This window comes from Natator depressus, chromosome 11, assembly GCF_965152275.1.
Source record: "Natator depressus isolate rNatDep1 chromosome 11, rNatDep2.hap1, whole genome shotgun sequence".
NCBI classification, from domain to species: Eukaryota; Metazoa; Chordata; order Testudines; family Cheloniidae; genus Natator; species Natator depressus.
In genome coordinates this window covers 71862258-71932744 of record NC_134244.1, presented here as the reverse complement: position 1 = coordinate 71932744, position 70487 = coordinate 71862258, and the positions used below count along the sequence as shown (strand labels likewise).

The 70487-nt window shown below is 53.7% G+C and overlaps 1 protein-coding gene and 1 non-coding gene across 2 annotated transcripts; both read left to right on the top strand.

Annotated features, from left to right (window-relative positions):
• The first annotated feature begins 29047 nt into the window (after positions 1-29047).
• LOC141996209 (small ribosomal subunit protein bS16m-like) lies at positions 29048-32552 on the top strand. The gene is made up of 3 exons (XM_074968174.1): positions 29048-29114; positions 29502-29762; positions 30580-32552. The coding sequence occupies exons 1-3, from the start codon at positions 29063-29065 to the stop codon at positions 30693-30695; spliced, it is 429 nt and encodes a 142-aa protein (XP_074824275.1). The 5' UTR covers positions 29048-29062; the 3' UTR covers positions 30696-32552.
• Positions 32553-38166: 5614 nt separating this feature from the next.
• On the top strand, positions 38167-38248 carry TRNAS-CGA (transfer RNA serine (anticodon CGA)). The gene has a single exon. It is a non-coding gene; the product is annotated as a tRNA-Ser (tRNA).
• The last annotated feature ends 32239 nt before the right edge of the window (positions 38249-70487 follow it).

The window sequence follows — 70487 nt, the reverse complement described above, 5'->3', positions numbered from 1 at the left end:
ACACTGGACCTTCTCCACCCCTTGTGCTGTGTGCTGTGAGGATGGATGAGGCACGAGGCTCCAGCATGGAGTGAAGCCGGGAGGAGACTCTGCTTGGCAAGGGGCTCTGGCGATGACTGGAGTGGGGGCCCCAGAGGATTCTGGCTCTTTGCTCTGAAGGAAATAATGACCGTGGCACTTACCAGTGTCACACTCTCCTCCTGGTCTGCAAGATGCAGCAGCAGCGGGAGCAAGCAGTGGATGATTTCCTGCTGCACGAGGGGTTTGTCCGGGTCCTGCACCCTGCTCACCACGTTGCCAAGCAGTGAAATGGCAGCTGAGCGCACACTGCCCCTCTCCTGGCAATGACACACAGGGGGTGGGGACCCCCAGTTAAAGCCAGGCAGTATCAGAGCAGAACGCGACAGAGTCATAATCCGCCCGCTGCTCCGGTTCCCCCTGTGTGAACTGACTTGGCTGGCGGGAGCAGGGCGGACACCAGGCCAGCGCCATAGACATCTTGTGCAAGGCCTGAGACCCTGTGCAGGACAGCGCAGCCCCAGGGTGTCCCAGAGGCAGTTTCTGTCTGGAGAGCCCAGAATCCCAGAACCCGAGAAGATTTGGGGAGAGGGAGGGAAGTCTGCTGGAGACTGGTCTGGGGAAGGGGAGAAGCCGCTGCTGGAGCCTTGCAGGGATGCGCTGCTACAAAACACAGCATTTCTTTTGCTCTTCGGTGCCCCCGAGAGCCGAGCCATTCCCGACCCACCTGAGGGGTGGGAGCCAAGGAGATGGGGAGAGAGAGACAAGGGCATCAGAGACAGGTGGGGGGGGCATGGGCTTCTCCTGGGGTTCCAAGCCTTACGTCATCAATGAAGGGGCGAAGGCTGACTGCGATGTCCTGGGAGATGGAGCCAAGGCCCTCCCTCTTGAGGAGGTAGATGATGTCTCCAGCTTTCTGCATGGCCTCCTTGACACACCCTCCATCCCGGTCACAAAACCTGGCCACGGTTCCTGGCAGCTGGGCCTGTAACCATCTCACCTGCACGAATGAAGAAGGCAACTCATTACTTTCCAGGGTGACAGCCTGGAGCACATGCTGGACCACTCCCACCTAGGAGAAACCACGGATGGCACAGCCCCCCAACGGGGCAGAAAGTCGTTCTCCTGTCACTCTGTGCCCGCTGCTCACTGTAACCTTTGTCTTTGCTCACCCCACCTCCCCCATTGCATCCCATCTGCAATCAGGGCTCAGCTCACAGGAGCAGGGAGCACGTCATGCCTTGATTTGCTCAGGAAAACAACTCCACCATTTGAGGGCTGTGTGTTAAACAACAAGGCTTGTGTGGGGATCTGGCTCTCATTTCCGAGCTATCTGAGAGACATCGGCTTCCTCGGTCCCCTGGGCAATCCACGCCTCTTACCTTTTCTGGCTGGAACACAATACTGCCAAGGCCTCGCAGACTGAGCTTACGTATGACGGGATTTGTGTCTTTGCTCCATTCCATGAGCTGCGCCCGGAGCTCTGATTTTGTCAGCACTGTCTCAATGGAAGGACTCTGGAGAAACTGGAAAGAGCCAAATCAACATCAGGTTGAGGAACAGAGGTCTTCCTGTGGGGTCTCTGCCCTAGACAGTCGTCTTTACCAAAGGGCCACTTACTCCCACCCAAAGTCTCTGGTGCGTAGGGAGCCAGTTGCTGCTGTTTCAGTTGGTTCATTCCCAAAAGTTGGACTCATGCACAAATCACAAATCAACCCCCAGGGAAAGGGGCGTCTCCAGGCCTCATTGAGCGCCATGCAGAGACCCCTGGGACAGAAGAAAAGCACAACCCCAGGAAAAGGTGAGGAGAGAAGCAAGGCCTTGGGGCACTGGAGAAACATCCCCTCTTGCCCCATAATCCCATCGAGGCACATCCAGCCAGGAGCAATCTCACCCTGTCTCCCCCTCCCTCTCTTTGCCATGCCCCACAACCATCTTTGTGCGGAGAGGAGCTAGCTGGCGGTAAGGCTGCTGAGCTGCTGACAATGTGCCCCAGAGCTTACTGGCCTGAGCTGCTCTCCAGAAAGCTCCCTTGTGCCTGTCAACTAATGAATCTCACCTCAATACAGAAAGCCATGGCGATCGTTCTCTGCTCCTCCTCCCTCTCGCTCTGGACGATGGTGATTGCCTCTCTGAAAACTGCAGGGAGCTGAGGGTTCTCACACTCGATCATGGCTCTGGAACATGGAACAGAAAGTCCCTTAAAGAAAAGGAGTACTTGTGGCACCTTAGAGACTAACCAATTTATTTGAGCATAAGCTTTCGTGAGCTACAGCTCACTTCATCGGATGCATACTGTGGAAAGTGTAGAAGATCTTTTTATATACACACAAAGCATGAAAAAATACCTCCTCCCACCCCACTCTCCTGCTGGTAATAGCTTATCTAAAGTGATCACTCTCCTTACAGTGTATATCTTCTGTCCCAGGGGTCTCTGCATGGCGCTCAATGAGGCCTGGAGACACCCCTTTCCCTGGGGGTTGATTTGTGACTTGTGGGGGGGGGGGGTGGGGGGGGTGAGAAAACCTGGATTTGTGCTGGAAATGGCCCAACTTGATTATCATACACATTGTAAGGAGAGTGGAACAGGAATATTTCACACGGAAATCCCATTCCCAAGAGAGACCCAGTGAGGAGAAAACTTTGGGCTCTTACCTTGCAATCAGGCCAACACCCTGTGAGTAGTAATATCTGGAGGCTATCGTGTCCCAACCCTGCTGAAACTGGATGATGGCAAATTCCTTCCAGTAGCCGGGCATGGAGAAAAGAGTCTTCACAGCCTCCACTGACGTGCTAAAGAGAAACAAATACCAGTGTCAGGCAACGAGATCAGCCCCAGGCATGGCAACTCTGCAGAAGTCCTGGGACACACAGCGTGGTCAGCAGTAGCTAGCCTCCCCGAGGATAGATCCAGTGTGATATCATGGTGCTTCCCTGCCCAATGGGCCCTGTCTACACTGCCGTTTCATTGAGTTTCTAACCAATTAGTGACAATGTTGCTTCTTAAGATGGTTGGTGTCATCACTCACTGTGGCTGAATACTTGATTCTTTACCGTGACAGGTAACAGGACTCAAGTGGGCATGTGGGGTCGGGTCCTTCGTTGGTGTAAGCGAGCAAAGCGATGTCAGTTTACACCACCTGAGGTGTCTTCCGGCGCTCTGGTTTTCCTATGTAGATGGAAGCCCCTCACTGTGCCCACAGAGCCAGTCGAACGGGTCCCTCTTCCTCCTGCCTGCCTGTGAGGCTGAGATCCTGCAGGGCCTGGCCCCAGGTGCTGCCGGTGTGGCTCTGTCTGCGTTTGGGGACGGAGGCCCACAGGTTTCCTCAGCAGACAGTGATGAAAGCACTGACCCTTTGGCGGGTGGCACATGTGGTTGGATGCACAAACTTGACTGCTGCCTGAGTGTGTAGGGAAAGCACCTGGCCTGTGGACGGCGTCAGATGAGCGAGTGTGACTCACAAGAACACACGGCTCTCAACCCTTTTCCCTCAAGAGAGACCTGCACCCAACTGAGCCTGGGCCAACGACAGCACCCGAACCACTGATGGCCATAAACAGACCCCAGGTGTTTAGCAGAACAAATCTGTTCTTCCTTTTCCTTTCAGTCATTACCTTAGGGGGCTGAGGCAGCTGGATCCCTCCTCGGGGCTGGATGTCTCGCTGGCCATGTCGGTCCCTGGCAAGTGCAGATCCATCACATACTGCACTTGCCTGACGCAGAGGATGAGGAGCTGGGGAAACATTTCCAGGATGGCTTCTCGGTATCCCCAAAGGAAAAGGACCTCATAAATGGTCTTCATGGCCTGGAGGGGGGAAAGCATTTCACTCAACTATCCCAATCTGTCCCCTGCCCCCATTGCCATTCGCGATTGTCCTTTTGTCATGTCTCCTTTCCTCTCCAGCGTGTTACAAAAGAGGATTGGCTCCTGAGAGGGGAGGAGACATTTGGAAGCTCCTGAACCTTCCCCCATTCCTGGAACGGAAGCAGGATGGAACCCTATGGAAAGATCAGAAGAGTCTGGGTGACGTTATTCCCCGTTATTTCTCTTAATGGTGCAGACCCTGTGCTTTGGCTTTCCAGCTGTGACTGGACGGGCTGAAACCATCCTGAGGAGATGCGTTCTCATAGGCCCAGTGTTTCTGGCCCAGTCAAAAGTACTGGACATCTCAAGATCCCATGCTGGGAAGATTTCTAGCCACGGTTTACAAAGCCAGAAACCTGGATACTTCCAAGAGACGCCCGAACTGCACCTGCTCACTAAAGGGCCATCTAAAGCAGAAGACGACTGAGCCAGGGTACCAGCAGATAAACCACTTAAGATCTATAACTTTTACCTGGGGGAAACTTTATTTACACCTCTTTGGTTTCATTGGAGGTGGCCAGGACACACGAAGGTCTGGTCTACACGACAGAGTTAGGTCAACACAAGGCCACTCACCCAGCATCACCCTAACTATGGAATTTCCTTCCCATTGGCAGAACTGCCCCTGGGTGCCAAATTCATAACTCCACCTCCACAAGGGGCAGAGAGTCCAAGTCAATGCAGTTGGGTCGATGCAGTGTCAGTGTAGACACCGTGTCCTTTACGTCAACTGACCCTCAGGAGCCTTCCCGCAATGCCCCACCCTGACCGAGGAATCGCAACAAGCACTTCTGGTGAGGACGTGCCCTGCTGGCACCAGGGCTGGCTCCAGCTTTTTGGCTGCCCCAAGCGGAGAAGGAAAAAAAAAAAAGAAAAACCCGATTGAGCTGCCCCCGAAGTGGCGCTGAAGAGGAAGAGAGGGAATGAAGGACCCGCTGCCGAATTACTGCCGAAGACCCGGACGTGCCGCCCCGACTTTCTATTGGCTGCCCCAGGCCCCTGCTTCCTTTGCTGGCACCCGGACCCGGCCCTGGCTGACACACGCCGCAAAGTGCAGCCCCACCCAAGGGATGGGCTTGCTGTGGCGGCTGTGTGCCGAGGGAGGTTAGGTCAGCTGAACTGTGTAGTGGAGCTGTGGCCTGAAGATCAGAAGGGGTGAAGCTCACACACACACACACACACACACACAAAGATGCACCAACCTCCCTGCAGTGACGGGTTCACAAAGTGACCTCTCAAATCTCACTTACAGCCAGAGACACATGGTCGCTCTTCTCCTCCCGGCATCTCTGCTGGAGCTTGTCCAGCAGCTGCCGCAGCACCTCCCTGGTGAGCTGGGGTTCTTCACCCAAGGCCTTCCACAGCTCAAGGGCACATCTGCAGAGTCAGAAACAGAAGTCAGACCTTCCCTGCCTGGCCACCTCTCGCCCTCCCCAGGCAGAGGCTTGCAATGTAGGCAGGAAAGGCGTCTCTCAGAGGAGACACCGATCGGTGCAGGGAGGCTGAGGCTGGGCAAGTCCCTTCAGAGAACGTTGTATTTATTCCTTTCCCCTAATGGGTTATTGTTCCTGAAGCCAGCACCACTGCTTCCCAACAGTGACCATGAACTGACCCCAGAGTGACCAACGCACTGCAGACTGCAAAATTCTGCTCTGTTACGCTAGGGTCAGTCCGGAGGAACTTGCCTGAACTCATTGGAGTTACTCTGGCTATCTGGAGGTGTAACTGAGACCCAGCGTTTGGCCAAGTGTCTCAAAGCACCTCAACCCTACTGCAGTGTGGTGGATGGGGTCAGGCACTGAATCAGAACATGCCCTGATAGGAGAGGATTCAGGAGCTTGGAAGGGGAGATTGTACTGCCCAGCGTGACAGAGATGGAAGGAAACTACAATTGAAATCCCTCTCCTCTCTTCTCTCCATTCTTGCTGATCTAAGTCCTGCTGGTCCCCGCAGGCTTCTGCAGAGGAAGACTGCAGACGGATCCAAAAGACTTCCAGTCATTTGACTTCCAAGTTTGGTGAGGAAGGTCGGACATGGTGGTCAAGCCCTGGAGACACTGAGAGCTAGGTTGGACAAATCAAGAGCAAATGGCCTGGAAGCAAGGTCTTCAGGAAGCTTGACTGAAATTCTGTGCCAAGGCTGCCGAGTTTCTACAGCTTGTGAGCACAGCCCCTGGAAAGCACTGTGGCTGTTCCAAGGAATCCAAGGAAAGGTTTACAAATCAAACACTCAAAGAAATATGAAAACCAACACTGTATTCCTCTGGTAACTGAATTGGGCAAGAAATTCCATTTCTTTCATGCTGCTCTTCAATTTGCTCTCCCATGTGACACAGATTTGTCTCTGGTCAATGCAGAACTGCATTGAAGAAGATGCCGAGGAAAGCCAGAGTTTTGAGCTCTGGCTAGGGTCCAAGTTGAGTTTCACGGCCCCTAGGAACATGGGGATTGTGTTTAAAACACCTCAGATGGATGACTCTGCAAAGTGACCAGCAATAACCAGCAGGACTCAGAGTTTACAACACATTGAGATGAAAAGAGGCACTCACCCCTCTCAGAGCTATTATTGCCGGCTGTCTGCAGACTCAGGCAGGCTGCACTGCATTTACGCTCTGGTCATGTGTGGATGATTTTTTGTCTTTTTGCAACAATAAGGGCTGGAAATTTCTGTCTTCAGAGATTTACCTCTGCTGCACAGCTCCAGAAGAATGAGTGTATTTTTTCACCAATTCCTCAGCCACGGAATAACTAGGGATCTGACGACAGGTAACAATCCTGCACAGCGAATAGACAGATGGGCCTCATGGGCCTTTTCCATCTCTGCCTTCTCTCATGCACTAAGGAGCAGCCAGACCTCATGAGCCAGGGAAGTTGAGTGAGCCCCAAAGTCATTTATTTTGACATAGTCATGGATCTGAGAGGAAGTGGGTGACCCATAGAAATCAGGACAATGCAGGAATTCTCCAGAAAACTGGCACGTCTCCATCCCGGGCAGTGCAGGAGGAGGGGTTGGCTCCTCAGCAGCTGGGCCTGGGCATCTCCTCTTACTAAGCATGGACAGCTCTCTGCACAGCAGGAAACTCCCTCCAACTGTGTGAGCCCCACGGACCCTTCCCGGCCTGTGGCCTGTCAGTGGGAGCAGGAAGAGAAATAACAGACTGAGGTGATAACAGAGCAGCTCCCTACCTGTGCGATGAGAGTGTGTGAGCCACACAGGTTAGAACCACGTCCTGGGGGTGGGAGCGAGCCAGCAAGGCCGTGGCCCTCAGCGCTGCTTTTCTGGCTCTGGGATCGCAGACATTGTCGAGCCAGATTAAGATCCCTCCCACAACGTCTCCAACCTGGAAGAATGCCAGGAAGTTGAGGGATGGATTAATCAAAGAGTGGCCTCCTCCCAGGGAACCCCTCCTGGCAGCCCTGCAAGCCGCCTCTGACCTCAGTTTCCCATCTTGGCTCCTCCATAATCTGAAGAAAGAGGCTTTGACAAGTCCAGGAACCCCAGTCTTCCCGAGGTCTGGTTTAGCACCTTAAAGCTCAGAAACACACACAAAAGCCTTCCCCAAAACCTTACAGTGGGCACAGCCCAAACTCCCCTGATGTCCCAGGGCCTTCCCTGCCATAGCAAACTGCTCTCAGCCCTGCTCTCAAAGGCTTCCCTGCAGGAGCCTTTCCTCAGTCTCTGCATCTTCCTGTTGCTCTTTCTAGCACAATCAGTTCCTCCAGACCAGGGGTCTCAACCTAGTTTCCATTGTGGGCCACATCCAATCCTACCTGTTTGGCCCTGAGGATGTCCCATGGGGCACAGCTCTGTGCTGACGGGGCCGCAGGTTGAGAACCACTGCTCCAGACCCCAGAGCCCATCCTAGAGATGGCAGGCCTAATGTGGAGGCTCGTCAGCAGACTAGGTAAGTGCTGCCTTGCCAGGGCTGGGGCTGTCCCACACCTTCAGTGTGGCTGGGCGTCCTCAGGGAAGTGTTAGGGCTCCAGCGGGCAGAGGACACTTTCAAAACCTGACACCGCGGATCCCCGCAGCCAAGCGCTGAATGGCAAGGGGCTGAGCCAACCTTCAAAGCACCATGCTAGTGTGTCCCAGGAATGGTTTCCTAGGAGAGGCGATTCTCCCGTCCCCCTCTCTGCGCAGCATCCCCCTGCCCCACTGCGGCCGTCTCTTACTCTCTCCATCTTGTCTCCGTGGAGAGATACGATGGCCCTCAGCTCTTCCTCTGCGGCTCTAAATCTCTCCAGGGTGGGTGTTGTCAGACCCTGCACGGCTGTCATCAGCAGGGCGTGGAGCGGGGCTGAGGAAGGGTGCTCCCCGAGGGTCTGCAATGAACAGGGACAAAGCCTGTGGGGACTGAGTATTTCCCTCGGGCAGCTGCCCTGGAACAGTCTGTCCCCGGGGGAGGCTGCCAGCGCCGAGGGAGCCTGGAGACTCCGGCTGAGCCCGTTTCTTCAGAAGCCTCAACCGGTGCCAAGGTTTCCTCAGCCTTTCGTCCGCTCTCTGGCCCCCTCTCCTGAGAAGAGACGGGAGCCTCTCGGGCAGTGCGGGGACCCCAAGGGCCACCCCATTTCCTCCCTCTCTAGCCCCTCCTCCCAGGACGCCCAGCTTTTCTTGAGAAAGCCTCAATGTCCTGCAAAGCCCATTTGAGTTGCTCCTTGAGTGTCGCCGAGGGGTCACTGGAGAACCTGCCCCATGTCCCATCCCACCCCGAGCGCCTGAGCAGATTGGCTCAGCAGCTCTGGCAGCCCACAGTGTCTGCGAGGAAAGGAGTGAGAATAGGGCCCAAAGGGAAACGCCCTCTTCCTTCCCCACCCCGCAGCGTGTGGCGCTGCCAGGAAACAGGCAGGAATCGCCGGCAGGAGAGAAAGTAGCTGAGACTGAAGGAGCGTGTCTGCCTGGCTGAGGAGAAGCCCAAACCGTGGGCCTCCGGGGCCAGAGCCCTGTGGGTCAGAACTCACTGGGCACAATGTTACTCCAGGGGGCCCGGTTCCAGGGTCACCTAAACCCAGGGCCTGGGCTGCTGGAGGCCTTTGCCCTGGTGTCTCAGGGCAGCCCCTGGGGATTGCTGCAGCTGGGCTGCGTGGCGCTGGATTAGCACCGTCTGTCCTGGATGCCCGCAGCTGAGGACGCCGTAGAGCACACCGGAGTGGCCGACTCGCATACATCCTCCAGCCCCCCGGCACCTCAGGAGCTCCCAGAACTGCAGACTTTTGTCTGCGCTGCAGGGTGCTCTGTCACTGACAGCAAGAGTCACAACGGCGTCGAGGTGCCTTTGTAACTCGGACGGAGCCCAGATGTTGGCAGGCGGGATCGAACCTGGGATCTCAGTGCAGGAGCCGCTACCACATGAGCTAAAACCCATGCGGCTGTCAGCTCAGGCTGGAGAGCAGACTCACCGGTTCTGTCTCGAAGTGGTCCTGGTGCCACGAGATGGGCCAGAACCCCACAGCCAGGAGATACGTGGGTTACCCCGACAAGGGCAGGGATGGGCCTGGTCTGACTTTCAGCCGTGCCTGTGGGCCATGGGAAGTGCCTCAGAATCAGGCACCTGAGCCAGGCACGTCTGCCAATCCCACGAAGCACCTCTGGACTTCTTTAGGTGCCTAAACCCCCTAGACAAACTGGGCCTCCTTCCACAACCCAGAGAAACTCGTAAAGACTGGCTGGAGTTGACCACACTTCAAGAGTGTTCCTTTTCAGCCCCCTGAGCAAGGGGCAGGTCGTTCTCCTGTCAGAGATCCCAGCTCCGGGAGATATAAACACACACAGCAAGGGGTGCTTTCCATGAGCACAGTCACAAAGCGTCATTACCATCGTCATAGGGGAGATGCTCGTTAATGAGGAGACGGGAGCGCGCTCTTCTTCCTGCTCTTCTGGGCTCCCTATTTCCCACTTCTCCTTCGTCTCCGACGGCTCCTTCTTCGTCCCTGCAGCAGAAAGAAACATTCTTAACATTTTGCTTTTCCATGTCTTCTCCCTGGTTTCCAGAGGGTGGAAGCTGGGCACAGAGCCCTGAAGCGAATTGCCCCGGCTCAGACTGAAGGTTGTTGGCAGAGCTGAGCAGAGAACTCCAATCTCATGACTCTTAGCTGGGGGCTTTTACCACACGAGGCTTCCTCTTACTTAGGGGCCAGTTTCTTTTCTATTCTACTCTTCCTCTCCCCTTGCCCACCTTTCCCGTCAGTGATGGGCCACAGGCCTCATTTTGCATTTAACCCCCCAAGAAGCAATGACTCAGCTCTGCTACGGTTCCCAGCTGTGACCTGCTGAGACCTCGGGAGCATTTTCCTGATGAAAGGGACCCGATCCAGGAGAAAAGAAATGATTTCCTCCAACGTCCAGCCTCTCTGTTCCCCTTACAGCCTGAAGCAATGTTAGTACTCCCCACCCCACAGGGCCAGACCCCCAGAGGGGGGTGACCTGACATTGTCAGCTCTCCCCACCTCAGCGATGGATCTCTGCCACCCTCTCCAAGAGGATCCGGCACTAAATGGATTCCAGAGTCTGAGGTACCCATCACTGTCCCATGAGACGGCCCTGATGTGGAAGTGTAAGGGGTCTGTTGGCCCCTTACTCAAACTCAGTGGGGTTTTTGGTTGGCTAGGTCCCAGTCCCGAAAGGAAGGGGAAGGGTGGATGGGAAACCAGGACTCTGATACTGACAGACCTCAGGGGCCATGGGGAGAGGCCAACGCTCCAGGTCAGCCTGATTGGCAGGGCGGGCAGGCTAATGACGGAGTCAGGGGGTCAGAAAGGTCCCCATCCTCCACGCCAGCTGGAATTGCCTGGCTCAGGCAGCGTGGGGCCGAGCTAAGGAGAGAGCAGGGGCGCGAGCTGAGCTGGGGAGCAGAGGCGGGCCAGCCAGCGGGGCAGAGACACAGCCCAGGGAGAGCAGACCCTGGGCTGGGAGCAGGGCTGCAGCCACAGAGCCAGCGGGGCCGGAGAAGCAGCCCCGGGGCTGGAGGCAGAGCAGCAGCATCAGAGCTGAGGCAGGGTGGAGCCGGAGCTCGAACAGTGGGGCTGGGGCTGGGGCTGGAGCAGTCTGGAGCTGGGTGCGGAGAGCAACTGGGGCCAGCCAAGGGGGGACCCTGGCAAAGGGCCCAGCGCAGAGAGACACCCCCACCAAGGGTCCTTGCAGGCCAGACTGGGAGGGGGATCTGAACCCGGCGGGAAGGAGGGTCCAACCCCACAAAGCCCGGAGGTGTGTGGTCACCACCAGAGCAAGTGTCCGACCCACAGCATCCCTGCAGCACAGCCAGGGCCGGAACTGCCCTGACGTTCCAGAGACGTGGTTTGTGATGTTCCCTGCCACAGAGCGGGGTGATGTGTTTTCCTTTCATCTTTCCCATTTTTCCTTATTCTTTTTTAAATTAATTGCTGATTAAATAAACTGTATTTGCTTTAAATCGTATGTAATGATCAGTGGGTCAGGGAAGCTCCCAGTGCAGAGAGAGTACCCCGGAGTGGGGACACCCTAGCCCCTGTCCTAGGTGGCCACAGCAAGGTTGGGGGTCGAGCCCCCCAGGAATCCTGGGCCCAGCCTTGTTGGGGTTACGAGGACTCTGTCAGACAGGAGAGTGGAAGGGGAGTCCTCCAGGGCAGGGAGGCCTCTGGGGAAAGGAAGTGGGAGCGAGGACTCAGATCCTTCCTCTAGCCCATTTCACCGGAGTAGTGCAGAAGCCAGGAAACTTCCCCACAATAGTGGGACCGTTCCCCTGCTTCCATAAGGCTTGTAGAGTGACTGGTGTGAGTATTCCTCACATGCTCCTTGCTAACCATGTGGTTTGTTTCCTCACCTGTAAGATCCAGTTCAACTTTGTCTTGCTTCTCCTGCAGCTTCTCCTCCTCTGACTCCACCTGGTTCTTGGCTGCTTTCTTCTTCTTCTTCTTCTTCTTCTTCTTCTTCTTCAGGGAAAAGCACGTCCACCTTCTTGGAGAGGAAACCGTTCTCTCCTCATCGCTATCTGCCATCGAGTTGTCAGATTGGCTACAGACACAGAGTCTTTTCATGCCTGATAGGATCTTCCACGAGCATTTCCTTCTCGTGGGCTTCTCTGGCAAGGCCTGTTCTTGCTGGCTGATGGCAGAGCATGCCTCCATGGCTGCAGGTTGGACGAACACTGTGTTCACATGGCTCTCTCTGTGCTCCCGAGAGGTGAGTCTTTGAAAAAAGGAACGAAGCCTGGAATAGAAAGAAGGAAGAAATGGGTTTTTCTGTCCTACTCTAAAGGAAGGGAATTTGTGTGCGCAGGATTCCCAGATCCAAGAGAGTGGTCTTTTGAAATCATCTGCTCCTCTAATAGCCAGGACTGGTTCATACAACCAAGAACATAAGCAACAAAAGACTGGCCACACTGGGTCAAACGAAAGGTCCATCTATCCCTGTAGCCTGTCTTCCGACAGTGGCCAGTGCCAGGTGCCCCAGAGGGAATGAACAGAGAATCATCAAGTGATCCATTCCTGTTGCTCACTCCTGGCTTCTGGCAAACAGAGGCTAGGGAAACCATCCCTTCCCATCTTGGCTAATAGCCACTGATGGACCTATCCTCCATGAATTTATCTCGTTCATTTTTGAATCCTCTTATAATCTTGGCCTTCACAACATCCTCCGGCAAAGAGATCCACACATTAACTGTGTGTTGTGTGGAAAGAATACTTCCTTTTATTTGTTTGAAATTTGCTGCTTATTAACAAAGGTTTCAAAGGGGGCACTTGGAGTTGAACCAAGGACCATTTAATGTGCAGTCAAACACTCTATCGCTGAGCTCTACCCCCATGACTGGACCCAGCCCCAGGTGAAGACACTTGGGACCATGGTGAAAGAGGAATTCTTCTGGGGAAGTCCAAGGGCCCGTGTTATGCAGGTCAGACTAGATGATCAGGGCTGGCCTTAGAGCCTTTGAAACTGTGAATTTATGAACCTAAAGTTGCCTTTAATGGCTAGTATGAAAGTTGCTACTCCTTTCCAAGAGGAGATGCGTTGAGGTTTCCTTGGGGAGAGGCACCAGGATCCTTTGTCACAGCCTTTCTTGGACACAGCACATCACAGCTTCTCCCCTTTTGCTCTATAACAAGAAACCTCCACGCACCAGATCTGTAATCCCGTCCTAGCCCAGTCACTGGCTCCAGTTCCTAGCCTGACTCTCACCCCATGGAGCTCACGCCTCCTCTGCCAATGGACAGACATGGAAACAGCCAAGGTCAACTTCTGTTTTCTTTGCTCATTGCCTGGGCCTAGTTGCAAAAATGCTTCATTATTAACCCCACTCCTTTGTGCACAGAATGTTGGGACTCTGGGAACAGACAGGGCCAAGCTGAAAACCAAGACACCTCTGTTCCCAGAGAAGCCAGGAAAAGGAACAAAGGATTGTCATCTAGAAGGCTTGAGGGTCTGGATGGATGGATTAGCAGCTGCAAATATGTTGACTTATTCTCAACTATTTCAAAATCTGGACTGTAGTTGCATGGGGAAAATAACCAGTAAACTTTAACTGAAGGATTTCCCATACTATTTATAACGTCCAATCAGAACAATAGGCCACCCAAACAATGACAAAGAAATCACACCGAGACCCATGACAAATTTAGGCTGCAGTTTATTTAAACCCCTTTCCTGGAAAGGAATTGCAGGGGGGATTTGACACGTCTATTTTATGTAGCCCAGTGGGGGTATAGTACAATTTGTCGAGAGTTTTGAAGTCTCTCTCCATGAGATTATTTCTGAGAGAACTACCAAGATGGCAGCCAGGGGATGGGAGTGGAGCTGTGTCACTTTCAATAGCTTCAGATTTATTTTTTCTGCATATCTGAGCTCATTTATGTGTCTTTCAATCATGTAAATTCTGAGACCGATCTTGTCTCAATACACATATGTTAGACAATCATGACATGAGACAAAGGGTTTATATTCACTACTTGAAGGCAAGGAGTGCATTAGGGTCAACTCCAAGGGAAATACTCTTGATGGAGCTATCAATCTAAATTCCAGACCAGTTTTTTATCTTCCCTTTAGGTTATACCCATGGAAATTCACCCATACTAGTCTGCTGAAAGATAAAAGCATCGAAATCTGCCTCCAAAGACCGGGAAAGGCTGAAGCAGACGGAGAAGGGAGAGACGCCCACATTCAAATCAAAACGGAACGCTGAGACCTGACTGTTGCAACGCTGGCCCCCACCCGTCCCTGCCCCGGGGGGGCCAAGCTGAGCCTGAGAAGAGCCAGAACTGACCAATGAACATTGCCAAAGAGCCCCAGTAACACGCCAGCAGCCCCCATCCACCACCCCCTCCAGCCCCCAGCACCTCCCGCCCAGCGGCAGCCCCGCCCGTCAGCGCCTCCCCCTCCCTCCCCACTCCTCCCGCCCGCCGCAATCGGCTGTTCTGCCGTGCGCAGGAGGCTCTGGTGGGGAAGGGGCAGGAGCGAGGGCATGGCAGGCTCGGGGGAAGGGGCAGGGGCCTTGGGGGAAGGGGTGGAGAGGTGGCAGGACCTGGGGCAGAGCAGGGGGTTGAGCAGTGAGCACCCCACAGCGTATTGGAAAGTTGGCATCTGTAGCTCCAGCCTCGGAGTCAGCGCTGTGCAAGGAGCCGCGTATTAACCTCTGACGAGCCGCATGCGGCCCCGGAGCCCCAGGTCGGCCACCCCTGCCCGAGGGGAAGGAGGCACCAACCTGTCATGTGCGATCGAAGGAGCAGGAAAAGAATCTGGGAATTACCTTCTGTAAAAACTCATCTTTTGTCGAAAACCTGTGGAAAAAGCTGATGCAAGAAGTTGTTGACAGAGGGATAGTCCGCGTCTCTCAGCAGCTCCTTGGGTCACCAGCCGTTGTCAACCAAGCCAGTTGGCAGACTGAAGGCAGGGCAAGAATGCTGAGGCCGAACAGTCTTTGTTGTTGGCATCCATGACCTCACAATCAGCTTAAGCATCAACACACACAGACCCCACCCACCCACCCAGAGAGACACGCACACACAGAAGCTGGTAACATTTACAACATGGAGAGATGCACCCAAACTCTCGAGGACTTTTGATTTGGGGGAGGGCATCATCGGCGCTGACTGCATGGGTGTCCCGGGGCTGGAGCACCCATGGGGAAAAATTAGTGGGTGCTTAGCACCCACCGGCAGCCAAGCTCTGCCCTCCCCCCAGAGCATCTCCCGCTGACCAACTCTTCCCGCACCCTTCCAGGGCCTTCTGCCCACCGCAAAACAGCTGTTTGGCTGCATTCAGGACGCTCCCATTTGGTGCGGGAGGAGCAAAGCCATAACTCACCCAGAGATGTGATTTTATTAAATAGTTCGGAGGCTCAGAAACACGTAGAAAATGTTCTAAGGCTCTGAGCTAGTGAAAGTGCCAGTCACCCAGAGAGCAGTGGGAGCAGGTCCAAGATGTAGCAAAGAGGGTTTCCTGCAGGGAGAAGGGAAGCAGGGAGATTGCAGCTCTTTGGGACAGAGACTGTCTGTTTGTTCTGTATGTATGCAGCACCTGGCACAATGGGGCCTGATACCTGAGTAGGGCCTGGACACAGTGCTAATAAAGCAAGGGCATTTGTTGAATTACTGAAGTGCCCTGAGTCCCCTGAGTGGAAAGGTGGCAGGTGAAGCAGGGGCAAACCCTAGACAGATGGGATCTGCCCAGCCTGGGGCAGCATGTGCGGGAAGGGGAAGGGGAAAGGCCATTGGGAGTGTTTCCACAGAAGCCAAGAAATCAGGGCACCAGCCCTAGCATGGCTGAGTGAGGCTGTTTCCTGGGAGAGATCTCCACAGACAGCATTCGCGGGCAGGCTGGGAGGGATGGCCTGGATTCACTTTGGAGTGGATCCAGTGTAAATGAGACTAGAATTGTCCCAGAAGGGCCCAGATACAACAGTGACAGACACTGTAGGTGGAGTCTGTGAATAAATAAATTAGGTGCATTATAAAACAGTAGTGAAATAATCCCCCTGCTCTGTGACCCCAAGTCTGACCTTGTACCTGTCAATGGGGCATCATCACTGAATGGGGGAGCTGTTAATGAGGCGCCACAGGGATTGGCTGTAGCCCCCTCACTTGTCAACTTTTTAATTAACGATCTGGAAGTAAGCATAAAATCACTGCTGATAAAGTCTGTGGCTAACACAGCTTGGAGGAGTGGTAAATAATGCTAATGACGGGGCCGTTGTATGGAGCAGCCTGGATAGTTTGGTAAACTGGGATTAGTAAGGAGGCAACCTAGTGACAGAGGATGTGGAAAAAGCTAATGTACTCAATGCTTTTTTTGCTTCTGTCTTCACTAACAAGGACAGCTCCCAGACTGCTGCGCTGGGCATCGCAACATGGGGAGTAGATGGCCAGCCCTCTGTGGAGAAAGAGGTGGTTAGGGACTATTTAGAAAAGCTGGACGTGCACAAGTCCATGGGGCCGGACGAGTTGCATCCAAGAGTGCTGAAGGAATTGGCGGATGTGATTGCAGAGCCATTGGCCATTATCTTTGAAAACTCGTGGCGAATGGGGGAAGTCCCAGATGACTGGAAAAAGGCTAATGTAGTGCCAATCTTTAAAAAAGGGAAGAAGGAGGATCCTGGGAACTACAGGCCAGTCAGCCTCACCTCAGTCCCCGGAAAAATCATGGAGCAGGTCCTCAAGGAATCAATCCTGAAGCACTTAGACGAGAGGAAAGTGATCAGGAACAGTCAGCATGGATTCACCAAGGGAAGGTCATGCCTGACTAATCTAATCGCCTTTTATGATGAGATTACTGGTTCTGTGGATGAAGGGAAAGCAGTGGATGTATTGTTTCTTGACTTTAGCAAAGCTTTTGACACTGTCTCCCACAGTATTCTTGTCAGCAAGTTAAAGAAGTATGGGCTGGATGAATGTACTTTAAGGTGGGTAGAAAGTTGGCTAGATTGTCGGGCTCAACGGGTAGTGATCAATGGCTCCATGTCTAGTTGGCAGCCGGTGTCAAGTGGAGTGCCCCAGGGGTCAGTCCTGGGGCCGGTTTTGTTCAATATCTTCATAAATGATCTGGAGGATGGTGTGGATTGCACTCTCAGCAAATTTGCGGATGATACTAAACTGGGAGGAGTGGTAGATACGTTGGAGGGCAGAGATAGGATACAGAGGGACCTGGACAAATTGGAGGATTGGGCCAAAAGAAACCTGATGAGGTTCAATAAGGATAAATGCAGGGTCCTGCACTTAGGACGGAAGAACCCAATGCACAGCTACAGACTAGGGACCGAATGGCTAGGCAGCAGTTCTGCGGAAAAGGACCTAGGGGTGACAGTGGACGAGAAGCTGGATATGAGTCAGCAGTGTGCCCTTGTAGCCAAGAAGGCCAATGGCATTTTGGGATGTATAAGTAGGGGCATAGCGAGCAGATCGAGGGACGTGATCGTTCCCCTCTATTTGACATTGGTGAGGCCTCATCTGGAGTATTGTGTCCAGTTTTGGGCCCCACACTACAAGAAGGACGTGGATAAATTGGAGAGAGTCCAGCGAAGGGCAAGAAAAATGATTAGGGGTCTGGAACACATGACTTATGAGGAGAGGCTGAGGGAACTGGGATTGTTTAGTCTGCAGAAGAGAAGAATGAGGGGGGATTTGATAGCTGCTTTCAACTATCTGAGAGGTGGTTCCAGAGAGGATGGTTCTAGACTATTCTCAGTGGTAGAAGAGGACAGGACAAGGAGTAATGGTCTCAAGTTGCAGTGGGGGAATCCGTGACTTCCAGAGACCTCTGTGACTTCAGCTCGTAGCTCCAAGCGAGCCCCCACAGCTGCCCAGCCACTGTGAGCGGTGTGGGGACCCCGCAGCTGAACTCCCCATGGACAGGTCACGGGCTTCTGTGAATTTTTCTTTATTGCCCGTGACTTGCCGTGACTGTTACTAAAAATATCCCGGACAAAATCTTAGCCTTACCCATGGTTAAGTAGGTGAGGGGAGGGGGGAAAGGTGTTACTTGTAGAGACCCAGAGATACAGGCATGAGGGACAGCTGGCTGCCTGGGGCCCCATGCCCATGGAGTGTCCCAGAAGACAATGGCCATTCCAATTGCCTGGACATTGGGCACCAAACAATAAATGACCATGGACGGCCCACCCTCCATGGGAAGCCAGCCAAGTGTGCCCAGCAGGAGGACAAAGGACTGGGCTGGGGTTCTAAGTGTGGGCATCTGGAGGCAGGAGAGCAGCTTGTGGGCTCGGACGACAGAGGGGACAGAGGGCTCCGGGACTGACCCAGATGGACCTTTCCGTTCTCTGTGTTCACTAAGCACTGTCTGCGCTGTGTTCCAGACATGTCAAAAAACAGGGAGAGTCAATTATTTTTTATAAAGGTCCAAATTTCTTGGTCAAGGCATAGTCAAGGTCCAGACTTCAGAGAAAATAATAAAAAATAATAACAATCATGATCATAATCAAATAATAAAAAGATTTCAGGATCTGCTGGAAAGCAGCTGGTGGTCCAGATTTGGCCCGCGGTCTGCCTGTTGACTGCCCCTGTAATAACCCCCCGTGCTTTCACAATGCTGGTTGAGAGTCACTCCAGGGTAAGGAAGTGGGGGTACATGGCTCCCTGGGGGCCTACAAGACTCCCTTGGGTATCCAACTCAGGTGGACTTGCTGACATGAAGCAGGGGTGTTGAAGGCTCTGAGATTCAGAGTCAGGAGGCAGTGAAGTCAGGTGACTTTCCTCATTGGAAAAAGTGTGACCTTAAGGGGGTTGCCACACTAAAGAGCTCCTCCCAGGGACTGTTCAAGAGCACCAGACCTATGGCAGGGAAACCGCCTGGAGATGATGGTGCTGGGGCAGAGTGGGCCAGGCCCAGCAGCTCTGCCGGGGAGCTACCTTGGAGCTGAGGTCACTTTTTCAGAGGGTTGGAGAAGGGGAACCTGCTCCCACAGCCTCACTCTGCTCAGTTATCGCTGGGCACAAACCAGTGACCCCAAACCAGCCCCCCGAGCCATTGTCTGTTTGCAGGAGCAAATCCTGAGCCGCCTGCAGCATCTGTGGGAGGAGACAGAAGAGCTCCTGGGCCTGAAATCTGACTGGGACAAGGAGAGTGAGAGGCTCCTGGTAGGTGCCCTGCCCTGCCCGGCCGCTTTGCACAGGGGTGTCAGCGACAGCAGCAGGGGGTCTCTGCGCTGCTTGGGGTCTGGGTCATTCAGAAGGTTAAAGGGTTTCCAGGGTCGCTACAGGGAGACAGGTCAGGGTCATTGTAACCAGTGCAGGGCAGCTCTGCTCTCAGGTACCTGGTGTACATCAGGAGTGACCCCACCGAAGTCAGTGGGGTCAGGGTCAGACTCCTCTGGGACCCTGGTGTTAGTTCCCACTGGGGTCAGTGGGTTTACACCAGGGTAGCTGGGAGCAGCCTCTGGCTCTGTCTCTCTAGCACTGGGAGTGGGGGCCAGAGGGAGAGGCCAGTAAAACACTGAACAGACACAGATGTGGCAGGGGTCGGGGCGGAGCGGGGGAGACTTTTGCTGATCCCAGGGTTCGAGTGTCAGATGTTCCAGTGATGCCACTGGGCAGTTTGGGAAGCACCATTTGCCACGGCCTGGTCTGCACTTCACTCTGGTGCTGGGACAGTGCTGGGGACGGGCTGGGGGTTGGTGATTTTGGGTCACATTTTTATACTAGCAAAAGCTCTAGTGTAGCCACAGTGACTCTGGCAAAGATATTGAATGAAAGGCTCTGTGGAGCCCGGACAAGGCTTTGTCCCATTTCCCATGACACCCGCTCTCCCCGTGTCCCTGCCCTGCCCCTGCGTCTCTCTGTGCACCCCAGAGGCAGACGGAAGTGGAGCGGCCGCTGGTGGTGTCCAAGTGCGAGGGGCTGCGCCAGTTTCTGGCTGAACAGGAGCGCCTCCTCCTGGCCCGGCTGGGAGAGCTGGACAAGGCGATTGGGAGGAGGAGGGAGGAAAATGCCACCCACCTGGGTGAGGAGATTTCCCGGCTCAGCGCCCTGATCACAGAGCTGGAGGGGAAGCGTCAGCAGCCGGTGCTGGAATTGCTGCAGGTGAGACAGTGTCAGATGCGCCCAGAGCCCAGTGCAGGGAGGAGACGGCCCCTGAGTCACTCGGGCTGACAGGGTAACTCAGTGCAGGGAGCACGGCCCGGGGCGTCTGCAGGGCCAGGGGCCCAGGGCTGCAGAGAGACAGGAGTTTGGGCTGTCGGGGAGGTGGGGGGAGGCTGGTGAAAGGCTGTTCCAGCCCTGGGCTCAGCACAGAGGACCCGACCGTCCCGTCCCTGCGGAACATCTGGTGTGAACGGGGCTCTGCGCCCACTAGCACAGCCCTTCAGTGCTCCACCCCGCTGGGGGAACAGCCTGTGGGGCCGGGGCTGGGGGAGCAGAGTGACCCCTCTAGGGCAGGGGGCCGGCTGGGCCATGGGCACTGACTCTCTGCTCTGTCTCTCCTTCCCCTCTAGGGTGTCAGAAGTGCTGTGAGCAGATACATCCGGGCTCCGTCTGCCCCCACGCCTCGTTGTGCTGGGAAAGACTCAGGGTATGTCTACACTACGAAATTAGGTCGAATTTATGGAAGTCGGTTTTTTAGAAATCGGTTTTATATAGTCGAGTGTGTGTGTCCCCAGAGAAAATGCTCTAAGTGCATTAAGTGCATTGACTCGGCGGAGAGCTTCCACAGTACCGAGGCTAGCGTCGACTTCCGGAGCGTTGCACTGTGGGTGGCTATCCTACAGTTCCCGCAGTCTCCGCTGCCCATTGGAATTCTGGGTTGAGATCCCAGTGCCTGATGGGGCTAAAACATTGTCGCGGGTGGTTCTGGGTACATGTCGTCAGGCCCCCGTTCCCTCCCTCCCTCCATGAAAGCAACGGCAGACAATCGTTTCGCGCCTTTTTTCCTGAGTTACCTGTGCAGACGCCAGACCACGGCAAGCGTGGAGCCAGCTCAGCTCACCGTCACCGTACGTCTCCTGGGTGCTGGCAGACGCGGTACTGCATTGCTACACAGCAGCAGCAACCCATTGCCTTGGGGCAGCAGACAGTGCAATAGGACTGGTAGCTGTCATCGTCATGTCCGAGGTGCTCCTGGTCGCCTCTGTGAGGTTGATCAGGAGCGCCTCGGCAGACATGGGCGCAGGGACTAAATTTGGAGTGACTTGATCCGGTCATTCTCTTTAGTCCTGCAGTCAATCCTATTGAACCATCTTATGGTGAGCAGGCAGGCGATACGGATTGCTAGCAGTCCTATTGCACCGTTTTCTGCCGAGCAGCCATGAGATGTGGATGGCTAGCAGTCCTATTGTACCATCTTCTGCCGAGCAGCCATGAGATGTGGATGGCTTGCAGTCCTTCTGCACCGTCTGCTGCCAGCCAAAGATGTAAAAGATAGATGGAGTGGATCAAAACAAGAAATAGACCAGATTTGTTTTGTACTCATTTGCAAACACACACACCCACACACCCCCGTCTAGGGGACTCATTCCTCTAGGTCACACTGCAGTCACGCACAGAGAAGGTGCAGCGAGGTAAATCTAGCCATGTATCAAGCAGAGGCCAGACTAACCTCCTTGTTCCAATAAGAACAATAACTTCGGTGCACCATTTCTTATTGGAACCCTCCGTGAAGTCCTGCCTGAAATACTCCTTGATGTAAAGCCACCCCCTTTGTTGATTTTAGCTCCCTGTAAGCCAACCCTGTGAGCCGTGTCGTCAGTCGCCCCTCCCTGCGTCAGAGCAACGGCAAACACTCGTGCATCCGAGTTGAGAGTGCTGTCCAGAGCAGTCACAATGGAGCACTCTGGGATAGCTCCCGGAGGCCAATACCGTCGAATTGTGTCCACAGTACCCCAAATTCAACCCGGCAAGGCCGATTTAAGCGCTAATCCACTTCTCAGGGGTGGAGTAAGGAAATCGATTTTAAGAGCCCTTTAAGTCGAAATAAAGGGCTTCATCGTGTGGACGGGTGCAGGTTTACATCGATTTAAAGCTGCTAAATGAGACCTAAAGTCCTAGTGTAGACCAGGGCTCAGAGCCCAGGCAGCAGACCCAGCATCCCGACCATGGGACGGTCTCACCCTCTGGATCCAGCCCCCCTCCATCCCCATAGCCCTGGTGCTGCTGCCGCTGTGTCTGTGTGACCCACCCTGGGAAGGGGAGTGCCCCACAGAGCTGAGTGTCCCAGCCCAGGCCCTCGTGGGGCAGTGTCTCGGTCCCAGAACCCCCACCCCATGGGGAGTGACCAGGCCCCTTGGAGGCTAAGAGGAGAAGCTGAGAAGAAGCTGGGCATGGAGAATGGGCCCCTCTCTCATCCCTGGGAGAAGCCCCTCCAGGCCCTTGTAGGGAACGTGGGGCTGGGCCAGGTGTGAGGGGAGCTGGCCCTGCCTGGGCTGGGTTTTCTCTCTGGATGGAGAGAGGCCCCCAGTCTCCAGGCCGGCCCCGGCAGATTGTGCAGGCAGTAAATTCCCTGGGCAGCAGAGGTCACGGCCCCGTTAGCCCTGCCTGTGGCCCAGCTCCCACCCACTCCCCATCTGGCTCTGGGGGGGCAGGAACTTAGAGCAAAGGAATGGGAGAAATAAACACGCTCGTGACTCTGCAGGGATGAGAAGGCTACGTCTCCGCTGCTAAATGAGACCTAAAGTCCTAGTGTAGACCAGGGCTCAGAGCCCAGGCAGCAGACCCAGCATCCCGACCGTGGGACGGTCTCACCCTCTGGATCCAGCCCCCCTCCATCCCCATAGCCCTGGGGCTGCTGCTGCTGTGTCTGTGTGACCCACCCTGGGAAGGGGAGTGCCCCACAGCTCTGGGCTGGAGAACGCTCCCTGGGACCAGGCTGGCTTGGGGGATCATTAATGGGGCTGAGAGCCTGTCACCCCCAGGGCCCAGCTGGGACCTGGCCCCAGCTCTGTCATGGCCCAGAGCCTGTCCCGTGTGAGGGGGCCCCAAGGGCCTGTGGGGAAAGAGCTGAGTGTCCCAGCCCAGGCCCTCGTGGGGCAGTGTCTCAGTCCCAGAACCCCCACCCCATGGGGAGTGACCAGGCCCCTTGGAGGCTAAGAGGAGAAGCTGAGAAGAAGCTGGGCATGGAGAATGGGCCCCTCTCTCATCCCTGGGAGAAGCCCCTCCAGGCCCTTGTAGGGAACGTGGGGCTGGGCCAGGTGTGAGGGGAGCTGGCCCTGCCTGGGCTGGGTTTTCTCTCTGGATGGAGAGAGGCCCCCAGTCTCCAGGCCGGCCCCGGCAGATTGTGCAGGCAGTAAATTCCCTGGGCAGCAGAGGTCACGGCCCCGTTAGCCCTGCCTGTGGCCCAGCTCCCACCCACTCCCCATCTGGCTCTGGGGGGCAGGAACTTAGAGCAAAGGAATGGGAGGAATAAACACGCTCGTGACTCTGCAGGGATGAGAAGGCTACGTCTCCGCATCCGGTGCCCGAGTCCCCTGAGCTGGAAAAAAGAACCAGGACTTCCCTCGAGAGAACAATCTCCAGGAGGCTGTGACGGGATTCCTGGGTAAGGGGCGCTGCCGGGGGTTTCTCTCATTGTATTCGAGCAGGGCAGGGGGAGGGATTTGGCCCAGCAGGTTGGGTTATTATCAGTTCGTGTGTGCCCGTATTACTCGTGGATCAGAGCCACACTATCAGAGGCTCGTTCACCTGCACATCCACCAATGTGATATATGCCATCATGTGCCAGCAATGCCCCTCTGCCATGTACATTGGTCAAACTGGACAGGCTCTATGTACAAGAATAAATAGACACAAATCAGATGTCAAGAATTATAACATTCATAAACCAGTCGGAGAACACTTCAATCTCTCTGGCCACGCGATTACAGACATGAAAGTCGCTATTTTACAACAAAAAAACTTCAAATCCAGACTCCAGCGAGAAACTCCTGAATTGGAATTCATTTGCAAATTGGATACAATTAACTTAGGCTTGAATAGAGACTGGAAGTGGCTTAGTCATTATGCAAGGTAGCCTATTTCCCCTTGTTTTTTCCTAACCCCCCCGCCCCCTCAGACGTTCTTGTTAAACCCTGGATTTATCCTGGAAATGGCCCACCTTGATTATCATACACATTGTAAGGAGAGTGGTCACTTTAGATAAGCTATTACCAGCAGGAGAGTGGGGTGGGAGGAGGTATTTTTTCATGCTTTTTGTGTGTATATAAAAAGATCTTCTACACTTTCCACAGCATGCATCCGATGAAGTGAGCTGTAACTCACGAAAGCTTATGCTCAAATAAATTGGTTAGTCTCTAAGGTGCCACAAGTACTCCTTTTCTTTCTGCGAATACAGACTAACACGGCTGTTACTCTGAAACCATTCAGAGCACTGTGACTGCCCAGCCCAGAGGGGCCCAGATCCTGGGAGAGCCCTTGGGGTCCCAGCTTCCCTGGCTGCTCAGAGCAGAGCCCAAAGGGGAAGATTTCAGGAGAGCAGATAATTCAGTCATGAATCTGTGCGCCCAGTGCTGTCTCCTGCTCTCTCCCTGGCTATCTGAGCGCAGGGGCTGATGCTCCTGGTTAACAGGAGACGTTATCACGGATTCTCAGCCTCCCTTACTGACACCAGCTGAGCATCAGGGCCCTAGTGTTTAAGCACCTTGGGCCACACTTTCAATGGTATTTAGGTGTCTGCTGGGAACCTCCAAAGCACCTAACTCCTATGGACTTGCCAAACCTGCTTCAGCCCTTTGGAAAATCCCCTTCTCCAGGCGGTTTCCCTGCCATAGGTCTGGTGCTCTTGAAGAGTCCCTGGGAGGAGCTCTTTAGTGTGGCAACCCCTTAAGATCACACTTTTTCCAGTGAGGAAAGTCACCTGGCTTCACCGCCTCCTGACTCTGAATCCCAGAGCCTTCAGCACCCCTGCTTCACGTCAGCAAGTCCACCTGAGTGGGACACCCAAGGGAGACTTGTAGGCCCCCAGGGAGCCATGTACCCCCACTTCCTTCCCCTGGAGTGACTCTCAACCAGCATTGTGAGAGCAGGGGGGGTTATTACACGGGCAGTCAACGGGCAGACCGTGGGCCAAATCTGGGCCACCAGCTGCTTTCCAGCAGATCCTGAGATCTTTTTATTGTTTTATTCTGATCAAGATTGTTATTGGTGTTTATTGTTTTCTCTGAAGTCTGGACCTTGACGCTGCCCCGAACAAGCTGCCCCGACCAAGAAATCGGGACCGGAATAAGAAGTAACCGGCTCCCCCGGTCCCGGCCTGTCCGGAGCAGGGCGCGGCCAGGGCCCAGTGACCACGGGGACAGGCAGGTCCGGCTGGGCCAGCCCCGGAGCCCGCTGTCCCCCGAGCCGGGCCGGCTCCCCGCCGCCAGCAGCCCGCCCCTCCGACCCACCCGGCTCTGCCCGCGGCTGGGCCCCGCCCGGCTCCCTGGGGCGGGCCGCCCTGCCCCGTCTCGGCGGGCGCCAGCGGCCCGGGCGGGGGCGCGGCATCGCCTCCCGGGCCGGCCCCGGCCCGGCCGCCTCAGGCCGCGCCGCGGGGTGCGCAGGGGACCCCGGCCGGGAGCCCGGGAGCCGGGGAGCCGCGGCCCCGCCCGGGACGGGCCCGGCCGGCGTCAGGGCGGCCCGACGCCCGAGGCTTTTCCCGGCCCAGCCCGGCGGAGCGGGAGACCCGCGGCCCCGACGGACGGGCCCGCCCGCCCCGGCAGCCCGCCCGCCCCGGGAGACCTGCCGCGCCCCCCCGCCCGCGGGCGTCGCGAGGCCTCCGGCGGGCCCGGGCCGGGGGGTCCGGCGGGGTCCGGGCCCCGGTCCGCGCGTTCACAGACCCGGGGGCAGCGACCGGAAGTCCCCCCGGCACCCCAGGGCCTGCGGCCACCCAGGCGAGTCCGCTCCGCGGCCGGCGGCGGGCGCCCGGTGCTCGCGGGGGGGGCTGCGGGGGGGCGGAGCCAGGGAGCCCGGCGCCGAGCGGCCTCGCCCGGAGCGCGGGACGGCCGGGTCGGGCCGCGGCCGCGGCGTGCGCCCCGCAATGCCCGATGGGACATGGCGGGTCACCCGCAGGGCCCGGCTCCGCCCCCCCCCCGCCGCGGGTCTGCTCGCGAGGGCGCGCGTGGCCCTTCCGAAGGTGGGGGGGAGCGTCGCGCGCTGTGACATCATCTCGGTGCGACAGCGACGGGTCGGAAGCGGAGCCTGCGAGGTGACGTACGGGAACACACTGCGTCTCCCAGCGTGCCAGGGACCGCGCGGTGGCTGACGGGAGTAGTCCCCAGACCGCGACTTCCCGCGGGGGCCGATGGGAAAAGCGGCCGCGAGACGCGGGCACCACGGCGCAGGCGCGCTACGGCTCGGTTCAGCCGGCGTGCGCGGGAGCCGGGGGAGGAGCCCGGCCGGGCCTCCAGCGCCGCCCTCCGCGCAGGCAGCCGCGAGCGGGGCCGGGCTCCGGGGCGCCCTGAGCTGGCGGGGGGGAGCCGGGGGGAACCGGGGCCGGCGGGGGGGCCGCAGCATAAAACCAGCGGCTTTGAAATCCCGACCCCCCCCCCGCCCACACCCAGAGACCCACAGAGAGACCCTCCCCACAGAGACCCCCCCACAGAGACCCCCCCCGCACACACCCACAGACACAGAGACCCTGAGACAGAGACCCCCCCACACACACGAGACAGAGAGACAGAGACCCCCCCCACAGAGACCCTGAGACAGAGACCCCCCCCACACGAGACAGAGAGACAGAGACCCCCCCCCACAGAGACCCCCCACACCCACAGAGACCCTGAGACAGAGACACCCCCCCACACACACACACGCGTCCTGTGAACCGGGAGTTCGCGGCTATTTCTTAAACCGCGGGCAATTAGCGCAAGATTTGAGGATTCCCTGAACTAGTTAATAGCCAAGAATAACAATTCCTGCAACCCAATCCAGTAAATTTCATAGTGTGTGTACACACACACACACACACACTGGGGCTGTCAAGCGATTAAAAAAAATCACCATTAAGCGCGCGGTTGTACAACGCTAGAATACCATTTACTTAAATATTTGGCATGCTTACATCTTCAAATATATTAATTTCAATTACAACACGATACAAAGTGTACAGTCCTCACTTTATATTTATTTTTGATTACAAATATTTGCGCTGTAAAAACAAAAACATTGTCTTTTTCAGCTCACCTCATACCCGTACTGTAGTGCAATCTCTTTCCCATAAAAGTTGAACTTACAAATGTAGAATTATGTAAAAAAACAGCAACCCTACATTCAAAAATAAAGCAGTGTAAAATTTTAGAGCCCACAAGTCCCCTCAGTCCTACTTCTTGGTCAGCCAATCGCTCAGACAAGCAAGGGTAGTTACAATTTCCAGGAGATAATGCTGCCGCTTCTTGTTTACAAGGTCACCTGAAAGTGAGAGCAGGAGTTCGCATGGCACTGCTGTAGCTAGTGTTGCAAGTTATTTACATGCCAGGTGCGCTAAAGATTCATATGTCCCTTCATGCTTCAACCACCATTCCAGAGGATATGCCTCCGTGCTGATGACGGGTTCTGCTCGATAAAGATCCAAAGCAGTGCGGACCGATGACACGTGTTCATTTTCATCATCTGAGTCGGATGCCTCCAGCAGAAGGCTGATTTTCTCTTTTGGTGGTTTGGGTTCTGTAGTTTCCACATCGGAGTGTTGCTCTTTTAAGACTTCTAAAAGCATGCTCCACACCTTGTCCCTCTCAGACTTTGGACGGCACTTCAGATTCTTAAACCTTGGGCCGAGCGCTGTCGCTGTTTTTAGAAATCTCACATTGGTACCTTCTTTGTGTTTTGTCAAATCTGCTGTGAAAGTGTTCTTAAAACGAATATGTGCTGGGTCATCATCCAAGACTGCAATAACATGAAACATATGCAGAATGCAGGTAAAATAGAGCAGGAGACCTACAGTTCTCCCCCCAAGGAGTACAGTCACAAATTTAATTGATGTATTATTTTTTTAACGAGCATCATCAGCATGGAAGTATGTCCTCTGGAATGGTGGCCGAAGCATGAAGGGGCATACGAATGTTTAGCATAACTGGCATATCTTGCAACGCCGGCTACAAAAGTGCCATGCGAACGCCTGTTCTCACTTTCAGGTGACATTGTAAATAAGAAGCAGGCAACAGTATCTCCCGTCAGTTGTAAACAAACTTTTGTCTTAGCGATTGGCAGAATAAGAAGTAGGACTGAGTGGACTGGTAGGCTCTAAAGTTTTAAACTGTTTTGTTTTTGAGTGCAGTTATGCAACCAAAAAAAACCCAACTGCATTTGTTACACTTTCACAATAAAGAGTTTGCACTTCAGTACTTGTATGAGGTGAATTGAAAAATACTATTTCTTGTGTTTTATCATTTTTACAGGGCATATATTTGTAATAAAAAATAATAATATAAAGTGAGCACTCTGCACTTTGTATTCTGTGTTGTAATTGAAATCAGTATTGAAAATGTATCAAAAAATATTTAATAAATTTCAATTGGTATTCCATTGTTATAAGTGTGATTAATCGCGATTGATTTTTTTGAGTTAATCGTGTGAGATAACTGTGATTGACAGCCTTAACGTACATATATAAAATAATACCAAATCCTCAGAACACCAATGTAATGGGGAAACTAATTCTTACCTTAAAATGACAAGTGATTTTATGTACTCATGTGGCACTTGTTGGCATTGCCCTAGCAACAAAGCTGTTGAAACAGAAAAGCAAGCAGGGTGCGGCAGTGAGGCTGATGCCTAGCAGGGCTGCCAGGGGGAAAACCATTCTTTTCTTTTTGCCTGTGCTCCTAAGAGGTTGAAAGTTACCTAAACCCCAAAGCATAAAAGTGGGAGTGGGGGCAGGTGCTTTGAAACTTCCATTCCCAGGATGGCCATGGTGAACAGGTCATGAGAGACAGAATCTACAGGGGCCAGGGCAGGGCTTGCAACTAAACTCCCATGTTTCCCTCAGGATTTTCAAACTACACTGGACCCTCACTAGAATGTGTGATTTGGGATCCATGCCAGATCCCGCATTCTAGCGGGTACTGCGTTACAGCGGGGACCGCGTTACAATGAAAGTTAATGACCGTTACTAAATTTGGGATCCGCAACCACGTTCTATCAGAATTTGTGTTATCTAGACGCGTGTTCTAGCGAGGGTCCGGTGTATAACTTTCAGGGTCTCATCTCTGTCAGTTAAGGCTATGTCTACCCTATAGCATTTACAGCGGCACAGCTGCAGTGGGCTAGCCCCTTGTTCTGTGTTTGGGAGTGGCAGGGGATTCATTCATGGTCTTTTTCCTCTTTCAGGTGCTTTCAAGGGTCATCATGGTGCACCTTGGTAAGTGCAGACAGGGCTTGTTAGGGGTTGCGTGCACACCATGTTGTACTGGCAGACCCCAGGTTCTGCATCCCTCTAAATCAATCACAGTTAGTGGAGAATGTGCAGCCTTCACCGCTGAACTCTCTTAAGGGTTGGTAGAGCAAATCTGTCATCTTTATTGTAAATAAATTGCTTTAAGACCTCAGTCTCCTGGCAAGGTACAGACTTTGATTCCATCATGAAGAATAATCTACTGTTGCTGTGTAAGGGAAGGTTACAGCAGTTTTATTGATTTTTAAATGAAACCAAGCTTTTCTCTAAGGCCTTTGGAATTTTTTGGCTCGACGTCTATACACATCTGTTTATAATCAAATCTATTGTGACACCTGTTGATCTTCCCTTCAGCTCATCACCTTATGAAAAATTATCATGGAGGACACGTAGCTATCCGATTGGCTCTTGGTGGTTGTGCCAACAGACCCTTCTTCCGTATAGTGGCCGCATATAACAAGCGAGCACGGGACAGCAAGTATTTGGAGCAAGTGGGCTGCTATGACCCACTCCCAAATAGCCACAACGAAAAGCTTGTTGGCTTGAACATCGAGAGAATCAAACACTGGATTGGTTGTGGAGCACATGTCACAAAACCGGTTGAAAAACTTCTAGGTAACTCAATGTGTTTTTCAATCTGAACTATTTGCTTATTTCTCTTAAAAGACAATAGGTTTTCCTTGGTGATCCTCCGCATACTTGGAGTACCAAAGACTCTTTCTTCATTTCTTTGCATGAATTCTTGAGACTGTGTATATATGCAATCACCCTTCTTTTGGCCACAGGAAATGGGATGTTTCAGAGTAGCAGCCTTGTTAGTCTGTCTCCGGAAAAAGAACGGGAGGACTTGTGGCACCTTAGAGACTAATAAATTCATTTGAGCATAAGCTTTCATGGGCTACAGCTCACTTCATCAGATGAATAGAATGGAACATATAGTAAGAAGATCTATACACATACAGAGAATCATGAAAAGGTGGGAGTTGCCATACAAACTGTAAGAGGCTAATTAAGATGCGCTATCATTTGTTAGTCTCTAAGGTGTCACAAGTACTCCTGTTCTTTTTGAGGAAATGGGAACGGGTCTCATTTATGGAGACACTGAGCTGGCCGAGACAGCAGTAAAAGGCACTTCAAGCCACTAGAGGGTTGGTGAGAGAGACAATTACTCTCACTTCTTAAAAGTCTCATTAACTATTGGAACAGTTGACCCAGGGTTGTCGTGAATTCTCCATCACTGACAATTTAACTTGAGATTGGATGTTTTTCTGAAATATATACGCTAAGAATTATTTTGGGGAAGATCTATAGCATGTGTTATATAGGATGTCAGACGAGATAATCACAGCGCTCCCTTCTAGCCTTTGAATCTGTGAGTCTAGAACAGTCATATTGCAACTCCAGCTATAAACATAAATAGTCTTTCTTTCAGGTCTTTCTGGATTTTTCCCATTGCATCCTATGACAATCACAAATGCAGAAAGATTAAGGAAGAGAAGAGCCTTGAAAGCCATAACAGCTTCTGAGGAAGAAACTCCAGGTGACTGATAACATCTAACTGAACTGAATGACTCAAAAGATTACTGTACAGACAACGATCAGAACAGTGTGCCAACTAAAAAGGACAATATCTTTACTACAGGCAAAGAAATGATAGTGGATGTGAATTATTTCATAAGAACGTATTTTGAGGCTTTAGGAGTCCTCAGACAAGGATTCTGATTGTCCTCATTTGTTAATTACTTCTTATTTTGCACAAATTATTCATCTTTCATGTTTGTCAAACTGCAATTACTTAGGCCCCGATCCACAAAGGTAAAATTTAGGCTCCTAAATTCCACTGAAATCCAATGGAAGTCAAGAACCAAAATACCTTTGTGGATCTGGGCCTTCCAGATTACAGCATTCATACAAACTGAATACAAACTCCCGTTTTCTAAAGAGCTCTATTGTGGAGGTAGAGAGAGCGTTACTGACTGTCGTAAGAGTCTAATGTATAGGAAGTTGTGCTGGATCAACGAACAGGTGAGGATGCACCTGTAGGCTTCCTTCTAAACGTCACCTTACCATTACTTAAGACAAGCCACAGTTGTTTTTTAATTTTACAGTGAACTATTTCAAGATTTTTGTTAGAGGAGGGGCACTCAGACCTGGCCACTGTTGCTTCTTTATTTTCACCCAATGAAGCTGCAAATAGTGTAAGCAGCAGAAAATCCTTTTTTCGGTGCAGGGGTGCAGCACAGAATGTGACACGAATTACTTAACCACACTACTGTTCTTCCAGAAGGTATCCCACAGAACATGACCACTCTAAACATAGCAAATACTTGGATGTTTTTATACCTTTCTCCCTGAACAGTATTTGATCAAACATTATACATGCGTTCAGCTAAAACAATAATTTAAAAATCCAGGAATTACTACATGGTGTTCATAGATTATCAGCCACCCATAGCAGCCATTCATATTCCAGCATGATAAGCACAATAAACATTGAGCTATGTTCAGAGGCAGACGGCTATCCCTGTTACTTGGAGGAACTCGCACATCATTCATTCTATCGTCTTCCTTCCACATTCTGACTCGCTTAAATGTCTTAGGTAAGGCTTGTACCATCCCCGAAGATCACCAACCTCAGACTCTGGTAGACCAAACAAAGCCACTGAGTTTGAGTCATAGAACCATCACCCCAAAAGTCTTAATGCCAATCAGTGCAAATCTCAGAATTGATGATGGGGAGCCCATGAGATCTTTCTCAGCCCCTACAGTGCAGCACATCACCCCTTTTAAAGCACTTGACGTAACAAAGCTGAGACACGCTCACTGGACGATCACAGTATCCTGCTTATTTAAGAAGAGCACAATACAATAGACCACTCTAGTGCTGACAGAAAAGTCGCCTTCCTCAGCTGTTGCTCCAAGATGGCAATCTGCTGCTGTTCCTGCATGTGAGGAAGTTGGTGGGGCTCAAAAGGAGGGCAGCTCACAGCAAGAGAAATGGCTGAGAAGAGCTAGACAAGTTAGAGGCACTTGAGATTCACTGCAGGCCTATGTGGTGCTCCCTTGGCACCAGACCCATAAGGGTGCAGGGAGAACCATGGAATCTCAGCCGGCTCTCACTTGACAGGCAGCTGGGAATTGGTTCCATTTTTAATGGAGAAGTAAAATCTGAGCAAATGTATACATGGAACCAAAGAAAAATAAGATCTTTTGCGTGATACCTGAAGTCCTGCCTGAAAAGATTCAGGCAGACATGGCTGGTTTGGATTTTGCCTATTAGTACATTTAAACCAGGGGTTCTCAGAACACATTTTTTGGTGGCCTCGGACTGTGACCACCAATTCTTGCTGGTGGCCGCACTGACGCTTTTCCCTAAAATACTTAACTGTAGGAAAAACAAATAAATATGCACATACACGTGTCCAAATCATTGTAATTTATTTATGTAGGGTTTTTTCAGACTCAAAAATAATACGAAAAATTATATTTGTATGTTGAATATTGCTTTTCGCAGCACCCTTAGTAGCTAGCTGGGAGTTTGTGAAAAGTGATATTAACAAACATACAAGTATCACTTTTCACAGCCTCCCAGGCAGCTAGTAAGCGTGCTGTGAAAAGTGATACTTGCATGTTTCTTTGTTTCGCTTTTCTCAGCAAGCCCCGGGTTTGGAGAGGGAGGCAGCAGGGGTCTGGGGCAATGGGGGGGATAGAGGTGGAACCAGGGAAGGCAGTGGGGGCTGGGGGCGATAAATGGGGGTTAGGGGAGGCGTCGGGGAGAATGGTGAGCCCTGCTGCCATATGGCTGGAGCTGGGAGGCAGCACCCCCAGGGTCCAGAGTGAGCGGCTGGAGCCCAGGGTTGGTGGCTGCTGCTGCGCAGCTGGAGCTGTGGATCAACACCCACCACCCTGGGGCTGGGGCTGGGGCTGGGGTTAGGGAGCGGGGTTAGGGCTGGGGGTCGGTGCCAGAGCCCGGAGCCAGCACTTGTTGCTGCACAGCCAGGGGTTAGCGCCCAGGGCCAAGGACACGTGGCCGGAGCCTGGGTCAGAGCCCGAGGCTCGAGCCGTGCAGCTGAAGCCCTGCGGCCAGGTTCTCACCCAGGGCTGAAGCCCAAGCCCCAACGTGCCCTGCCCACCCCACAGGTGAGTCAAGAACTCACCTGGCTCCTGCAGCATTGTGCCCCACCTGTCTCCAGAGGCGGTGCATGGTGGCTCATGCAGGAGCAACAGGGAAGGAAGGGGAGAGGCTGATGCTTTGGCCTCTCCACCGCTGCCCAGGAGGCTGTTAGGCCTGCACAAAAAGTCCCTGGTAGCCGCATGCGAGAAATGCTGATTTAAACTTACTTCCATGCTGTCAAAACCTTTGCCATTGTACCTCCTAACTGCTGGTTTCTCAGGTCAGAGTGCACTTAAGGGTTAAGTGAAGTGCTGCTGGAAGAATAAGCTTCGTGTCCTTTAAAGGAAACCAAGACAGAAGAAAATACTGATGATTTTTAATATTTTTTCTTTATCTAAAAAAATTAATGAAACGATATAGAAAATTCTATTAAACACACCTTTGCATTTTACAGATTTGTAGTATGCAAAATTTGATTTTATGTAGTGCCCATCCCCATATATATTCCAGATTAGTATAAACAAGACATGATTTCCCTGGTAACTGGGACCAGTTTTTATTCTGTCTCCTCAAATTGAAAAGTTCATTTGTATGTAGGCTTCGGGATGAGTTCCTTTCTCATTTCTAAACACACAACACGGTTTTCTTTTCTGGATTTCTCGGCCTCAAATACAAGGAGGTGGGTCTGCAGGGTTGCTTCAGGACCAGTCTGAATGAGGGATGGTTTATTCTCCTGTTTAAAAAACAAAATTATTTCTAGTGTTACAGGAATAAAAGACAGAGAAGTCTGGTTTATAAAGCTGGATCTCTGCATCCCTCTCCCAAAAGGACTGCATGATCAAGCTCAAGGGAGTATTCAGAAATAAATTGTTGATCATCCCTTTAATCAAGTTATACCAAAGCAAGAGTTAGACAGTGGTTGGGCAATCACCATACAGTAAAATGGAGTAAATATTAATTAGAATGTTACTGCCAATAAAGACAGGTGACTCAGTAGTAAAGCTTTGATAATTAGGGGAGGCAACATTGTCTAGTAATAACTGGCTGAACGAAGAGAGGTCCTACACTCAACAGTCACTCCCATGTTGGAGGAATCTCAACTACAAAGATGAACAATCATCTTCCCAAAATAATTTTAAAATGGTGACACCCCCAATGACTTATCTCTCAGACAGAAAGAAAAGAAATAATGGTGGGGAGAAAAGGGGACCCTGGCCTGGGGAGAGGAGGCATACAGAAGTTCTGTGTGGTAGGGGAAGGTCGGAGGGCACACAGAGCCCCAGCCTAGGGGAGATGAAGAAACATGGGACAGAGCCTGTGACATGAAAGAGGGGTGAGCAGATGCAGGGAATCTGTGAAATAGAGAGGATGGGAGGGTGGCACATGGGGGGAGGGGAATGGAGGGCAGCCAGGAGCCCTCAGTGTGTGCAATGAGTACAGCCTACAGAAGCATCTAAGTGTGAGAATGCCAAGTTCATAATACTTTGCATGTCTAAAATGACTTTTATCACTGTCCCAAAGAACTTTAAAAATGCAATTATTTCTTCCCATTTACAAATAAACTCTCTTGCCATGGTTTTCTGGAGAGAGCTGCACAGAGTCAGAGTATTAGCTATGTTTCTGGCTCCTGACCAAAACAGATAATCTGTCAACATTTGCTTTACGTGCATGTAGCATTCAGGGGTGGGGTTCTGGGAAGGGATTAGGAGTGATGCTTATATGCCTAGATCGTCCAGTAGAAGATTTTGGAAGTAAAAGATGTCTGACAGAGGCAGGTTTCAGTATGAACCTAGCTCTCAGGTAAAGCCTGGCCCCTTCTTGGTGGCTGTGGAGCATTCTTTCTTAAAAGACCTAGTCTTGGACTGCAAAGACGTGGAGTAGCATTTAAGGAGCACTGACAGGGGATGCATACTTCCTACTGCCAAGGAGCTCAGCTGCACAGGGGCTCACTGCACACCAATATACAGCTGAGATCTGGAACTTGATCAGTGGATCCTTTGTATTCTCTTATCCTTATCCTTCTCTCTTATCCTTTGAATTCTCCGGGAATTACTGGGTAAAATCATATTGTTGGTGTAATGCCGGAGGTCAGATTAAAAAACCCACATTAGTCCTTTCCATGGAATCACAGAACCGGAAGGACCGTCCTAGTCCCGTCCCCTGCACTCAAGGCAGGACTAAGTACAGTAGAACCTCAAAAATACGAACACCAGAGTTACAGACGGACCCGTCAACCAGACACCACGTGGACCCAGAAGTACGCAGTCAGGCAGCAGCGGAGACGAAAAACAAAAAAACCCAACAAATACCGTGCTGTGCCGGCACTGCATCGTCAAGTTAGGCACATCGGGGCTGCCTGTCCCCACCCCACCCACCACTTGCCACGCGGAAGGCCAGCCACGTACAGGTGAAGACGCTGAGGTTCACAGGCACAGCTGTGAGCTCCCGAGAAGGAGTGCTGGGGTCTGCACTAGCCACAGGGGCCGTTTCCCGCCTCTGGCTGGGAGGGGGACAAGCCTGCAACCTTAGTCTCAGTCCAGGAAAGAAGCTCCCTGAGATGCTGCTGGAACCTGGCTGAGAGCGTCAGCTGCTGGAGCCCGAACTCCTGCCCGCCTGCCGCGCTCTGGAGGAGCGGCTGCGTTTGAAAGGGCCCCAGCCTGCACTGTGCACCCACTGGTGCCAAAGCACCCCCGGGTGCCTCACGCATCACCCTTGCAGTCAGGGGGCTAGAATCAGAAACTTGCCGGGCAGCCGCTGCAGAGTGTGAGCCCCCGTTCCGAGCACTCCGCCCTGAGGAGCAGCCCATAACGGCTTGGGCAATGTTACGAACAACCTCCATTCCCGAGGTCTCCGTAATTCTCCTATATTATCTAGACCAGGGGCTGTCAACAGGCGAACCACGGGCCAAATCCGGATTGCCAGACGCTTTTGAACAGACCCCAGAAACTTTTTATTTATATATTGTCATTATTATTATTTTTGTAAATGATTTTCTCTGCAGTCTGGCCCCTGACTGTACATTGATGAAGAATTTGGACCTTGACAAAAAATAATTGACTACCCCTCATCTAGACCATCCCTGAGCGGTGACTGTCGATCCTGCTAAGAACCTACAATGACAGAGATTCCACAACCTCCCAAGGTAATTTGTTCCAGTGCTTAACTATGCTGGCAGGAAGTTTTTCCTAACGTCCAACCTAACCTCCCATGCTGCAATTTCAGCCCATTGCTTCTTGTCCTGTCCTCAGAGATTCACAAGAACAATTTTTCTCCCTCCTCCTTGTAACAACCTTTTATGTACTTGAAAACTGTTCTCATGTCCCCTCTCAGTCTTCTCTTCTCCAGATTAAACGAACCCAGTTCTTTCAACCTTTCCTCGTAGATCATGTTTTCTAGACCAGCGGTTCTCAACAGGGGGTTCGTGGCCCACTGGGGGTCCATGAACCCTTTCGGGGGGCCGCAGGGCCCCGTGGCTAAAATCCAAAGCCCGAACCCGAGCACCTCCCGCAGAGCTGAAGCCGGGAGCAGCAGGGCTGAATTCTGGAGCCCCGAGCCCCGGTGCTCCCCAAGGGCCAGAAGCCCTGAGCCCATGGGCAGAGTTGGGGGAACACAGGGGTGTTACACCCCCCCCCCCAAACTACAGTGCAAGAGCAGGGCAGTCCTGGGGTAGCTCCACACCCCCCCTCCACCACCTCCTCTCTCCACCCCCTTGCTAGGTCGGAGGTGGGAAGTCAGAGTCCGGCAGCGTAGGACAGCTGCTGCTCTGACTGGTGCCATGGAGCAGGCAGCCGCAGCGTTGCCTCGTCTCCTGCTGCTGCAGGGGGTTGAAGCTGCTCCCCTTTGCTCATGCAGCTGGTAAGAGCTGCCTGGGCGGGGGGACCCGGCTGCTTTGTGGCTGGCAGAGCCCTCAGGGTACAGGGACCGCAGGGGAGCCCTGAGAGCACACAGACCCTAGCTACCTCCTCCCTGTACCCTGAGCTACCCTCTGCCCAGACACAGCCCCTAGCTACCCCCCTCCCTGCACCCTGAGCTACCCTCTGCCCAGATACAGCCCCTAGCTACCCCCCTCCCTGCACCCTGAGCTACCCCCCTGCACACCCCTATGCACAGCCCCTAGGAGTCTCCCTGCACCCTGAGCTACCCTCTGCCCACACACAGCCCCTAGCTACCTCCTCCCTGCACCCTGAGCTACCCCCCTGCACACCCCCATGCACAGCCCCTAGGAGTCTCCCTGCACCCTGAGCTACCCTCTGCCCACACACAGCCCCTAGCTGTCCCTCTCCCTGCACCTCAAACTTTTTGAGCTGAGCCCCCCCACCTTTGAGTTATAATTTTTGGTGGTAGGCCCCCCAAGTCCAGACAGGCGGGTGGCCTGCTGAGGTGAGTCAGGGGGTGGAAGTAGCATACCCTCCCCAGACCCCGACGTCGGAGCTGGCTTGAGCCTCACTGGCCCCTGCCCACCCAAAACAGAAACTCCCCAGTGCAGCCACAGCCTCAGGGCAGGGACGATGCCCCGGGACTCCGGGGACACAGTCCGGGCCTCTCACCTCCAGGGCACTGGGGTTCTCTTCTGCCCAGGGCAGGAGTGAGCAAACGTCTGTAGGACGTGATGACCATTCAGAAACCGGTGAGGAATGAGCTGGTTTGAGGGGAGTTGATCTCGGTCCAGTTGCAGGTCAGTGAACCTCTCCCTGTCTCCATGTCCCTATCTTTAAACAATTACAGGCCCCACGGGAGGGGGTTGGTTTCATGTTTAACCACATGGCTTAGCAATGAGAACCCCAAATCCCCCTCTGCTTTGGGAGCCAGGTTTCCTGTTTGAATTCTGTGTTTCAGAGGACTTCAGGCCTGGGCACTGTGATTATTTACCAGTTTCTCGGGCCTGAGGGAGTCACGTCACTCACGGCTGTGATGGCCGAGCGGTTAAGGCGTTGGACTCGAAATCCAATCGGGTTTCCCTGCGCAGGTTCAAATCCTGCTCACAACAAGGCCTGTGTTTTAGCCACACTTGCTCACCAGGGCAATACATCTCCACCGACCCTGGGACGCTCTCCATACGCTCCCCACCCCAAGGAAACCCTGTTCTGCTCCTTTCATGGGGATGCCTGGGATGGTGCCTCACGCTGTGTCCCTGCGGTCTCAGCTCCTGAGGCCTCTGCCCCTCACCCAGCACCCCCCGGCTCAGCCCCACCCCTGGGTGCTGCTCCTCTCCAGCGCGTGGAAGGAGCTGAGCACGGGCAGCCCGTATCAGAGGCCAGGGGAGGCTGAGCCTCCCCCAAAAGGCCGTCCATGCGGGGGGGAAACGCTGGGGATGTGGGGCGGGTCTCACCTCCGGAGGCCCGTGGGCCCGTGGTCATCTTTCGAGGGCCAGAAGCGAAGCTCCAGAGAAGTGGGGGCCCCGCCTGCACCCCGCTCCCCTCTGCCTCTTAGCCCGATGCCCTGCTCTTGCTCTGCCTCTTCCCATCCCCCCTCCGCCTCTTCCCCCAAAACCTGCGCCCCACCCCCCCTCGGCCTTTTCCCCCGCAGCCCTGTCTTCTCGTGCCTCTTCCTGTCCTGCTCCACCTCCTTCCCCAAGGACCCCACTGCCCCCCGCTCACCGAAGACAGAGAAAAGGGACGGGTGCCTGGCCCCATGGCCCCCCGGTAGCCCCCCTTCAGGGAAAGGGGCAGAGAGGAGCAAGCAGGGGGTGAGTGGAGTCTTGGGGGAAGAGGCGGAGAGGAGTGAGGGGCAGGTAGGGGGACCTCGGGGGCCAGAGGAGTGAACAGTGGGTGGGCGGGGCCTCGGGGGAAGAGGATGACCAGGGGTGGGGCCTCTGTGGCAGGGCCATGCTCTAGGCGCCGGTGGCCCCCCAACTTCTCGGGGTCATCTGAAACCCAGCATGAAGGTGACACAGGGCCTGGTTCTTCTTTGGGCTAAGATTCCATCACACCTCTCCCTTCCTGGCAGTGTGAAGGGGCTGGACAGGGCATAAAGCCCTCCAGACACGGCCGGAGACAGGGAAAGGGCCGTCAATGCGGAAGAGAATCGGGCCCAGAGTTAGACAAGGGGTGCAGAGAATATTCTGGATTCTGGTCATTGCACTTCATCCTTGCTAGAAATGCTTCCTGTATTTTCTCCATTTCACTCCCTGACTCTCGATCTCTGCCCCTTTCCCTGTTTCGTCCTCAGAATTAGCACATTCAGCCAGTTAATCGCAGCAATCCCGCCACAACACGGCAGCCTGAAATCTCAGCTCTCCCCCGCCCCTCGCACGAGACCTGCTGCCAGCTGAACTGGAGAAAGAATGGGGAACGACTCTGGCGGAGGGTGTGAAACAGACCCCCGGAAAAGGTGAGTTTTCACAGGGATTTCCTCAAATTAGGAGAAACTTGGGGTCCCAGTTAGTGCCCAGAAAACCCTTCAGGGATCAAACAAACCAGAGGCCCAGCCCTCCCCGATCTGGGCTCCAAGTGGGAGTGAGCGGGGGGCTGCTGTGACATGCACAGACTGCTGGGCACACACGGACTGTGGCTGGGGAGGGGGCTGCCAGACCTCCCTCGGGTGACCAGACAGCAAATGTGAAAAATCGGGACGGGGGTGGGAGGTAATCGGAGCCTATATAAGAAAAAGACCCAAAAATCGGGACTGTGCCTCTAAAATCGGGACCTCTGGCCACCCTAGACCTCCCCCACAGACTGCCACTGAGGGAGGAGTGGGCAGATGCACAGACCTGCAGTGACCACACGGATTGTGAGGTTTGTTCCCCTCCTGTCTCCAGTGGGGCTGAGGTTTCTCCCTGAGCCTGCTGAGCCCTGTGGCCCTTCCCAGCCATGCCCGTGGGAGCAGAAAACACCGAGAGACCAGGCCGGGGAGGTCATATAGTTTATTGGACCCGCTTCTGTTGGGGAGAGAGACCAGGGCCTGAGGACGAGCTCTGCGGAGCTCGAAGGCTGGTCTCTCCCCAGCAGAAGTTGGAGAATGAAAGAGATCCCCTCCCCGCCTTGTCTCTCTAATCTCCTGGCACCGACCTTGCAAACAGAGAACTCTGAGGCAGTTCAGTGCTTCCGACCGAGCACCCGGAGCCCGTATGTAACACGGACGTTGCATTCATTCAAACAGTGCCTAGCGCAGCTGGGGGACGGGCTTCAAGCTGCTGCCAGCCACAGCCCCTTCTGTGCCCCAAACCGGGGGCGATTGCGCCTACCGGCCAGACCCCTCTGTTCCAGAACGGAGGTGCCCTTTGGTCTCTCAGCCCGGCGCTCTCACACAACCACAGCAGCTCCAGTCACCAGGTCCCCTCTTGGCGCAGTGGGAGGGGGCAGCAGGACAGAGCAGGCAGGCCACCGAGGGGAAACTGTACTCCGGGAAGCCGTGACTCTGTCAAGGATTTAGGTGTCATACCGGGCAAGCCGCTCAACATCCGCTCCCGGTGCGATGCTGTGGGGAACAGGGCCAAAGCCATCGGTGATGACGGGGGGATTTTCTTGGTTTTTCAATGGTTTGCATGCCACGTGTGGGACTCAGTTTCCCTGGGTGCTGTTTGTTTAACGAGGTGGCACTGGTGGGAGAGGTCGTTTGTTGTTACAGAGGACCAGCGGTGATCTCGCCTGTCAGTTGGGCCCTCAGGCAAAGGCCTGGAGAATGGATACCCCAGCGACTGGTGAGCGGGAGGCCCAGCTTGGAAGTCACAGCCAGGTCGGGCCAGTAGTAGGACAATGGGCTGAGGAGAGAAGACCCGGTGACTGCTTCCAGCCAGGGGGAAAGAAAAGAGGGAGGAGAGGAGAGGCTGAGATAGAGGAGACCCAGGCAGCCTGTTCACCTGGGACAGAAGACAAAGGACACAGGCTTGTGGGAAGGTGATATCTGATGCTTAGCTGGAAAGAGGGGGCTTCTGGACTGGGGAGAGAAAACAGCCAGAGCCCACACGGGTGCAGGAGAGACCTAGATGGACTGTGCTGAGGGAGGTTAGGCCTGAGGCCCTGAGAGTTTCCTGTGCTGTGTTCAGATGCTCAATAAACCCCTCTCTTTTACGCTGGCTGAGAGTCACGGCAGTCTCGGGATCGGGGTTGCGTTCTTCCCTCTGGGAGTAGAGGCCCCAGGGGTCCAGAGTGAGGGGACTCCCTGAGGGGGCCCACGGCAGACAGGCATGCTCAAGGCTCAGAGAAGAGGGGTTCCAGGAGGCGGAAGGGCCTACGGCTTAACCCTCGAGAGAGTGGATGTCCGAGAAGGGCTGTCACGCTGAAGGGGGTTCCTCCCAAGGACTGTACGAGGCTGAGAGAGAGCACAAGTCCTGTGAGTCCGTGACGCCATCCATGGATAGATAAAGAGAGGATGGAAAGGGAGGTGATTCAGCAGTGGTGAGACTGACACTGGAATACTGCATCCCGTTCTGGTGTCCACATTTCAAAAATAATGTTAAAAAAACTGGAGAGGGTGCAGAAAAGAGCCACATTGAGGGATGGAGAAGACTTATAAGGAGGGATTGAAAAACTCAGTCTGTTTAGGTTTTAGAAAGATGGAGAGGTGAGCTGATGGCAGCCTGCAAGTGCCTTCGCTGAGAGAAAACACCAAGTATTTAAAGGGCTCTTTAGTCTTGCAAAGAAAGGCAAAACAAGAACAAATGTCTGGAAGTAGAAATCAGAAAAATTCTCCTTAGAACAAGGCAGAGATTTGTAAGAGGGAGGGCGACTCATCACTGGAACAAACTGCCAAGAGAAGTGATGGATTCTCCATCTCTTGATGTCTTCCAGTGAAGACTAGATGCCTTTCGGGAAGGTGCTTTCATCAAAAAGCAGCTCTTGTGATACACAGGAGGGCTGGGAGATGCAGGGCCTCATATTAGATGCTCCAATGGTCCCTTCTGGCCTTAAGTCGACTAATTTATGAAAAACTGGTATTTTATTTATAGCCGGCTCCATCCCCCGACTCACCAGTCATTGAGTGCGGAGATCCGGGGGCAACAACTCCAAGCTCCACAGAGGCTGGGCAGGGGCAGGACATCAGCTGGGAGGGGAGGGATAGGGGGGGCAGTGACATCACAAAGGCCTTTTGCAGGACCTCAGCCCATTGGGCAAAGGTGGTGGGGAGGGGGTGACCTCACAGAGAGACCCCGACTTCAGCGGGGCAGGGCCGAGGTGCAGGGCCAGGGCAGTTGCTGAGACCCCCCCGGCTTTGCAGCCGCACGTCTCCTTCGCCAGGTCTCCCCTCGAGGACGGGGAGAGAATTAGGATTCACGTCATAGCATGAGGAGGAGCCTGTGTGGAGTTTTCTCCTTTCCTACCCCTGGTTGTGCCCTTAAACGAACTTCCCTTGGACAAGGTCGGAGGCTCCGAGAGGTTTGGAACCTTTTGCGTCTGATGCACCTGCTGCAGGCAGAATTCTCAGCACAGAAAACACTGGCTTAAGGGGGCAGAATTTGATTTCCTACCGAGCACTTTGATGCTTGGAAACATTGGGGACCTTGGGGTTTATGCTTTTTGGTTTCCCTTTTCCTCTTTCCTCCCTCCTTTCTCCTCTTCTCTTGCTTCTTTTTTCCCTGTTTCCCTCTCTCTACCAAGGAGGGGTGTGTGTGTGGAGGGTGGGCAAGGGGGGGGGTTGCTCTCGTCGCGGGAGGTCCTCACAAAGAGGTGGGTCTGGATCTGAGAGCGATCCGCTCTGATGGTGACCTGGGCCGTCCTGTGGGACCTCTGGTGAGACCTCTCAGCCATCCGCCCCTCAGCGTCTCAGTGCTGGTTGACCAAGCGGGGGGCTATCGACAGCGAGGAGACTCAGGTCCTTTTGGTCTCTTTTCAAATCTGGCAAATAAGTCACAATTAATCCAATGTATGGGATTAATCTTGCTGCTTCAGGGGCGGAAGGAGGCAGGGTCTTGGGGGAAGGGGTGGAGTGGGGCGGGGTCTGGGGCAGAGGGGGGTTTGCCCCGGGCCCGCACCCCCCTCGGGATGGCATTGGCAGCAGTATTGGTCCCACCCCGCGGCAGGGCCGGGCTGGAACCAGGTACGGCCGGGGCAGGGCAGGGTAGGGCAGGGGGTGGGGGAAAGCTGGGCGGGAGGGAGCCAGGGGAGGTACCTCTCTCCAAGCCAGACCTCGTAACCTGAGATCCAGAGAGGGGTGGGGCTCAGGGCACACCCCTCCCATCGGCCTTTCCTGTTGGTTAGCGTCGGTGTGGAGATGCCTCGCACGCTGGGTTTTGTGGGTCCTACTTTCAGGCACCTCCTTCTTCCTGTAAGCGGGGGAATAGTCCCGCTCTTGTGGGGAAATTTCCTGGCTTCTGCACGACCCCGGTGAAGTGGACTAGCGAAAGGATCTGAGTCCTCGCTCCCACTGCCTTTACCCAGTGGGCTCCCTGCCCTCGAGGACTCCCCTCCCACTCTCCTGTCTGGCAGAGTCCTCGTAACCCCAACAAGGCTGGGCCCAGGAGTCCTGGGGGGCTCGACCCCCAACCCTGCGGTGGTCACCTAGGACAGGGGCTAGGGTGTCCCCACTCTGGGGTACTCTCTGCACTGGGCGCTTCCCTGACCCACTGACCAGTACATACAATTTAAAGAAAATGCAAGTTATTTAATCAACAATTAATTTTAAAAAGAATAAGGAATAATGGGAAACGTGAAAGGAAACGCATCACCCCGCTCTGTGGCAGGGAACATCACAAACAGCGTCTCTGGAACGTCAGGGCAGTTCACAGTCTGTTCCTTGTGAGTCCCAGGCCCCTTCTCCGGCCCTGGCCGTGTTGCGGGGATGCTGTGGGTTGGACACTCGCTCTGGTGGTGGCCACACGCTCTCAGGCTCGAAGTGGCAGGACCCTTCTGCCCAGTGTCGCCCCCGCCCTGTCGGGGTTACGATCCAAGCCTGGCCTGCAGAGCCTCTGGGCTGAGACGTCTCCCTGTGCGGGGCCCGCTCCCCAGGGTCCCCCTCGCTCTCCCCAGCTGCTCACCGCATCCACCTCCGGACGGCTCCCGCCCCAGCCCCACCACTCGGTCTCTGCACGGTTCCTGCTCTGCCCCCAGATCCCTGGGCTGCTTCTCTGGCCCCTCTGGCTCTGGTTGCTCCCAGGACAGGTCTGCTCTCTCTGGGCTGCTTTACTGGTCCCCCTGGATTGGCACAGCTCCGCTCCCCAGCTCAGCTCGGGCCCCTGCTTTCTCCTTAGCTCGGCCCCACTCTGTCTGTCTGACCCAGGCAAATCCAGCTCACACGGAGGACGGGACCCCCCTGGCCTCCCGACTCCCTCATTAGCCTTCTCGCCCTGTCATTCAGGCTGACCTGGAGCGTTGGCCTCTCCCCATTGTTCCTGGGGACTATCAGTCATAGGGTCCTGGTTTCCCATCGACCCTTCCCCCTTTTAGGACTGGGAGCTAGCTAACCAAAACACCCCCTCTGACTGTTAGTAAGGGGGCAACAGTCCCCTTACATTTAGGCCATAGCTGGGGGGGGTTGAGGATCGGCAGCATCTCAGTGTCAGATTTAGGTAGCTAAAGTGAAAGTAGCAGCCAAGCCCACCTCAATATTTTTGTGGAGCTAGCCCCTGGTGCCTAACCTGTTTTGAACAACCCACTAGGCCCCCATCTGTGTTGTCAGGTGCCCGATCCCAGACCTACATTATTTTAAACAGATGCTTTTGAAAAACGTACCAAAAGTCTAACGGGCTCTAAAAATCAGCTGAATACATTCCGGGCCTACAAGCACTAAAATACCTTCCTCAAACCAGTGTATGGGGCTTTGAACGGTATCACGACATGGCAGGGGCTGACAGTCAGTGCTAACTGTGTGAAGACCCATTTTTCATGATTCTTGCTAAAGCCAGTCAGCAAATGTCGTCTAGGAGTAAGTGCTGTAATTATGGGGAAGAAAAATCTGCATTTTTCACACGTAACAGTGTAGCCAGACAGCCAGCCCCCCCTCTCAGACCAGCATTGCTGGAAACACACGGGAGCCAAAACACCGGGGCACTCCAGCACAGCCTTTGAAGCTGTGTGCCTCTGGGAACGTATACAACGATTGGGCTCACAGCAGGCAGAGGCGCTGTGACAGACATGGCTCTTAGCCCCTACTAAAACAGCATGATGCACACACACCAACATCCTAGGTGGGAAAATATTTACCCTGATAAAAGAAGTGTCCAGTAGTCGAAACTTATTGTTTCTCCCTTGCAAGTGTGAACTACTCTTGCGAGAGCTGGCATCACCCCGACAGACCAGCCCCAATTTAGCATAGAAAGGAGAAAGAGAATAAAGGAGTACAGAGGTATAAGTAGGGGACCTACAGCACCATGATTTTTGAGTGCTTTTCACTATCTATCTGCTGGTCAGATAAGTGACAGCCTCCCAAGGCTTCTGCAGCTAAGAGGGTCCCTAAGCCTTGTCCCTTATTCGTCTTTCCGCGGAATTGAGTGACCGATCCTGGCTTGGCACCGCTGGAATCGAGAGATGCAAGGAGGGTAAGAAGCACCCACACCTGATCTCCTATCTTTAGTGTACACATATTTTGAAATAGAGCTCTATACTTTGTTTTCTTTCTTTGGGGTTGTGGCTTCAGTTTCGTAACTTGTTTGTGTGTGTAACATCTCTACACTTAAATAAGTAGGCACTAGCAATTTTGTAACCACATGATTAGAATCTAGTTTAATAAATATTGGTAACCATTTTTGCATAAGCCTGACTTGTTTCTCTGGTTTACTGTGAAGCAGCCAACACAATTAAAGAACCTCAGCCGTTTTGGCTATAAAGCCTGGCCATTAGGTGAGAGTACTAAGAGCCTAGCGTTGAGTTGTGCCGCCTCCACGGGGCAAACTCTTGGGGCGCCTGTCAGTCAATCCTGACTGCCCGCTGCGAAGGAGCTCTGAGCTCTAGCAGTTAAAGTCACGGGTGTGGAGAGGCTCTTAGTGCTGCCATTGGGGCACCTGTCAGTCAATCCTGACTGCCCGCTGCGAAGGAGCTCTGAGCTCTAGCAGTTAAAGTCAGGGGTGGTTAGGACCTTGGGGCATCCGTCAGCCTAGCCCGGGCTGCCCGCCGCGAAGGGACAGTGTGTCCTAGCGGTTAAAGTCACGGATGGTATAAATGGGCATAGCTGGCACCTCACCAAACATCCCTGGCCATCGGCTAACAAACAGAAGTGGAATAACTGCATTCAAAGATAAAACGATGAAAAACTTGAAAGGCCACAAGCCCACTCAGTCCTACTACTTGTTCAGCCAGTCGCTCAGACAAACAGGTTTGTTGACATTTGCAGGAGCTCATGTTGCCCACTTCTCGTTTACAGTGTCACCTAAAAGGGAGACCAGGCATTCACAGGGCACTGTTGTAGCTGGCATCGCAGGATATTGACAGGCCAGATGTGCTGAAGAATCATACGTCCCTTCGCGTTTCAACCACCATTCCAGAGGTCATGCGTCCGTGCTGATGACAGATTGAGATGTCACCAGCGGAAGGTTGATTTTCTTGTTCGGTGGTTTGGATCTTGTCGTTTCCACACTGGAGTGTTGCTCTTTTCAGACTTCTGAAAGCATGTGCCACACCTCATCCCGCTCAAATTTTGGAGTCCAATTTCAGACTCTTAAATCTTGGGTCAAGTCCTGTGGCTATCTTTAGAAATCTCACATTGGTCCTTCTTCGCCTTTTGTCAGATCTGCAGTGAAAGTGTTCTTAAAACGAACACCACGTGTTGGGTCATCATCCGAGATGGCTAGGAGATGAAATCTGTGGCAGAGTGCAGGTAAAACAGAGCAGGAGACAGACAATTCTCCCCCAAGGAGCTGAGTCACCGATTTAATTCACACATTACTTTTTTTTAACGAGTATCATCAGCATGGAAGCATGTCCTCTGGAATGGTGGCAAAAGCATGCAGGGGCATACGAATGTTTAGCATCCCTGGCACATAACTACCATGCAATGCTGGCTACAAAAGTGCCATGCGAACGCCTTTTCTCAGTGTCCGGTGGCCTTGTAGGCTCTAAACGTTTACACTGTTTTCCTTTTGAGTGCAGTTCTGGAACAAAACAAAAAATCTACATTTGTAAGTTGCACTTTCAGGGTCAAGAGCTTGCACTGCAGCACTTTTATGAGGGGAACTGAAAAAGGCTCTTTCTTTTATTACTTTGACAGTGTAAATATTTGTAAAGAATCATCCTAGAAAGGGAGCCCTGTATTCTGTGTTGTAATGGACATCAATATATTTGAAAAAAGTAGAAAAACACCCCAAAATCTTTAATAAATTTCAATTGGTATTCAATGTTTAACAGTGTGATCAATCATAACTAAAAAAATCACAATTAAAAAATTAATCATGATTAATTGCAGTTTTAATTTTTTTAATTGTGATTAATTTTTTTGAGTTAATTGCGGTTCTCCCTGCCCCAGCCCAGAGCCTGCACCCAGCACCCAAACTCCATCCCACAGCCTGCACCCCCACCCCCTTCCCACACACCCCCTCCTGCACCCGAACTCCCTCCTACACACCCACCCCTTACCCCAGCCCAGAGCCTACAACCAAACTCCGTTCCAGAGCCTGCATCCCCTCCCTCCGCAGCCCCTCCCATCCCCAAACTCCCTCCCAGAGCCTGCACCCCTCCACCCATCCTGCACCCCCACCCTGTGCCCCAGCCTGGAGCCTGCACCCAGCACCCAAACTCCATCCCAGAGCTTGCACCCCAGACTCCATCCTAGAGTGGTGAAGAGGACAGATTACTAACTCATCACAGTGGGTTTCAGCCCCATAGGATCACCTGTCAGGATTTTTCCTTCCTTTAAAGAGGGCAGAACCTAAACCCCATTCAGAAGATGCGGGGAATCTTACAGTAAATTCTTCCCACATAGTCCCCTCTGTAAACTCATCAAGCAGAGCTTGCCTTTGACTGCATTTGACCAATCAGGGGACGTTGCGGGGCAGGGTGACCCATGCAGAAGGGGGTTGTATCTCCCCTCTGAGAACTCCTCCCTCTGTCCTCTACCAATTGAAGTGGGCGTCAGCTCTGTAGGACCACCCCGAGAGGGGATTTGACCAAATACGGGAAGTGCCGCAGTGGAGTGAGCTGCCCACAACAGGATTCCGTGGTCCCTAAAAAGTCCCCACGCCGCCCTCTCACAATTGGAGAGGGTTCCACTCCCACCTTAGGCCATCTCAGAAGGGAAACGTGTACCAATCCAGAACAGGTTTAGCCCGAAGGCCTAGGCCACGATTTCTGCAAAAGACAACCTTGGAACGAGACGGGCTCTTCCACGCAGTGTTGAGTTGCGACTTCCAGGAGGATGCTGCCAGCCACGCAAACATGGAGCTCCAGAGATCGGCGGCTTCTGGCCTAGACCTTCGGGCACTGCCTATTCTGATCGGCACGTTTCCCTTCTGGGATGGCCTAAGGGGTGTGTGAAACCCTGACCGATTAGTAGAGGACGGTGGGGGGATTTCATGGAGCGGTGATGGGCCCCTCTTGCAGGCAGGTCACCCCACCACAGCACTTACCCTATTTGGTGAAATCCCCTCTCTGGCTGGTCCTAAGGGGATGAGGCTCAACCCAACTGGGAGGAGTTCTCGGAGGGGTCACGTGACCCACTTCCGGATGGGTCACTCTGCCCCAGAACTTTCCCCCATTGCTCAAATCCATTCCTGAGGCAGATGGATGGAGATAAAACACCCCCAGATTGGTAGAGGAGTGGCAGGAGCTCTTAGAGGGGTCACATGCCACTCCTTGCTTCTACTCATATTTGCATCCTGACCCCGAAAATCTTATATCATAGTGTGGGTCTTATGGTGACAGATGAGAGATGCCTTAGGGGTGACGGGGTGAGGTCCCATGGGTGAAACTAAATAACTGTCCTTAGCCTCAGGGTGGTTTGGCCTTATGGCCAGAGCAAAAATGGCTGCCCTCCCACTCAGGGGTGTGTAGCCCAACGCCCAGGGTCCGTGCGGCCGCCCGCTCCATCCAGGGCTGTGTGGCCCAACGACCAGAGTCCGTGCGGCCGCCCTCTCCATCCAGGGCTGTGTGGCCCAGCGACCAGAGTCCGTGCGGCCGCCCTCTCCGTCGGGGCTGTGTGCCCCAAAGACCAGAGTCCGTGCGGCTGCCCTCTCCGTCCGGGGCTGTGTGGCCCAACGACCAGAGTCCGTGCGGCCGCCCTCTCCGTCCGGGGCTGTGTGGCCCAACGGCCAGAGTCCGTGCGGCCGCCCTCTCCGTCAGGGCTGTGTGGCCCAACGACCAGAGTCCGTGCGGCCGCCCTCTCCATCGGGGCTGTGTGGCCCAACGACCAGAGTCCGTGCGGCTGCCCTCTCCATCCAGGGCTGTGTGGCCCAACGGCCAGAGTCCGTGCGGCCGCCCTCTCCGTCGGGGCTGTGTGGCCCAACGACCAGAGTCCGTGCGGCTGCCCTCTCCGTCGGGGCTGTGTGGCCCAGCGACCAGAGTCCGTGCGGCCGCCCTCTCCGTCGGGGCTGCGTGGCCCAACGACCAGAGTCCGTGCGGCCGCCCTTCAGTGCAGGGCTGTGTGGCTGAGAGTTCAGAGACAAGATGGTTGCCCCTCCTCTTGGGGCCGTGCAGTCTAGTGGCGCAATGGGGACGTGGGCAGCCACCCGAGGATGGATGGCAGCCAGGGCAGGGGGACCCAGACTCTCCTTACTCCCCCTTGCCCTAGCCCAGGGCCTTGTCCGTGGCCAATGTGTTTGCCGTTGAGTCAGTGGGGATCCAACCAGAACATGCTGACGTCACTCAGCATGACAATGGCTCGTTCACCCAGGTTACTTCAGAGGAGAAGTCTCTAGGCCACGGGCTGGGGGTCTCTGGGCTCCCGGCGTGGGAAACTCCCAGACACTCCGATCTCCCTTGCACGTCTGCAGGCCCCCGGGGGTGCGGCTGGGTCTCGGCGCCTCGGGGCTCTGCAGTCAGGGGCTTCAGCTGCTTCTGGACTGGAGCCTACAATGTGCATCCTCCATTTTCGGCGCTCTGCCTAGCGTGAGCTGAGCTGCTCCCTTTCACACTGGTGCTCCAGTTGTAGCGTGTCCGGCAGGGCTGGGGAGGGGCTTGGCTTCCTCCGCCTAGACTGTGGGGTTATGTGGGGCTGGTTCACCCCGGCACACGCTGCTCGGCCTCTTCTCTCTCCTCCTTCCCATGCAACAGCTGCTTTGCCATCTCACAAGAGATGGGATCAGTGGTGGGCTCAGTTGGCTCCTGTTGGCCTCCAGATGTCTGGAAGAGGGAGAAAGGGCAGGAGCACAAATTAGAAAAACAAACCCTTCAAGCAGGGTAGTTTTCCACAGCACAAAACCACCCCACTTTGCTAATGTTGATTTGCAACTTCCCTGAGAGCTGGCATTTCTTAAAGAGAGCACCCAACCCCCCGCAACCTCCACTACCCTGGGGGCTGGCAATGGTTAAAGGGAGTCTGGGAGAATTTCTCCTCTCTCCGCCTGGCTCTGATGAGTGAGGGAATCACATGCGAGAAGCTGTGTGAATGTCGGGCTCTGTGTGGTGGGGTGAGATGTCCTACATGGTGCCCAAAGGTGGGGTTGTCCTGACTCTGCAGTGACTTCATTCTAGGGAGAGAGATGTCAGAGATCAGCTCCAGGGTGCTGCCCTGTAACAGTGTGTGGGAATGGGGCAGAAGTGGGGCAATGGTGCACTCAGGAAAGGAGCAGGGCTTAGGGGGGCCCGAGCTGCAGCCACCAAAGCCCCTGTGTGCTGCGTTCCAGCCGGGCCAGCTCTGCCTGGCTGGGGTGCGGGCGAGGCGGCTCCGCGTACTGCCCTTCTTGTCTGCCCCCCCAGCCACGTCGCCGCGATGAGCACTGCACCGGGAACCTCTGTCCCGGGGGCTGCTCTTGCCTTTCGGCTCTGCCCTCCCCCCGCGTATCTCCCCCAGCAGCTCCCATTGGCCGGGAATTGTTAATCCGGCCCTGGCCCTACTCCCCAGCCTGTTCCAATCCTGCTCTTGACTCCTGACTCCGGCTCCAACCCTTGGCTCCCCTTGGCTCGACCTCCACCACTCTGAGCACGCAGCCCCAGCGACCCTGCTCCAACCACTGGGCCCAACCAGCCGTGCTTTGGCTTCTGACACCAGCGATATGGAGGAGTCGTTCACCTCACTGCTTTCCACGTGTATGGCCCTGCCTTGGTTAGCGCTGGGTTTCATCTGCCATTGCGCTGCCCGGTGACATGGCTTGATTAGATCCCTTTGAACTTCTTCAAAGTCTTCTCTAGGCTGATTAATCTGCATAATTTTGTGTCATCTGCCAATATCCACCTTGTTGTTCAGCCCCGGTTCCAAACATAAGAAAGGCCAGACTGGGTCAGAGGAAAGGTCCATCTAGCCCAGTATCCTGTCTTCTGACAGTGGCCACTGCCAGGTGCCCCAGAGGGAATCAACAGACAAGACTCATCCAGTGATCTATGCCCTGTTGTCTAATTCCTAGTTTCTGGCAATCAGAGGCTAGGGACACCAAAAAGTTGATAAGCGTCTGGTGTACGTACCATAGCAGGGCAAAGAGCTCTTCTGTGTCGGTCCCGGTTCCCTAGTCAACTGCAGAACCCGACACGAGATTTACAAGCTTCTGCAACCATTTGTAATGTCTGTTGAGGATGTCCCACGTGGTCCTGTCAGATTTCAAAGGCACTTCCTGAAAAGCTGAAACCAAGAGGAAACGGGTTGAAAAGCCCCTGGTGCTGATGTGCCTGGTGCCTAGGAAACCTCCACTCCCGATGGCCATTGCCCCCTGCTATTAGCTCCCCCAGAGTCTAAGGGCATGAGAGCAACAACTCCGCTCCTCCCAAAATAGCCCTGGACAGAGAGGAGACCCCATTCTTGTCACTTCCCCCTTCGCCGGCCTACACCCCTACACACACCCCTACACACGGACGGTTGGGGGCACTTGGTCTTTCGATGGAACAGGAAAGCGACAGCCGCAGCGACATTAAACCATCCAACATTTAGGCCGAGATCCACAAAGGGATTTAGGCTCCTAATGTCTGCTGAAATCCTTTGTGGCCCTGTGCCTTCATTCCTGAAGAGATCACAGGGAAAAGTGTTTCCCATGTGCCCTCATGGGATTTCCTAGGAGCTGATAACCAATCTCGGAGTGAATCTCCCTGGCCTGCAATCACTCCATTCCAGGGAGGGCAGGTGATGAGGGTAATTGTCATCATCATCATCATCCTTAATAACAACGGCTCTTTTCAATTCTCTCAGGCCTTCCATTACAGACTTTCAGACCTTTATGAAGACACTTTCCCCACACAGCTTTAAGGCTACGTCTACACTAGGAGCTAGAGATGGAATTCCCCTGCTCCCATACACATATTGTGGTACCTCGATGAAGCTCGCATGACCATCCTTCTTCCTTAAACGCTGTCCTTAGACAGAGAGGGACCTGTGTCCACATTCAAACCTGTCTTCGGGCCCTGTGCTGCACCCCTGTACTTCCCACAGAGGCACAAACACACAGAGGTATTTCCTTACCTTCATACAGGCGGGAGATGCCATCTTCATTCACTGTTTCAGACAACAAATTGTAGTAATGGCGGATAGTATTTCCTAGACATACAATGAATACAGTGCATCTCATTACTTTTCAAATCCTTCGCTGAAAACTGCTAAGGATGCAGCCATTCCCCCAAGACAGCCCTTCGGAAATTAAATACATTCCTTACATCTGTTCACAAAGCACATTAGATAAAGCATCAGATGCCCAGCAGTGACTGAGAAGCTGATTTCCAAAGGAGATTGAATTCACATCAAACCAGCATGATGTGAATTCAATCTCCCCTAGGCGCAGCCAAAGAGCTGTTGTGGGCAGGGGAAGTTGGTGCAGTTGATACAGCTAAGTTGCTCCCTTCATCTTGGAATACATGTTAATTCTCTCTCTCTCTCTCTCTCTCTCACACACACACACACACAGACAGACACCCCGTTGTAGGATTCTGGTGCTGTCGGAGGGAACAGAGCAGCCGTCTAGAAAAGGGCTTTGAAGGAAACATTTAAGAAAGCTCAAGTGAATTTCCTCTGCTTACCAATGAACAAGGCTGCAGAGTGTCGTATTGTTGTCTGGGAGCTTTCCAGGTACTCTAGGGCCTGGAACAGGAATTTGGGGATGTGGCTCTTGTTGTTCTGCATCTGGAAAGAAAGAAGGAAGAAATGCACAATATACAAATGACATGTTCTCCCCACAGCGAATAGTCCAGGAAAGCCAAAGCATATAGCCAGGCCATGGCAACCGCCAATACGAACCCATACACCAGAGCAGCACCTCTCTGAAGTCACTGTTGTGTTCTCCAGAACCTCCGCTTTCATTTGAAAAGACAAAAGTTTGGAGGTCTGACAGTTGTGGAGAAAAATGTCAAAAATGTGAACGGATTGTAACTCCTGCAGAAATGAACCAGCAGAGAGCCTGGAATAGCGTCTTGCAACCCGACCGAAGCGGATGGGTACTCAGGCTGTGGGGTTCGAAAGGTCTCCCTCAAGTCCCCATTCACCCCTCTCAAGGCACAAAGAATTCACCTACCAAGCACTTCCCGACACACTTCAAGAGCTGTGAGGAGCCATCCCAGGCCATGCTGCGGAACAGCCTCTTCAAATGAGCCCAGCCGAGAAACATTGCGCAGCGGAAGAGCGTCAGTTTACATCGCTGCAAGAGAAGGGAGACCAAGAGGGTTCTCACTGAGAGAGGGATAGTGTGGGGGACACTGGACCTTCTCCACCCCTTGTGCTCTGTGCTGTGAGGATGGATGAGGCACGAGGCTCCAGCATGGAGTGAAGCCGGGAGGAGAAGACTCTGCTTGGGCAAGGGGCTCTGGCGATGACTGGAGTGGGGGCCCCAGGGGATTCTGGCTCTTTGTCTGAAGGAAATAATGACCGTGGCACTTACCAGTGTCACACTCTCCTCCTGGTCTGCAAGATGCAGCAGCAGCGGGAGCAAGCAGTGGATGATTTCCTGCTGCACGAGGGGTTTGTCCGGGTCCTGCACCCTGCTCACCACGTTGCCAAGCAGTGAAATGGCAGCTGAGCGCACACTGCCCCTCTCCTGGCAATGACACACAGGGGGTGGGGACCCCCAGTTAAAGCCAGGCAGTATCAGAGCAGAACGCGACAGAGTCATAATCCGCCCGCTGCTCCGGTTCCCCCTGTGTGAACTGACTTGGCTGGCGGGAGCAGGGCGGACACCAGGCCAGCGCCATAGACATCTTGTGCAAGGCCTGAGACCCTGTGCGGGACAGCGCAGCCCCAGGGTGTCCCAGAGGCAGTTTCTGTCTGGAGAGCCCAGAATCCCAGAACCCGAGAAGATTTGGGGAGAGGGAGGGAAGTCTGCTGGAGACTGGTCTGGGGAAGGGGAGAAGCCGCTGCTGGAGCCTTGCAGGGATGCGCTGCTACAAAACACAGCATTTCTTTTGCTCTTCGGTGCCCCCGAGAGCCGAGCCATTCCCGACCCACCTCTTTCCTGCTGAGAATCTCCACCTCTTTGGGGGCCTGTGTTCTCCAGACAGCTGGTCATCTGCCCAGGGCCAGGCCCCCTCTCCCCCAGGCCAGGCTGCAGCAGGGGCTGGGAGCATGGTGCTGAGGCTGAGCTTTGGCGAGAAGAGCTCTGACAGGGAGGTGGCTCAGCAGGAGATTCCCCACCCATGGCGGGGGCGCTCCTTGGAGGCTCCATGGCAGGCCTGAGGGGCGGGAGCCAAGGAGATGGGGAGAGAGAGACAAGGGCATCAGAGACAGGTGGAGGGGGGGCATGGGCTTCTCCTGGGGTTCCAAGCCTTACGTCATCAATGAAGGGGCGAAGGCTGACTGCGATGTCCTGGGAGATGGAGCCAAGCCCCTCCCTCTTGAGGAGATAGATGATGTCTCCAGCTTTCTGCATGGCCTCCTTGACACACCCTCCATCCCGGTCACAAAACCTGGCCACGGTTCCTGGCAGCTGGGCCTGTAACCATCTCACCTGCAGGAATGAAGAAGGCAGCTCATTACTTTCCAGGGTGACAGCCTGGAGCACATGCTGGACCACTCCCACCTAGGAGAAACCACGGATGGCACAGCCCCCCAACGGGGCAGAAAGTCGTTCTCCTGTCACTCTGTGCCCGCTGCTCACTGTAACCTTTGTCTTTGCTCACCCCACCTCCCCCATTGCATCCCATCTGCAATCAGGGCTCAGCTCACGGGAGCAGGGAGCACGTCATGCCTTGATTTGCTCAGGAAAACAACTCCACCATTTGAGGGCTGTGTGTCAAACAAGAAGGCTTCTGTGTGGATCTGGCTCTCATTTCCGAGCTATCTGAGAGACATCGGCTTCCTCGGTCCCCTGGGCAATCCACGCCTCTTACCTTTTCTGGCTGGAACACAATACTGCCAAGGCCTCGCAGACTGAGCTTACGTATGACGGGATTTGTGTCTTTGCTCCATTCCATGAGCTGCGCCCGGAGCTCTGATTTTGTCAGCACTGTCTCAATGGAAGGACTCTGGAGAAACTGGAAAGAGCCAAATCAACATCAGGTTGAGGAACAGAGGTCTTCCTGTGGGGTCTCTGCCCTAGACAGTCGTCTTTACCAAAGGGCCACTTACTCCCACCCAAAGTCTCTGGTGCGTAGGGAGCTAGTTGCTGCTGTTTCAGTTGGTTCATTCCCAAAAGTTGGACTCATGCACAAATCACAAATCAACCTCCAGGGAAAGGGGCGTCTCCAGGCCTCATTGAGCGCCATGCAGAGATCCCTGGGACAGAAGAAAAGCACAACCCCAGGAAAAGGTGAGGAGAGAAGCAAGGCCTTGGGGCACTGGAGAAACATCCCCTCTTGCCCCATAATCCCATCGAGGCACATCCAGCCAGGAGCAATCTCACCCTGTCTCCCCCTCCCTCTCTTTGCCATGCCCCACAACCATCTTTGTGCGGAGAGGAGCTAGCTGGCGGTAAGGCTGCTGAGCTGCTGACAATGTGCCCCAGAGCTTACTGGCCTGAGCTGCTCTCCAGAAAGCTCCCTTGTGCCTGTCAACTAATGAATCTCACCTCAATACAGAAAGCCATGGCGATCGTTCTCTGCTCCTCCTCCCTCTCGCTCTGGACGATGGTGAGTGCCTCTCTGAAAACTGCAGGGAGCTGAGGGTTCTCACACTCGATCATGGATCTGGAACATGGAACAGAAAGTCCCTTAAAGAAAAGGAGTACTTTTGGCACCTTAGAGACTAACCAATTTATTTGAGCATAAGCTTTCGTGAGCTACAGCTCACTTCATCGGATGCATAGTGTGGAAAGTGTAGAAGATCTTTTTATATACACACAAAGCATGAAAAAATACCTCCTCCCACCCCACTCTCCTGCTGGTAATAGCTTATCTAAAGTGATCACTCTCCTTACAGTGTATATCTTCTGTCCCAGGGGTCTCTGCATGGCGCTCAATGAGGCCTGGAGACGCCCCTTTCCCTGGGGGTTGATTTGTGACTTGTGGGGGTGGGGGTGTGGGGGGGTGAGAAAACCTGGATTTGTGGTGGAAATGGCCCAACTTGATTATCATACACATTGTAAGGAGAGTGGAACAGGAATATTTCACATGGAAATCCCATTCCCAAGAGAGACCCAGTGAGGAGGAAACTTTGGGCTCTTACCTTGCAATCAGGCCAACACCCTGTGAGTAGTAATATCTGGAGGCTATCGTGTCCCAACCCTGCTGAAACTGGATGATGGCAAATTCCTTCCAGTAGCCGGGCATGGAGAAAAGAGTCTTCACAGCCTCCACTGACGTGCTAAAGAGAAACAAATACCAGTGTCAGGCAACGAGATCAGCCCCAGGCATGGCAACTCTGCAGAAGTCCTGGGACACACAGCGTGGTCAGCAGTAGCTAGCCTCCCCGAGGATAGATCCAGTGTGATATCACGGTGCTTCCCTGCCCAATGGGCCCTGTCTACACTGCCGTTTCATTGAGTTTCTAACCAATTAGTGACAATGTCGCTTCTTAAGATGGTTGGTGTCATTACTCACTGTTGCTGAATACTTGATTCTTTACCGTGACAGGTAACAGGACTCAAGTGGGCATGTGGGGTCGGGTCCTTCGTTGGTGTAAGCGAGCAAAGCGATGTCAGTTTACACCACCTGAGGTGTCTTCCGGCGCTCTGGTTTTCCTATGTAGATGGAAGCCCCTCACTGTGCCCACAGAGCCAGTCGAACTGGTCCCTCTTCCTCCTGCCTGCCTGTGGGGCTGAGATCCTGCAGGGCCTGGCCCCAGGTGCTGCCGGTGTGGCTCTGTCTGCGTTTGGGGACGGAGGCCCACAGGTTTCCTCAGCAGACAGTGATGAAAGCACTGACCCTTTGGCGGGTGGCACATGTGGTTGGATGCACAAACTTGACTGCTGCCTGAGTGTGTAGGGAAAGCACCTGGCCTGTGGACGGCGTCAGATGAGCGAGTGTGACTCACAAGAACACACGGCTCTCAACCCTTTTCCCTCAAGAGAGACCTGCACCCAACTGAGCCTGGGCCAACGACAGCACCCGAACCACTGATGGCCATAAACAGACCCCAGGTGTTTAGCAGAACAAATCTGTTCTTCCTTTTCCTTTCAGTCATTACCTTAGGGGGCTGAGGCAGCTGGATCCCTCCTCGGGGCTGGATGTCTCGCTGGCCATGTCGGTCCCTGGCAAGTGCAGATCCATCACATACTGCACTTGCCTGACGCAGAGGATGAGGAGCTGGGGAAACATTTCCAGGATGGCTTCTCGGTATCCCCAAAGGAAAAGGACCTCGTAAATGGTCTTCATGGCCTGGAGGGGGGAAAGCATTTCACTCAACTATCCCAATCTGTCCCCTGCCCCCATTGCCATTCGCGATTGTCCTTTTGTCATGTCTCCTTTCCTCTCCAGCGTGTTACAAAAGAGGATTGGCTCCTGAGAGGGGAGGAGACTTTTGGAAGCTCCTGAACCTTCCCCCATTCCTGGAACGGAAGCAGGATGGAACCCTATGGAAAGATCAGAAGAGTCTGGGTGACATTATTCCCCGTTATTTCTCTTAATGGTGCACACCCTGCGCTTTGGCTTTCCAGCCGTGACTGGACGGGCTGAAACCATCCTGAGGAGATGCGTTCTCATAGGCCCAGTGTTTCTGGCCCAGTCAAAAGTACTGGACATCTCAAGATCCCATGCTGGGAAGATTTCTAGCCACAGTTTACAAAGCCAGAAACCTGGATACTTCCAAGAGACGCCTGAACTGCACCTGCTCACTAAAGGGCCATCTAAAGCAGAAGACGACTGAGCCAGGGTACCAGCAGATAAACCACTTAAGATCTATAACTTTTACCTGGGGGAAACTTTATTTACACCTCTTTGGTTTGATTGGAGGTGGCCAGGACACACGAAGGTCTGGTCTACACGACAGAGTTAGGTCAACACAAGGCCACTCACCCAGCATCACCCTAACTATGGAATTTCCTTCCCATTGGCAGAACTGCCCCTGGGTGCCAAATTCATAACTCCACCTCCACAAGGGGCAGAGAGTCCAAGTCAATGCAGTTCGGTCGATGCAGTGTCAGTGTAGACACCGTGTCCTTTACGTCAACTGACCCTCAGGAGCCTTCCCGCAATGCCCCACCCTGACCGAGGAATCGCGACAAGCGCTTCTGGTGAGGACGTGCCCTGCTGGCACCAGGGCTGGCTCCAGCTTTTTGGCTGCCCCAAGCAGAGAAGGAAAAAAAAAAAAGAAAAACCCGATTGAGCTGCCCCCGAAGTGGCGCTGAAGAGGAAGAGAGGGAATGAAGGACCCGCTGCCGAATTACCGCCGAAGACCCGGACGTGCCGCCCCGACTTTCTATTGGCTGCCCCAGGCCCCTGCTTCCTTTGCTGGCACCCGGACCCGGCCCTGGCTGACACACGCAGCAAAGTGCAGCCCCACCCAAGGGATGGGCTTGCTGTGGCGGCTGTGTGCCGAGGGAGGTTAGGTCAGCTGAACTGTGTAGTGGAGCTGTGGCCTGAAGATCAGAAGGGGTGAAGCTCACACACACACACACACACACACACACACACACACACAAAGATGCACCAACCTCCCTGCAGTGACGGGTTTGCAAAGTGACATCTCAAATCTCACTTACAGCCAGAGACACATGGCCGCTCTTCTCCTCCTGGTGTCTCTGCTGGAGCTTGTCCAGCAGCTGCCGCAGCACCTCCCTGGTGAGCTGGGGTTCTTCACCCAAGGCCTTCCACAGCTCAAGGGCACATCTGCAGAGTCAGAAACAGAAGTCAGACCTTCCCTGCCTGGCCACCTCTCGCCCTCCCCAGGGAGAGGCTTGCAATGTAGGCAGGAAAGGCGTCTCTCAGAGGAGACACCGATCGGTGCGGGGAGGCTGAGGCTGGGCAAGTCCCTTCAGAGAACGTTGTATTTATTCCTTTCCCCTAATGGGTTATTGTTCCTGAAGTCAGCACCACTGCTTCCAAACAGTGACCATGAACTGACCACAGAGTGACCAACGCACTGCAGACTGCAAAATTCTGCTCTGTTACGCTAGGGTCAGTCCGGAGGAACTTGCCTGACCTCATTGGAGTTACTCTGGCTATCTGGGGGTGTAACTGAGACCCAGCGTTTGGCCAAGTGTCTCAAAGCACCTCAACCCTACTGCAGTGTGGTGGATGGGGTCAGGCACTGAATCAGAACATGCCCTGATAGGAGAGGATTCAGGAGCTTGGAAGGGGAGATTGTACTGCCCAGCGTGACAGAGATGGAAGGAAACTACGATTGAAATCCCTCTCCTCTCTTCTCTCCATTCTTGCTGATCTAAGTCCTGCTGGTCCCCGCAGGCTTCTGCAGAGGAAGACTGCAGACGGATCCAAAAGACTTCCAATCATTTGACTTCCAAGTTTGGTGAGGAAGGTCGGACATGGTGGTCAAGCCCTGGAGACACTGAGAGCTAGGTTGGACAAATCAAGAGCAAATGGCCTGGAAGCAAGGTCTTCAGGAAGCTTGACTGAAATTCTGTGCCAAGGCTGCCGAGTTTCTACAGCTTGTGAGCACAGCCCCTGGAAAGCACTGTGGCTGTTCCAAGGAATCCAAGGAAAGGTTTACAAATCAAACACTCAAAGAAATATGAAAACCAACACTGTATTCCTCTGGTAACTGAATTGGGCAAGAAATTCCATTTCTTTCATGCTGCTCTTCAATTTGCTCTCCCATGTGACACAGATTTGTCTCTGGTCAATGCAGAACTGCATTGCAGAAGATGCCGAGGAAAGCCGGAGTTTTGAGCTCTGGCTAGGGTCCAAGTTGAGTTTCACGGCCCCTAGGAACATGGGGATTGTGTTTAAAACACCTCAGATGGATGACTCTGCAAAGTGACCAGCAATAACCAGCAGGACTCAGAGTTTACAACACATTGAGATGAAAAGAGGCACTCACCCCTCTCAGAGCTATTATTGCCGGCTGTCTGCAGACTCAGGCAGGCTGCACTGCATTTACGCTCTGGTCATGTGTGGATGATTTTTTGTCTTTTTGCAACAATAAGGGCTGGAAATTTCTGTCTTCAGAGATTTACCTCTGCTGCACAGCTCCAGAAGAATGAGTGTATTTTTTCACCAATTCCTCAGCCACGGAATAACTAGGGATCTGACGACAGGTAACAATCCTGCACAGCGAATAGATAGATGGGCCTCATGGGCCTTTTCCATCTCTGCCTTCTCTCATGCACTAAGGAGCAGCCAGACCTCATGAGCCAGGGATGTTGAGTGAGCCCCAAAGTCATTTATTTTGACATAGTCATGGATCTGAGAGGAAGTGGGTGACCCATAGAAATCAGGACAATGCAGGAATTCTCCAGAAAACTGGCACGTCTCCATCCCGGGCAGTGCAGGAGGAGGGGTTGGCTCCTCAGCGGCTGGGCTTGGGCATCTCCTCTTAGGAAGCATGGACAGCTCTCTGCACAGCAGGAAACTCCCTCCAACTGTGTGAGCCCCACGGACCCTTCCCGGCCTGTGGCCTGTCAGTGGGAGCAGGAAGAGAAATAACAGACTGAGGTGATAACAGAGCAGCTCCCTACCTGTGCGATGAGAGCGTGTGAGCCACACAGGTTAGAACCACGTCCTGGGGGTGGGAGCGAGCCAGCAAGGCCGTGGCCCTCAGCGCTGCTTTTCTGGCTCTGGGATTGCAGACGTTGTCGAGCCAGATTAAGATCCCTCCCACGACGTCTCCAACCTGGAAGAATGCCAGGAAGTTGAGGGATGGATTAATCAAAGAGTGGCCTCCTCCCAGGGAACCCCTCCTGGCAGCCCTGCAAGCCGCCTCTGACCTCAGTTTCCCATCTTGGCTCCTCCATAATCTGAAGAAAGAGGCTTTGACAAGTCCAGGAACCCCAGTCTTCCCGAGGTCTGGTTTAGCACCTTAAAGCTCAGAAACACACACAAAAGCCTTCCCCAAAACCTTACAGTGGGCAGAGCCCAAACTCCCCTGATGTCCCAGGGCCTTCCCTGCCATAGCAAACTGCTCTCAGCCCTGCTCTCAAAGGCTTCCCTGCAGGAGCCTTTCCTCAGTCTCTGCATCTTCCTGTTGCTCTTTCTAGCACAATCAGTTCCTCCAGACCAGGGGTCTCAACCTAGTTTCCATTGTGGGCCACATCCAATCCTACCTGTTTGGCCCTGAGGATGTCCCATGGGGCACAGCTCTGTGCTGACTGGGCCGCAGGTTGAGAACCACTGCTCCAGACCCCAGAGCCCATCCTAGAGATGGCAGGCCTAATGTGGAGGCTCGTAAGCAGACTAGGTAAGTGCTGCCTTGCCAGGGCTGGGGCTGTCTCACACCTTCAGTGTGGCTGGGCGTCCTCAGGGAAGTGTCAGGGCTCCAGCGGGCAGAGGACACTTCAAAACCTGACACCGCGGATCCCCGCGGCCAAGCGCTGAATGGCAAGGGGCTGAGCCAACCTTCAAAGCACCATGCTAGGGTGTCCCAGGAACGGTTTCCTAGGAGAGGCGATTCTCCCGTCCCCCTCTCTGCGCAGCATCCCCCTGGCCCACTGCGGGCGTCTCTTACTCTCTCCATCTTGTCTCCGTGGAGAGATACGATGGCCCTCAGCTCTTCCTCTGCGGCTCTAAATCTCTCCAGGGTGGGTGTTGTCAGGCCCTGCACGGCTGTCATCAGCAGGGCGTGGAGCGGGGCTGAGGAAGGGTGCTCCCCGAGGGTCTGCAATGAACAGGGACAAAGCCTGTGGGGACTGAGTATTTCCCTCGGGCAGCTGCCCTGGAACAGTCTGTCCCCGGGGGATGCTGCCAGCGCAGAGGGAGCCTGGAGATTCCGGCTGAGCCCGTTTCTTCAGAAGCCTCCCCAGGTGCCAAGGTTTCCTCAGCCCTTCGTCCGCTCTCTGGCCCCCTCTCCTGAGAAGAGACGGGAGCCTCTCGGGCAGTGCGGGGACCCCAAGGGCCACCCAATTTCCTCCCTCTCTAGCCCCTCCTCCCAGGACGCCCAGCTATTGCTGAGAAAGCCTCAATGTCCTGCAAAGCCTATTCGAGTTGCTCCTTGAGTGTCGCCGAGGGGTCACTGGAGAACCTGCCCCATGTCCCATCCCACCCCGAGCTCCTGAGCAGATTGGCTCAGCAACTCTGGCAGCCCACAGTGTCTGCGAGGAAAGGACTGAGAATAGGGCCCAAACGGAAAGGCCCTCTTCCTTCCCCACCCCGCAGCGTGTGGCGCTGCCAGGAAACAGGCAGGAATCGCCGGCAGGAGAGAAAGTAGCTGAGACTGAAGGAGCGAGTCTGCCTGGCTGAGGAGAAGCCCAAACCGTGGGCTTGAGCAAGGGGCAGGTCATTCTCCTGTCAGAGATCCCAGCTCCGGGAGATATAAACACACACAGCAAGGGGTGCTTTCCATGAGCACAGTCACAAAGCGTCATTACCCTCCTCACAGGGGAGATGCTCGTTAATGAGGAGACAGGAGCGCGCTCTTCTTCCTGCTCTTCTGGGCTCCCTTTTTCCCACTTCTCCTTCGTCTCCGACGGCTCCTTCTTCGTCCCTGCAGCAGAAAGAAACATTCTTAACATTTTGCTTTTCCATGTCTTCTCCCTGGTTTCCAGAGGGTGGAAGCTGAGCACAGAGCCCTGAAGCGAATTGCCCCGGCTCAGACTGAAGGTTGTTGGCAGAGCTGAGCAGAGAACTCCAATCTCATGACTCTTAGCTGGGGGCTTTTACCAAACAAGGCGTCCTCTTACTTAGGGGCCAGTTTCTTTTCTATTCTACTCTTCCTCTCCCCTTGCCCACCTTTCCCGTCAGTGACGGGCCACAGGCCTCATTTTGCATTAAACCCCCCAAGAAGCAATGACTCAGCTCTGCTACGGTTCCCAGCTGTGACCTGCTGAGACCTCGGGAGCATTTTCCTGATGAAAGGGACCCGATCCAGGAGAAAAGAAATGATTTCCTCCAACGTCCAGCCTCTCTGTTCCCCTTACAGCCTGGAGCAATGTTAGTACTCCCCACCCCACAGGGCCAGACCCCCAGAGGGGGGTGACCTGACATTGTCAGCTCTCCCCACCTCAGCGATGGACCTCTGCCACCCTCTCCAAGAGGATCCGGCACTAAATGGATTCCAGAGTCTGAGGTACCCATCACTGTCCCATGAGACGGCCCTGATGTGGAAGTGTAAGGGGACTGTTGGCCCCTTACTCAAACTCAGTGGGGTTTTTGGTGGCTAGGTCCCAGTCCCAAAAGGAAGGGGAAGGGTGGATGGGAAACCAGGACTCTGATACTGACAGTCCTCAGGGGCCATGGGGAGAGGCCAACGCTCCAGGTCAGCCTTATTGACAGGGTGGGCAGGCTAATGACGGAGTCAGGGGGTCAGAAAGGTCCCCGTTCTCCACGTGAGCTGGAATTGCCTGGGTCAGGCAGCGTGGAGCCGAGCTAAGGAGAGAGCAGGGGCCCGAGCTGAGCTGGGGAGCAGAGCCGGGCCAGCCAGCGGGGCAGAGACACAGCCCAGGGAGAGCAGACCCTGGGCTGGGAGCAGGGCTGCAGCCACAGAGCCAGCGGGGCCGGAGAAGCAGCCCCGGGGCTCGAGGCAGAGCAGCAGCATCAGTGCTGAGGCAGGGTGGAGCCGGAGCTCGAACAGTGGGGCTGGGGCTGGAGCTGGAGCAGTCTGGAGCTGGGTGCGGAGAGCAACTGGGGCCAGCCAAGGGGGGACCCTGGCAAAGGGTCCAGCACAGAGAGACACCCCCAGCCAAGGGTTCTTGCAGGCCAGACTGGGAGGGGGATCTGAACCCGGCGGGAAGGAGGGTCCAACCCCCCAAAGCCCGGAGGGGTGTGGTCACCACCAGAGCAAGTGTCCGACCCGCAGCATCCCTGCAGCACAGCCAGGGCCGGAGAAGGGGCCTGGGCCTACAAGGCACCAACTGTGAATGGCCCTGACGTTCCAGAGACATGGTTTGTGATGTTCCCTGCCACAGAGCGGGGTGATGTGTTTTCTTTCATCTTTCCCATTTTTCCTTATTCTTTTTTAAATTAATTGCTGATTAAATAAACTGTATTTGCTTTAAATCGTATGTAATGATCAGTGGGTCAGGGAAGCGCCCAGTGCAGAGAGAGTACCCCGGAGTGGGGACACCCTAGCCCCTGTCCTACGTGGCCACAGCAAGGTTGGGGGTCGAGCCCCCCAGGAATCCTGGGCCCAGCCTTGTTGGGGTTACGAGGACTCTGCCAGACAGGAGAGTGGAAGGGGAGTCCTCCAGGGCAGGGAGGCCTCTGGGGAAAGGAAGTGGAAGTGAGATCTCAGATCCTTCCTCTAGCCCATTTCACCAGAGTAGTGCAGAAGCCAGAAAAGTTCCCCACAATAGAGGGACCATTCCCCTGCTTCCATAAGGCTTGTGGAGTGACTGGTGTGAGTATTCCTCACATGCTCCTTGCTAACCATGTGGTTTGTATCCTCACCTGTAAGATCCAGTTCAACTTTGTCTTGCTTCTCCTGCAGCTTCTCCTCCTCTGACTCCACGTGGTTCTTGGCTGCTTTCTTCTTCTCCTTCTTCTCCTTCTTCAGAGAAAAGCACGTCCACCTTCTTCGAGAAGAAACTGTTCTCTCCTCATCGCTATCTGCCATCGAGTTGTCAGATTGGCTACAGACACAGAGTCTTTTCATGCCTGATAGGATCTTCCACGAGCATTTGCTTCTCGTGGGCTTCTCTGGCAAGGCCTGTTCTTGCTGGCTGATGGCAGAGCATGCCTCCATGGCTGCAGGCTGGACGACCACGGTGTGCACATGGCTCTCTCTGTGCTCCCGAGAGGTGAGTCTTTGAAAAAAGGAACAAAGCCTGGAATAGAAAGAAGGAGGAAATGGGTTTTCTGTCCTACTCTAAAGGAAGGGAATTTGTGTGCTCAGGATTCCCAGATCCAAGAGAGTGGTCTTTTGAAATCATCTGCTCCTCTAATAGCCAGGACTGGTTCATAAAACCAAGAACATAAGCAACAAAAGACTGGCCGCTCTGGGTCAAACGAAATGTCCATCTAGCCCTGTAGCCTGTCTTCCGACAGTGGCCAGTGCCAGCTGCCCCAGAGGGAATTAACAGAGAATCATCAAGTGATCCATTCCTGTTGTTCACTCCTGGCTTCTGGCAAATAGAGGCTAGGGACACCATCCCTTCCCATCTTGGCTAACAGCCATTGATGGACCTATCCTCCATGAATTTATCTCCTTCATTTTTGAATCCTCTTATAATCTTGGCCTTCACAACATCCTCCGGCAAAGAGATCCACACATTAACTGTGTGTTGTGTGGAAAGAATACTTCCTTTTGTTTGTTTGAAATTTGCTGCTTATTAACAAAGGCTTCAAAGGGGGCACTTGGAGCTGAACCAAGGATCACTTAATGTGCAGTCAAACACTCGATCACTGAGCTCTACCACCATGACTAGACCCAGCCCCAGGTGAAGACACTTGGGACCATGGTGAAACAGAAATTCTTCTGGGGAAGTTCCAGGGCTCGTGTTATGCAGGAGGTCAGACTAGATGATCAGGGCTGGCCTTAGAGCCTTTGAAACTGTGAATTTATGAACCTAAAGTTGCCTTTAACGGCTAGTATGAAAATTGCTTCTCCTGTCCCAGAGGAGATGCGTTGAGGTTTCCTTGGGGAGAGGCACCAGGATCCCCGTTCCACCTTTGTCACAGCCTTTCTGGGACACAGCACATCACAGCTTCTCCCCTTTTGCTCTATAACAAGAAACCTCCACGCACCAGATCTGTAATCCCGTCCTAGCCCAGTCACTGGCTCCAGTTCCTAGCCTGACTCTCACCCCATGGAGCTCACGCCTCCTCTGCCAATGGACAGACATGGAAACAGCCAAGGTCAACTTCTGTTTTCTTTGCTCATTGCCTGGGCCTACATGCAAAAATGCTTCATTATTAACCCCACTCCTTTGTGCACAGAATCCTGGGACTCTGGGAACAGACAGGGCCAAGCTGAAAACCAAGAAACCTCTGTTCCCAGAGAAGCCAGGAAAAGGAACAAAGGATTGTCATCTAGAAGGCTTGAGGGTCTGGAAGGATGGATTAGCAGCTGCAAATATGTTGACTTATTCTCAACTATTTCAAAATCTGGACTGTAGTCGCATGGGGAAAATAACCAGTAAACTTTAACTGAAGAATTTCCCATACTATTTAAAACGTCCAATCAGAACAATAGGCCACTCAAACAATGACAAAGAAATCACACCGAGACCCATGACAAATTTAGGCTGCAGTTTATTTAAACCCCTTTCCTGGAAAGGAATTGCAGGGGGGATTTGACACGTCTATTTTATGTAGCCCAGTGGGGGTATAGTAGAATTTGTAGAGCGTTTTGAAGTCTATCTCCATGAGATTATTTCTGAGAGAACTACCAAGATGGCAGCCAGGGGATGGGAGTGGAGCTGGATCACTTTCAATTGCTTCAGATTTATTTCTTCTGCATATTTGAGCTCATTTATGTGTGTTTCAATCATGTAAATTCTGAGACCGATCTTGTCCCAATACACATACATTAGACAATCATGACATGAGACAAAGGATTTATATTCACTACTTGAAGGCAAGGATTGCATTAGGGGCAACTCCAAGGGAAATACTATTGATGGAGCTATCAATCTAAATTCTAGACCAGTTTTTTATCTTCCCTTTAGGTTATACCCATGGAAATTCACCCATACTAGTCTGCTGAAAGATAAAAGCATCGAAATCTGCCTCCAAAGACCGGGAAAGGCTGAAGCAGACGGAGAAGGGAGAGACGCCCACATTCAAATCAAAACGGAACGCTGAGACCTGACTGTTGCAACGCTGGCCCCACCCGTCCCTGCCCCGGGCGGGCCAAGCTGAGCCTGAGAAGAGCCAGAATTGACCAATGAACATTGCCAAAGAGCCCCAGTAACATGCCAGCAGCCCCCATCCACCACCCCCTCCAGCCCCCAGCACCTCCCGCCCAGCGGCAGCCCCACCCGTCAGCGCCTCCCCCTCCCTCCCCACTCCTCCCGCCCGCTGTTCTGCCGTGCGCAGGAGGCTCTGGTGGGGAAGGGGCAGGAGCGAGGGCATGGCAGGCTCGGGGGAAGGGGCAGGGGCCTTGGGGGAAGCGGTGGAGAGGTGGCAGGACCTGGGGCAGAGCAGGGGGTTGAGCAGTGAGCACCCCACAGCGTATTGGAAAGTTGGCATCTGTAGCTCCAGCCTCGGAGTCAGCGCTGTGCAAGGAGCCGCGTATTAACCTCTGACGAGCCGCATGCGGCCCCGGAGCCCCAGGTCGGCCACCCCTGCCCGAGGGGAAGGAGGCACCAACCTGTCATGTGCGATCGAAGGAGCAGGAAAAGAATCTGGGAATTACCTTCTGTAAAAACTCATCTTTTGTCGAAAACCTGTGGAAAAAGCTGATGCAAGAAGTTGTTGACAGAGGGATAGTCCACGTCTCTCAGCAGCTCCTTGGGTCACCAGCCGTTGTCAACCAAGCCAGTTGGCAGACTGAAGGCAGGGCAAGAATGCTGAGGCCGAACAGTCTTTGCTGTTGGCATCCGTGACCTCACAATCAGCTTAAGCATCAACACACACAGACCCCCCCACCCAGAGAGACACGCACACACAGAAGCTGGTAACATTTACAACATGGAGAGATGCACCCAAACTCTCAAGGACTTTTGATTTGGGGGAGGGCATCATCGGCGCTGACTGCATGGGTGCCCCGGGGCTGGAGCACCCATGGGGAAAAATTAGTGGGTGTTTTCTCCCCCCCCCCCCCCCACACACACAAACCCACTCTCCTGTTGGTAATAGCTTATCTAAAGTGACCACTCTCCTTACAATGTGTATGATAATCAAGGTGGGCCATTTCCAGCACAAATCCAGGGTTTAACAAGAACATCGGGGGGGGGTGGGTAGGAAAAAACAAGGGGAAATAGGGAAATAGGTTACCTTGCATAATGACTTAGCCACTCCCAGTCTCTATTCAAGCCTAAGTTAATTGTATCCAATTTGCAAATGAATTCCAATTCAACAGTCTCTCGCTGGAGTCTGGATTTGAAGTTTTTTTGTTGTAATATTGCAACTTTCATATCTGTAATCGCCTGACCAGAGAGATTGAAGTGTTCTCCGACTGTTTTATGAATGTTATAATTCTTGATATATGATTTGTGTCCATTTATTCTTTTGCGTAGAGACTGTCCAGTTTGGCCAATGTACATGGCAGAGGGGCATTGCTGGCACATGATGGCATATATCACCTTGGTGGATGTGCAGGTGTGTGGCGGTTCAATGACAAGACAGAACACAGCTTTTAGCAAGCAAGCAGGCTGGTCTCTGCTAACAGGCTTCCCCTGTCAGCTTTCCACCTTCCCCTTTATTCTCTCTCTCCCCCCGCGCATTACATTCTCCAACAGATAAAAGGAATACACTGGCTTTGATTAACATTCTTATTTATCAATTTCTATCTACCGCATTCCTTGCTCTCAGGCCTTGAGCCCAGTCCTGAGAGGCTTCCCACGATTCATGTCATCTTGGCGAGATTCCAAGGTTGATGCCCTTGGATGGAGCAGTATGTGCACTACTCCTACACAACACTCCGGGTGTGCCCTGAATGTTGCCAAGCGCATAAACCTTTATGAATCCTACACAGGTGAATGAGCCTCTGATAGTGTGGCTGATGTGATTAGGCCCTATGATGGTGTCCTCTGAACAGATATGTGGGCACAGTTGGCAACGGGCTTTGTTGCAAGGATAGGTTCCTGGGTTAGTGGTTCTGTTGTGTGGTGTGTGGTTGCTGGTGAGTATTTGCTTCAGGTTGGGGGGCTGTCTGTAGGCAAGGACTGGCCTGTCTCTGAAGATTTGTGAGAGTGATGGGTCATCCTTCAGGATAGGTTGTAGATCCTTAATAATGCGTTGGAGGGGTTTTAGTTGGGGGCTGAAGGTGACAGCTAGTGGCGTTCTGTTATTTTCTTTGTTAGGCCTGTCCTGTAGTAGGTGACTTCTGGGAACTCTTCTGGCTCTGTCAATCTGTTTCTTCACTTCCGCATGTGGGTATTGTAGTTGTAAGAATGCTTGATAGAGATCTTGTGGGTGTTTGTCTCTGTCTGAGGGGTTGGAGCAAATGCGGTTGTATCGTAGAGCTTGGCTCTAGACGATGGATCGTGTGGTGTGGTCAGGGTGAAAGCTGGAGGCATGTAGGTAGGAATAGCGGTCAGTAGGTTTCCGGTATAGGGTGGTGTTTATGTGACCTTCGTTTATTAGCACTGTAGTGTCCAGGAAGTGGATCTTAATCTCTTCTCTGCTAAGGCTGCATCTACACTCCCCCTTGTGTCGGTAGAACGTATGTGGCTCAGGGGTGTGAATAAGCCACCCCCCGAGTGACACAAGTTACACTGACCTAAGCGCCGGTGTGGACAGTGCTATGGTGCTGGGAGAGCTTCTCCTGCCAACATGGCTACGGCTGCTCGTTGAGGGTGGAGAGCTCCCTCCCGTCGGCTTCCAGCGGCTCCACTAGAGACTGCCACTGTAAACTCCCCAGTGCAGCCACAGCCTTAGGGCAGGGACGATGCCCCGGGACTCTGAGGACACAGTACGGGCCTGTCACCTCCAGGGCACTGGGGTTCTCTTCTGCCCAGGGCAGGAGTGAACAAACGTCTGTATGACGTGATGACCATTCAGAAACCGGTGAGGAATGAGCTGGTTTGAGGAGAGTTGATCTCGGTCCAGTTGCAGGTCAGTGAACCTCTCCCTGTCTCCATGTCCCTATCTTTAAACAATTACAGGCCCCACAGGAGGGGGTTGGTTTGATGTTTAACCACATGGCTAAGCAACGAGAACCCCAAATCCCCCTGTGCTTTGGGAGCCAGGTTTCCTGTTTGAATTCTGTGTTTC

Bases quoted from the DNA above. Each gene is read 5' to 3' on its own strand.
- LOC141996209 (XM_074968174.1), top strand. From the start codon at position 29,063: ATGGTCTTTTTCCTCTTTCAGGTGCTTTCAAGGGTCATCATGGTGCAC. The intron at 29,115-29,501 runs GTAAGTGCAGAC...TCTTCCCTTCAG, and splicing joins GGTCATCATGGTGCACCTTG to CTCATCACCTTATGAAAAAT. The intron at 29,763-30,579 runs GTAACTCAATGT...TCTTTCTTTCAG, and splicing joins ACCGGTTGAAAAACTTCTAG to GTCTTTCTGGATTTTTCCCA.